The following is a 72089-nucleotide window of genomic DNA, read 5'->3' on the forward strand; positions in this document are numbered from 1 at the left end:
CTTAGGAGTCTCTATTTGTCTCATAGGGAGAAAGTAACCACTCCCTTATTTTTTACCTAATTTGTAATTAGTTTTGTTTATTTAACTGTCAATATTGAGTAACCACATCACAGATAGATAGATACATGATAGATAGATAGATAGATAGATAGATAGATAGATAGATAGATAGATATAGATAGGTTATAGGCAAACAACATAATATTCAAGTTTTCTTCTTTGTCCTTTCAAGTTTTTACAAATTATTCAAACATCATAAAATTTGATTGTGAGATTTTTCTTAGAATTCTATGATTTTGTGACTTATGCATTTTATTATTTTTTTTGGCAAATGTGTGTTACAAATGTTTTACCCACTTCATCGTTGAAAAGTGAATGCTTAATGCTGCTAAGTAGCAAAATAAAAAAAATCTTGTTAGATAAATAATAGGTTCTAGGCGCATTCCTGCTCAAAACTATGATACAAAATAACTATACAGAAATGTGTTTCAATTTCTGAACCTCAAATAATGTGAGAATTTCCCTTGATCTTCCATCTTGGACAACTTGGCACTGTTGTGTTCTGTAACTTTAATTGAAAGATATCTACTGTCATTTTCATTACACGTTGTTGATCAATTAATAAGAACATTTCACATCACCAAATACTTAGGTTTTCTCTTTGGTGAATGTCCTGTTCATGACTTGTACTGCAATTTTGAGGTGTTGTTTCCCTTTTAACATCTATAGTTTATATACTATTTAAATTTATCCACAAATAATGGATGTACTTTTCCACATTTTATCTTAGTCTTTCACCCTGTTTATTGTTTGTCTCTCTGTGTGTGTATTATTTTACTGTCATCATGTGTATCAATTAATCCCATGACTTTTAATGTATTTTTGACATCATGAAGTGACAGATATTTTAGAAATCACACACTACAATAGAATAAATATTACTATTAAAATTTAATTTTTAATAAAATTTTCAAGAGGTTTATGGCTAACACTCCATTTATTGTAATTTCTTCCTAGTATTTAGAGCTTTCAGGAGTCTCTGGGTATACCACTATTCCGTACAAAAATAACTTTCTATGGCAAAGAATGAGAGTATAATTTCATCTGAAATAATCACACATACATATGTAAAATGTTTTAAAAATGTTACCCTATAACTGGGGACAATAAATTATATACTAGAAAATACAAAAATAATGCAGGTCAAGAAAAAGATTGCTTGCTTTTCAGTTGTTAATGGGGTAACAAATACCTGCTACTCCAGTTCCAAACATTACAAGCTATTGTCAAATATTCTTGGTTATTCTTTGGAATTTGGTGGTGATTCACAATTTTTGAAGTCATGACGTGCTTGAATTCTAGATCTTGGAAAGATCAAGCTCATACATACCTGGGCTTCATCTCTTAGGGCTAGTTTTCACAGTACTGGAAGTTACTCTACAGGTTATTGCAGGAAAAAAAAAACACGTCATTACCTTTACCTTCTGTCAACACTGTGAGCTACAATAACATCTGGCCTGATATGATATGTCTGCTTTTATAATAGTGGCATGAATATTATAGGGTTAACCAATAGCTTCCTATCTGGATTTAAGTTCCATAATATGAAACCCATATCCGGAACTACCAACAAGACCAAAAACCTGTAGCTACATATTATAGGTCAAAGGACCTAATCTACTACTATTATTTTAATACATGTAAATAATATTAAAATGACTCTTATGGCTTATAGTTATGTCCATAGATCAGTATGAGCATGGGTAACTGAATCCATGAAAGCCTTTGATAAAGAGAGATATTAAATATTAATGAGGGAACACTATGAACAACAAGGTAGAGAACTGCAGTGGGCTCTGCTCTGTGGGCACTGGAAGCCATAAACAGAACACCAACTACCACCAAAGAGAGTGAGAGCCCCCTTCCCTTTCTTAAAAGCAAGCACATCCACAAACAGAAGACTACACCCCTATGTCTGGTGCAACCAAATTCTATGGGACTAAATTAATTCCTATAACATTTTTTCCTTTTTGTCTAAATAAGAGAGTTCTAAACCTAATACAAAGAACAAATATCTAGTATTGCCCAGGAGGGAAAAAAAAAAAGGCAGAAACATACACACACACACACAAAAAAAAAGAACTACAACCAATGTAAAGAACATCAAGCAAGAAACACATGCTAAATGTCCAATCTAAGTTAATTAGCAACCTAACAAAGAATATGTTAATAGTTATCATATCCTAAGGAGTATAAGTATTGTTCCTTAAATGGCTTAGCTAAGTTAGGAAACAAAGTATGAAAGTTGGGACTATCTAATCTTTAACCCCATCAGAGGCCTGAGAAGAAAAATAATATTACCTGAGTAAGCAGTAAATGCAAACAAGTGACTTCCAAAAGATGTAAGAAATGTCAGAGACAGCTGGCTTTTTGGACAATCACCCAAAGTCTTATTTGCAATGTTGGGACAACCAACTTTGGCTAAGGCCTAGAGTATCTGACAGATCATTTTCCAAAGCAGGAAAATTTTAAAGACTCTCCTATCCTGTTTTGGCAAGGTTCAGCAGTTGCTTTTGCTTGAAAGCTGGTTGGACAGTGGGCATATGGATAGTAATTGAGCCTAGGGCATTTCTTTACCCAAAGGCCAGTTTTGTCAAGAAGTAAACAGCTCTAAGTGCAGCATCTTTGGCACCCAACATCATTTCACGAATAGGTCAGTGCTGCCAGGAGCAACCATGTCTCATGTCAACAGAATTCTAAGTTACTTAAATGCAATATTCTACAATTTGTTGAAATGTTTGAAGATTACCTATCAATGCAGAATCCATTTTTGTGCATCTAGAGAACCTGACTAACATAGCTAAAATTATGACTAACATGGGTGACTAATAACTTGTATTTTTAATACCTATATAGCTTAAAATTAAAACTTTATGTTACAAAATTAAGCTATTTTTAAACAGATGTGTAGAAGTGAGGACAATGACCGAAAATTGTAGATGATAGAGAGATAGATAGGTAGATAGATAGATAGATGATAGATAATCTCTATCAGAGATAGAAATATATAGCGAAATATGATAAAAAAATCTCAAAATTATATCAATATACAAAATATATTAAGCAGAGGAAGAAACATAATACATACAATATGACAAAATAACTTTACATTTATTTTACAAATGTTGTAAATAGAATTCGAAGCACACACAATATAACAAATATAATTTGAATTTGTATGAATATACAAATTATCTTAGACATGAACATAAAGATAATTTTACATATGTAACAATATGAAAAAATCTATATTAATGTAAACTGTCTATAACTGATAGTTCACAAATAGATAAACCTATTATTTTATCCCAGGCAGTTTCCCCTTTTTCATTTCCAAAATGATATTTCTGAGCATACTTTATATTCCATCCCAACTTTAAACAACTTATAACCAAACCCTTACACAATTGCAGACAGAAAAACACACTTCTAAGTCCAGTACTCCCAAAAGCTATTGACTAAATGTATTCCCATAACATATCAGTATATCTCTTAATTCTCAACTGAGAAGATTCTTCTTATGTCAGATAACAATTAGCACAGAGACACTCAGCTGGTTAACATGCAAGAGATTAAAAGACTAGGGATTGCTCAGCCCTAAATGGGAATCACATATCACATGCCCACCGTCAAGGCTTAGAAGTGTTTGCAGAACAGAGGATAGAAATTTTGTAGGGCCCAGACATGGGGGGGGTGATTTATAAAAAAAACATTGCTTCAAAGTTTAAAAAAAAAAGACAGTTACACATATTAGCTTACAGTTGTATCAGCATCTACAAGACCTACTTTTGTTCAAGCCAGATAACATATTAGCATTGATTCAGAAGTGTAAGAGACAAGTCCTACTCCTAAGAGGCTACTGAAATTGTATAGATTCTAGAAAATGTCAGAATGAATTTTCTTTAATGGTGTAACTCCTGTTAGGCTGACACCACCACACACGGTGGATCTAAGAGGAGTTAGGGAAAAGGGAATTGATACACTGCATGAAATTTTCAAATAATTAAAATATAACAAATATATTAAGACTGGAATTTTTGCCACATCAGTGTAGTTAAACATCAGTAGTTGAATTGACCTCTCAGGCCCATGACTTCACAACTATAGCTTTTTGGACAGGATTTGCAGAGCCAGGCATAAATTCCCTCCTGTGCAGTAGCCCTCAAATTCAATTGAAGAGTGGCTAGTTGAGCCAGTATTGTATCCGTGAGTATATATTTCTGATAATGTTGATATTGTATTTCATAAGTCTCCCACAGCAATCTATCTCTTTCCATAGGTTTGAAGGCTAGCCAACAAGGATGGAGACTCTAGGTCAGTTCCAGCTCCATTTCTCTATATTTTGCAACCACATTGAGTGAGTCTTCAGGTAGAGTTATTTCATATTCTTATGGGCAAAGAAGTAATGGCACAAGCCCTTATTATTTTTGGGTCCCATGAGGCCTTTGTGAACAACAATTCAAAAGGAGTACCCCACATATGGCATTGAGATTGTTTAATAAACAATGGCTTCTTAGAGAAGTATTATTCACACATGCAGGGCATATCATTCTAACTATATTACGCTACATTTTTCAATTGATTTCTCAATAAGTACGGTTCCCATAGTAGTAGATTTTCACATAACCTTTTCATATGTCTTTTTTATTATTCTTCTGCTCTTTATTTCTCTAACCCCAATTCTCCATCCCTGCTTGGAATGTTTTCATACATTCTTAGACTCAAGGAATATCACTGAAGTGGGGAATGGGAAGAATACAAAAGCCAAAAGGTAAGGACAATGGATGTAAAATCATATCTTCAAATAATGACATACCATTGCAAATTTGTTCTCATAACAGCTTCCTGAAGCTTCCTGATGACCCTGTACAGCAGCCAACCATGGACTGGAAGAGGAGATCATGAGGCCATAACCCTCCCTTATGAATTCTTGGCTCCTAAAGTATTCTCGGAAAAGAATATGATCTTACTTGATGAGTTCACCTGCTCTGGTGGACATATCACAATACTTGGTCAAACAGATGGTCTTGGTTGACTTCAGCAGGTCATAAAACAAAACAAGGAACTGTGATTGTTGGACAGGGCCATGTAGGTAGGAAGAAGGTTAGGATGTAATGGGAAAGAAAAAGGAAAGGGCAGGAGTAGGATTTAAAGAATGCATTATATTCATACAAGAAGTTGTAAAACAAAATTAATCATTGAAAAAGAAATAATGCTTATACAACAATGTAACTATAATTAAAATCATGGATTATATTTTAAGGATTTAATTTTGTTTAATATATTTTATTTAAATTACTAATAATAATTATCAAAGAAAATACAAGCCCTGTTTATAAGAATTTAGAACTTCTCAATATTATTGCAAAAGCCTAAGTCAAATTCTGCAAAAAATAATAAAGAGAATTAATATTAAATTTAAAAGTGAGTAGAATTTAACTGGAACTCCTCTTTGGAAAGAGTCTTTATTGAACATTGCTGATCTGAAAAGAACCACAAGGAAAATATAAATTTTACTAATGAAAATTGTTTCCCTAAATATTTCATTTGACCATGTTAGATTGAGGAAGATTTTTTTGAACTCAAATTGTTTTCAGGTAATATAATTTTAATTTCAGATTGCATTTCTATTCTATGAGTGTTTTTATGATGCCTCCAACATTCACTGTCCATTGTTCTTCAGAACAGAATACATTGTAGATATATCATCCAGTATGGAGGACATACAAATGTGTTTCCTTTTTGAAAAATGTTTTATTTTATACTCACAACAGTCATTTTGTAGATGAAAACCAAAGGCCCAAGGGTTATGTAACATATTCAGTATCAATTGGTCTGTCTGTAATAGAACAGAAACTTGACCTGAAGCCCATCTTATTTCAAAGCCTATTTCATTCCCATTTCCCATGCTAATGTCTCACAAAGACCTGTTAAGAGTGATTGGCATTTTCTGTGTGTTCCAGACACCTCACTGCTTTTACTGAATGCTTAAAACCACTCTACTGGGAAGCTAGGATTAGTGGAGTGAGAAAACTGAAATTCTGTAAGGTAATTGTCTAAGTTAATATCAGAGCCAGGATTTTAATCACTATTTGGCTCTAAATACTATGCATGCATTCCCTGTAATATTGTACAATAATACTATAAGACATGCATTGGAATATTAATTTTCTCTAATTTCCTTCTTGTAAAAGTCTTTGCCACATCACAAAGCCTCTTAACTTATAGTCAAATATTTTTTCAAATAATATTTTTCCGGAAAGGGAAGGCCTTGGGCCATCCATTTCTTTTGGGACTATGAATTGGTTCAAAGTGTAAATTTGCAACTCTCACACCAGAGCAACTGAGTCAACAACCCCAGTCCAGAAATCCATGCTCTGAGTTCCTTGGGAGGGATTAACAAGTGCAAGTGGCATCAAATCATAGGTTCCAAGAAAGGTTGGTGATATGCTCCACCAAGGAGAAAATGACCAGAAAAATTTCCTTCCTATCTTTTGAGACCCAAAAGCCTGGGCTCTTAGAATACAGTATGTTAAACAAGAGAAAATACATAAATGACAGTGGGGAGATGATTTAGTTGATTAAGTGCCTGGCAGCCAGGCTGGGGAACTGAGCTTGATCCCTGAATCTGGTTAGAAGAAAGAAATGGCTCTGGCAAAATAAAATTAAATTATTTAAAAAATGTTTACTGTCTGGGATTCCACCTGTGGATATGACTGCCTCTATGAGAACTGAAGTATCCCTAGTGCGACATACTCATTTGGTTATTATTCAGCAGCTTTCTCCTCAAGAATATCAAGTTAGCAGAAAAATTAAAGTTACTATATTTTAGAATTACAAAAAGGAACACAGCAATTATTATTATATCAAAGAATCTCTAACTATAAAGAAGATGATATTGTTGGACAAAACTTGGGGATAGAAATTTTGATGACTTTGAATGCAATATCATATTTGTGCTGGGATATCATAAGGAATTAAATGCATAGCTTGCTATAAAGAAGCTCAGAGCTTTTGAGAAATGTACTAACAAGTACCCATTCTCTTCTTCAAAAGCCATTTGGTAATAGTAAAAAGAACACACCATTCCTATTCTTCTTGCTAAAGACAACTACATTAAAAATAAAATCCTAGAAAACATTGGTGCTTGCTTTAGGAAAACAGGCAATAGGTACCTATGAAAGCCAAGAGGTGGGTTTATCTTTCAGGTTCATAAAGAAAGAATATAGGAGCTATACAGATATAAGATTATTCCAACTTCTTGAAGCTGTAAACATGTTGATGTTTTTAAAAAAAAGGATGTACCATTAGGTAGAGACAGTATTTCATGTTTGAAAATCCCTTATCAGGTTGCAAAAATAGTAAGCCACTTAGATTATTGTGCATATATTTGTTTGGTGGTAATTATTTTGTGAAGGAATCACTTGGGGAAAATATAACTCTTAAGATTTCTTAGCATAACTTTGGTAAAAATTAAGCTTACTGTTCATTCATGGCACTTACTCAGTGCCAACACAAAATGGTGAGAATAATAAGACATGACTATCCCAGCAAAAGGATTATTATTGTGACTTATGCTACTACCACTGCTGTGTATGAGTTTGCATTATGCAGTGTTTTGCCATGTGAAAGTGTATGCATGCAGAAGTCAGAAAATCACTTTTAGGGAGTCAGTTTTCTCTTTTCATTGTCACGTGGGGTCCCAAGGTCAAAAAGAGGCTATTGAGCTTGCCCAGCTAGTAAATTTGCCTTCAAAGCCATCCCACTTACCCAGAACTAACATTTTAAACACTTTCTAAGTTCCAAAGATTGCTTAAGTGCCTTGTATTTATTAGTTTGCTCAATCTTTAAATTGAAACTATGAAATTTTAAATAGTCGAATATGATGTGGGATGCATCGCTATATTCTGTGAATCTATTTTATTACTATTGGTTAATAAATAAGTTTCTTTGGCCTATGGTAGGACAGAATATAGCTAAACAGGAAATTAAAAAAAATACAGGGGAAGAAAAGGGGGAGTCTGGGAGACACTAGCAGCCACTAGAAAAGCAAGATGTGAGATAACATCACAGCCACATGCCAATACATTGATTTATAGAAATGGATTATTTTAAGATGTAAAAGCTAGTTAGTAATAAGCCTGAGCCTTCAGTCAAAGAGTTTGTAATTAATATTAAGCCTCAGAGTGGTTACTCAAAAACTAGTAGGAGAGAAATATCCAGCTAAACAAATATGTTCTTGATAGCAAACAGCAAAACATCTAAGTTTAAAAGTATAAATGAATGGTAGTTAAAAATAATCATCTTCCATGATTATGAGTCAATATTTACTTAATTCTTAGGACAAGAAATACCATTTAGTGTAGAATGAGTAGTAATTATGGTCTCAATAGTATACAAAAAATTTGAGTATTTTAATTGTTTTTTTTAGTATAAACACATTCAGTGTAGAGTATAGGGCCAGTGAAATTATGCACCTCTGCAGCCAGGATTGTCCGGGAGGAACCTGGAAACACTGGGAAGTTCAGTGTCCTTAAGCTCACATTGCTCATGTGCTCAAAATGAAAAGTCATGGTTAAAATATTATAAATGATTCCCATCTCTGATTAGTTTATCACATTTAAAGTACTATTAAAATTATCAAATCATTTATTTAATGAATAGATTATATGTGAAAGAAGTCTAATCTATTACACTAGAAATTGTGCTAGAAATTTGATTTGCATCCTCACTCAATTATATACATTGCAGCAAACTGAAGAATCCCTTCTATTTTTACTCAGCTAAATTTAATAATTTAAAAATAAACTTACATAAGTGGGAATTCAAAGGGATGATGAATTGTTATTTAGGAGATATACTGTAAGTCAATAGAGGCCAAGAACAGTGATTCAGTTTTTCAGTGTTTTACATGTAATCATGACAACATGAGTTCAAACCACATCATTATGTAAAAAGCCAGTTATATTTGTGTATGCCTGCACCAAAGGATTGGGGATGGGGAGAAGGGCAGATTACTAGAGCTCACTAGATACCCTGTATGGACAATCCAAAAACTCCAGCTACAGAGTTACCATGCTTCAAATAAAAAATAGAGAAGTGAAAAAGAAACCCTGCATCTACTTTTGACACCCCCAACATTTACATATACTGTGTGTATGCCAACACATGCATGCACATATACATACATATATATGTATATATATATATACACAATTAAATATACAAACATACATTTGTATACACATTTTAAAATAGTTAAACTTGTAAATTTTGTCAGGCAACGGGAGCCTTTAATCCCAGCACTCAAGAGGCAGAAACAGGCAGTAATCTGTGAGTTCAAAGCCAGCCAGCCTGGTCTACAGACCGATTTCCAGAACAGCCTCCAAAGCTACAGAGAAACTCTGTCTCAAAAAAAAAAAAAGTCAATTGTATACATTTTAATGCCCTAAGAGAAGATCTAAGAATCCTGTCTCGAAAGTGATGAGTCGAGAAGTGAGAAAATTAAATAAACAGTTGTTAGTAGGTTCAAATTAGTCATCGTCGACCTTGCTGCCTCTTATTTTAACTTGAAGTAAAAAAATATGTAATATTGAAGCTTTCAAGCTTAATATTTGTAGTAAATGTTATAATTGGTACTCATATGAAATTTGGGAAGTTTCATGATGCCTTCCCATAGTGCAGTGCTCCACAGAATTTAAATAAATGCATTTTTACAACATTGGAAAGGCTTGTATTGAGTAGGTCAAAAGAAAATGAGTCTCGCCTTCTTGAAAATTCACTGAATTTCACATAATATTGATCACACCCACCCAAATTATAAAACTCTGAAAGTTAAAATCTTTTCTCTGGTAGATTAGTAAAAGTCAGAGGTCAGAGAATCCTCTTACAGTAGTCCTTAGATCTCTACTTCCAAGGCCCAGAGCAGAATGAAGAAAGGAAGATCAGAATGCCAAAAGGAAAAAGAAAATAAAAGTGAAAGTGAAAATTTCTGCAGTGTTGTTAGCATTTCATCCAAATCAGTAGGTTCAAAGAAGTTTGGAATAACACATAACAAGACTTTGAGATTCTCAACAATGCCAGGTTCATGTGTAAAGAAGCAAGTAAATCAGCATTCTTATAGGTCTACACTGTTTGGACTATTTGCAAGATTTTGTATTTCAGAAAATGTCATTGTATAGGTTAAAATGGTGCTTCATAAATCTTTCCGGCTTTCATGCTGGGTTATTAAAATATAGATGTAAGAATATGTGATAGGGTCAGAAGTTTCAAGCAAGCTTTCCTAGTTATGTGTCCATTCCTTCAGCATTTTAGAATAATCACACAAGTGGTGAAATCTTCTCTCGTTTTTTTCAGAGATATTACAGTGAAGTGCATATCAAGAGAAAAGTAAGGAATCTAACACTATGTCCCCTGCATGATCACCGCAATACACTAAAGCAGTAAGACACCCCTCCTGCTGTGTTTTGAGAATTAACTGAAAAGAAATATTGATCTCAACATCTGGAAACCTCTGTTTACAGACAATGAAAATTCCAGCTCGCCCCAGGCACAACAATACGCATCTTTTTACGGACAGAAAAGCTTTTTATTTAAAGGCTATCACATAAGGAAGGCAAGATAATCTACATCAATATAAATCAAAATACTAGATACTGCTAAATAAATTAGGCTCTTTTGTATATGTTTTTAGACTAGCCTTTGGAGGAAGAAAAGGTAATCTGAGAAATATAACATGTTCAATAGAACCAGCCCATCATAAAAGTTCTGATTTATTTTGATAGAGCCTGTTGTATGTTGTATAATGCTTTGAGTTGTGTTTGAAGACAAAGTGAAAGGAATAGGAGGCACATTGCCAAAGTTACAGACTTTGAATGATAATCCAAGGCTACTTCATAAATTATAGGAAACAAGAATTACCCCCTTTCTTGTTTATCCTGGAGTTGAATCCTAGCATTAAATCTCTTTTGGGACAGTTCAGCAAGCATTTTGCAACCTTAGAAACACTAAACAGCCCACACATTGCATCTACCTAGGAGGAGATGGCTATTTTGTAATGGCATGCAGAAAAAGATACTGGATCATTCCTATGATTTGTAATAAATCTTTTGTGTTTTTTCCTCACAATAATTTATCTGAAATAGAAGCCAACACCTTCCAGGTTACTGAGCCTATCTATTGAATTAATTCATGAGCTGCACCGGAAAAAGGGCCATTCTTCACCACCAGGATCATGAATATTTTAATGTCTGAATAAAGATAAGAATAAAGTTGAAGCCACTCAACTTTGTAGAGATGCCACCAAGAGAAGAGCATAGATAGATGTTGTAGCTGAATTCATTTTATATTAGCATAATTGAGATGACTGAAAAATGTATTTATTATTGTGGGACAAAACAAATCATAATACAAACATCAGCATGGTTACTTCATGGAAAAATGACTAGCATCCCCTGATGATCTAGATCACCCTAGAGAAAAATTAATATTGTTTTTGTTTCTACTTGAATGTACAAACAACCTTATTATGTACTGAAGTTTGGTGTCCTGATATTCTCAGTGTCCTATCAACTCACTAACAAGAAGTACATTTAGAGTACTTCTCCAAGATGATAAGGCACTTCTTTAGAGTAAACAACTACACCGGACATATAAGGGAATACATACACAACTTCTAGTAACAGCTGTGATTTCTGGGACTTCTGAGATGCTGCTGATAACAATCTGACAGCTGAAAAAGAGAAACTACAAATAACTGGTATGCTGTTGTTGTTATTGTTTTTACTTAAGTTTTTTTTTTCGTTTTATAAACCAACTCTAGTTCCCCCTCTCCCTTCTCCTCCCATCCCATTTCCTCCCCCATTCCAACCCCACCCACTCCTTAGAGGGGGTAAGACCTCCCTTGGGAAGTCAACAAAGTCTGGCATACCAAGTTGAGGCAGGAAAAGCATCTCCCCCACCTCCAAACATTCCTCCATTGCTGGTGGGAATGCAAACTTGTGCAGCCACTGGCATGGCTTTTAATCTACTATCCAACACATTTTTCAGTTTGTTGCTCTCCAAAATTAAAAAAGATAAGGGTTAAAGGAAGGTTCACAAGAAATTGATAAACAAGGTATGTACAGCTATATGTTGAGTTTACTACCCATCCCTCAAGTCACTGAGTCATTTGGCCTCTCTGACCTGAAAACACCAAGCACATGCCTGACTTTCTAGAGAAGGGTAGATCAAACACTTTGGTGTCACTGCCATATGAATATGTTCTCAGTCAGCCTTGGAGCCAGAATTACTTCCAACTGTTCACTTTCTTTGTCCTTTGTAAAAGGAGACTGTGCTTTCATTTTCCAGACCCCAATAATCACACAAAAACTATATTAATTACAACACTGTTTGGCCAATAACTCAGATACATTCCTAGCTATCTGCCACATCTTAAATTAACCCAATTCAATGATTTTATATTTTACCACTGGTTCATAGTTTGTTACCTCACATTTTGCTTCGTGGGCCACTACATGGCATCTTCCTGACTCCATCTTCTTTCTCCCTGCATTCAGTTTAGTTTTCCTGCCTAGCTATATTCTTCTCTTCCGTAGGCCAAAACGGTTTATTAAGCAATGGTAATAAAACACATCCATAGCATACAGAGGGGAATCAAACATTAGTCCTTACACCTTTAGCTACAACATATTTATGCTACATTTATCACTTTCTAAAATTTAAATCCTATATATACAAACATAAATTGTAAAAAAAAATCATTCATTGATTTAAATGCTCTCACATATTCAGCATCTTCCATGTAATGGGGAATGAAGATGAAACAGACAAAAACATTTCTTTCCTTACTCCTATATGTGTAATGTAATTAGAACTTCAAGGCATTTTAATTAATATTATAATAGAGCTGCCAGTTATTTTGAAGTATGTATGTTATTGTAGTTCAGTAAAGAGGTTAACCACACAATTAGTATTAATTTTATAGGATAGATACAACTTAAGACTTGAGGAAAGGGAGGGATATTCATGCCTAAATAACAGATAATTTATTTTAATAAAACATTAAATGCATATATATCACTGAAAAGTAGCATCATAACACATCAACAGGAAGATAAGTTGAAAAAGTGCTAGAATAGAACAGCACATTTTAAAGGGAATAAATGACAAAAATTAAGAGAACCCAGGGCAGGAATTGTCTTAGTATAATAGTCCTTCCAACATAAGCAAAGGATGCTGGGATATTTCATGTGCACAGACAAAATGGTTAATTTAAAAGATGAATGGAACAACATTATCTCACTCCAAATATACACATACTGTCCCTTCTTTAAAAATGAAAATGTATTTACTATGCACTCTTTTCATACATAAATTAAGTCTTTGAGTGTAATGAGTGTCTAAGGGAATAAAATAAGCTTTTGAGGAATTGTAACTGTTGGCCAGAAAGAGGATTTTAAAGTGAGGGTTAATTACATCAAGAGTTATCAAAAGTGATTTAAAACAAACAAACAACCAAAGATTTACAAAAATGCTTAAATAAAAAGATATCATCATTTTCTCAAGTAAAAAATAAACTTTGTGTGTAAGAAAGTTGAGCACTATCACCTTCAATCTAGTTCTAAAGTATTAATTCAAATCTTATCATTTCTTTGGTATAATGGTAATTTATAAGACCCTTCTTCTTTCCAGGTCATAATGATTTCTAGAGAAAAAAAGATTTTTATCTAGTAAACAATTATTTGACAGGAAATTAAGTTAGAGGATATTCTAGAAAGGAGCTAATGTGACCTAGCCGTGCACAAAAGGATATGGATATGGATAAAAGGTTTCATGTGCCTATCGAGGTCACTTTAGCTGCCATTCTGAAATATAAAATATTATAATTATTATAGCATGATCATCAGCGACAGGCAGAATAGAATATCACTTTCTTAAGCAGTCATTCATTGTGCAGCCTGATGAAATATATTGTCTGCCATTTTAATTGCTAATATTGGAGGTCCTTGTAGTCTGTTGTAAAAAGAATGTAGTTGATTTTTTTTCAGGTGAGTAAAATTGACTTAATAAATTTGTATGGCTCTAGAAAAGGAGTTTAGTACCATATTCTCTTTTAAATTTAGATGGTGATTTCAGATCTTGAAATACAATTCATGGAAAACAAGAATTTTACCATAAAACTATTCTTGCTCTGAAAACCAGAGATTTATAATTGGGCAAAGGGTTTCAAGTCGGTATCAGGTCATAGGAGAGAAAAATGCAAAGGATGTTTTCTGCAAAGCTGTGCTTGTGACTGAGGGTTTGCTACAGAATGGTCTATTGGAGACTTGCTACAAGAAGATGGCTAAAAAAGTCAGGAAGGAAGGCAAATGGAGTTTATGTAGTGTGGTCCAGTGCCCTTCATCCTAGTAGAAAGTCTGGAACTACAAAAAAAGCGTGAGTTAGTAACTAGAACTTCGTATTGTAGAAAGGACACAAGAGATGACCTAGATGAGAAAATGCCACTGTAATAGAGCCAGTGTTCTCCAGAACTCAGAGAATGCTAGAATGTGTGTGTATGCATGTATATGTATTAGCATACATGTATACATGCATGTATGCATGTATATAAGTATATGTATAGAGAAGGGATTTATTAAAATGACTTACAGGATGTGGTCCAGTTAATACAACAACTGACTGACTATAAATGGAAAATCTAGGAACCCAATAGTTGTTCAGTCTACAGAACTGGATGTCTTTATTGGTCTTCAATACAAGCTGGAATCCTGAAGAAGTAGATTCAAATGCCAGTGAAGAAATGGACTTGCTAACATGGTGAGAACCAAGAGGGAAAGAACAAAAGATTCCTTGTTCTATGTCCTTGGATATGTTTCCCACCGAAGGTGTGGTTCATATTAGATCTGAATTAAAGGTATATTAAACTAAAATTCCTGTTTAGAAATAAATCTTCTCGCTTCAGATTAAGAAGAAACACCTCAAAGGTGTACCCACCATTTGGAGATTTTAATTAACTCAAGATGTAGTCAAGCTGACGACCAGGAATAGACATCAAAGTCACCATGTCAGTTCTGAGGGCTGGCAATTGCTCTAATGTCAGAATGGGTGCTGGCTTTGTTCAGTTATATTAACCCTATATTTTTTTTAGTTGTGTAATAGATCCATGCATATTTGTGTTTAGTAAGTAATGTAAATTTTTACACTAGATCAGCATGTCTTCCAATGTCATCTGAAATCCAGTTATTTCTCTTTATCCTTCATGGCCAGTGCACTAGATTCACAGTAATATAGTCATAGGAATTATAGAGAAGGGCATTGCATAAATGCTCTGACTCAGGCTTTATTGAGCCATGCGTGTCTGTTTCTAATGTATGCTCAAAAATGTCACTACTCATTTCTCTTTCCATATCTCATAGTGAGTCACAGCTATTATATGATACTTGGAATGTTAGGGTCAATTAGTCTTTAACAACTGAAAACTTCGGTGTTTGCTTTAATTTTGCTCAGAATTTTATTAGGCCAAGTAAAAGCCATATATGTCACAAATGTACTGACCACTGCAAAAATATCACAGTGTTGAATAATATTGTAAGTGAACAAAGTGCTTGTATGCTTTGAGTCCTAGCTATACATTAAAAACAATTGAAAGTGCATATATGTTCAAACGCATGCACACATACTCCCATCAGTTCTCCTCACGATAACTAAAATGGGATACAACCTGCTCATTATTACTTCATGGAAAAATATGCCTGTATATGTAATAAAATATTACTCAATAATAAAAATGAATGGAGATCGAATACATAGTATAACCTAGCTGAATATTATCATACAATTCTTATCATATGTATTTTATTAATAGCTTTTACTGAATCATGCATTTTTGTGTTTTTAGTTAATATCTTAATTTTCACTCTCTGATTTCATTAATTTGGAATGTCTTTCTTTGTCAGCTTATTTTAAAATTATCAATCATGTTTAATCTTTTAAGAATCTAAGGTTGTTGGTTTTTTTTATATTTTTTTAACTTCACTAGGAAAATTAGAAAACATTGATGATAAAAACTAAAGATGACATACAACAGTGGTTATTAACTTTCTTATGGCTGCGACCCTCTACTACAGCTATTCATGTTGTTATGACCTCCAACCATGAAATTATTTTCATTGCTACTTATTAAGTGTAATTTTATAACTGTAATTTTCTACTGTTATGAGTTGGAATGTAAACATCTGGCATGCAGAATATCTGCTATGCAATCATGTGAAAGTGACATTTGATTCCCTCAAAGGGGTCACAACCCACAGGGTGAGAACCACTGACATAGAAGAAGGCCTGAGTTCATGTGTAAGAACAAGTAATATTGTTGATGTCTGTATACTCTCCAAAATAATCAACTGTACCAATGTAATTATTATAAAAACACAATTGATATTACACAGTCATAGAGTAAAAGACTTACATTTATCTGAAAATACAAAATAAAAAAAAAAAACACCCTGAACAAACAAATGGATGGTAGCAAAGGGAAAAGCAGGAGGTGGCATGTGATATGCCTTGCTGAGCATCCAAAGCTAATGTAACTGAATAGAATAGCACAGGCATGGAAACCGAAAAGCAGACCAGGGGAGTGGAACAGAGAGTGAGCAAAAATTCAGTGTGTTTATATTTTTGTCATTCACATTTTTATGACTGAGGCACATATCACATAGGATGAACTGAGGTGGGGGGCATTTGCTTGGCTTCATAGTTTCAGAAATTCCACCTGTCGTGTTTGGGCTTTGTGAATTTTCAGTTTGTAGTAACTTGTATATATGTTTTCAGGAGTGATATTTTAGCACTGGGAAACCAATTGATGTGCTGCTCCTTGGGCAAGACTGTCTAGTGATGCCAGCTTCCCTCAGTTGCCTAAGTTTTCCCCCATACATTTTGGAATATTTAGTAGTATTTGTTTTGTTCAGGTCATGTTTGGGCAAATAATGTAACGTTTATTCTATTTTTCCTCAACAAGGAAACTTTCCTTTGCAGTCCACTAAAGAAAACCACAATCAGTCAAAATGCAAAATTTCATAGCTCAGTCTTAATGGATACATCAGTGAAAAAAAAACATTCTCCAATCTAAAGCTCAGGGATCACTGAGGAAGAGGGGCAGACAAATTGTAAGAGCCTGAGGATTAGGGAGTTGTGGTGAGATTGGGTCTCCTACTAATGTCAGAAGCTACACTCATAGAGTCTGACCAACATGGAAGACATTTTCAATGAAATGTACTTAAACACTTGGAGATTCACATGGCAACAAAGGAAACCATATTCCTATAGTTTCCCATGTACAGAAAAAGAACCGTAATAGACCAAAAGCTCAAAATTTAGAAACTGCTAGGAAGTAGAAAACAGGCAAAATATTTTCCAGACAATATTCTCAGAACAAATATTTGGATATGATCCATGAACATAAGAAATGAGAGCATAATTGAGAAGTAGGATGTATCAAACTATGATGATACTGCAACACAATTGCAAGGGCAATCAGAGTGAAGAGAAACGCAGGGATGGGGTGATGGTTTCTAAAGACACCTGAAAGGGTAGTTACTATCCACAGGATACAAACGTGCTAGAGACTTGGTGAGGCTCAGACCCAAACACTTGAAAGAAAAAATGAGGGTAGGCAAGGTTTAATCTTGAGTCACAGCTTCAGACCAACATGGCTTGGCTCGTTGTTCAGTTATAATGCTCAGGGCAGCAGGGTTCCATGGCATCAGGCAGAGGCAGAAGTGGAACAACTCAACAAGAGGCAAATGACAATCTACTTCCCAGTTCTGTTCTCCACTGACCGATTGCCTGGAACTATGTCCCAGCTCCTACCTTTCACTACCTCTAAATAATCCATCATGTCATGAGCTCAGTAAGAGACAGGCTCATTCATTATTTCAGAGACCTTCTGAGGTCTCATTATCACCAGAAAAACCTTGCAGACCCTCTCATAGGTGTGCTTCTCAGATTTTCTCATGGTTTCTGTCAACTCAAAATGAATGGTGACCACCACAACAAGGAAATCAAACAAACAGAAGGCATATAAACAAATACTCTTTATTTTAAATTGAGTAAATAAAGAAATGATTGTCAGGCCCTGCACTGTGCATTCCCATGTAAGCTCAGATCCTGAGCTATAGGGTTTCAGGGCCTTGTATGCTTAGACAAATAAAGTCTGCTTTTACATTTATGAGGTGAAACTGAGTCTATTCTTTCATTTTTCTTTGCTGATTTATTTCACACAGTACCTACCTGCATCTTAGGCAACTGTTTCCACAACCTTGCTTTGGAGCATAATATATCCATAGAGCTTTTGGCCCCTCTCAACTACAGTGTGGTAGCAATCCTTCTGCTGAGTGGCACACAAAAGACAAGTGTGTCTTTGATATCAGGAAATAGCCTGCTAACTATGTCCCACAATATACAATCAAGCAGTCCCAAGGCCCAGCTGTAACACCTTCCTGCTGTAAGCCTTGGGGTGTCTAGAGTACCAAGAAAGCAGCAGGTCGTAGCAACTCCATGGCGCTTAAGGCATGACTGCAGGCCTCACATTTAGCTGTGCACCCCAAAGCAGCCCTGCCCGCTTTAGGTTCTTAGTTGTGGTCTGGAGATAGGTCTTCCTATTCATGATCACCCCTGGTTATGCAGTTGTTCTGAGGACGCAGGAAGGAGCTAAGTTCATACATCTGGAAACATGACCGCCACCTGGAAACTTAACTGTACATCCCGAGGTGTACCTTTGTCTCTGTGCCAGTTTCTCTGGCAAGACCCTGGGTTGGGGTGGATGGAGTCTAAAGTTCCAGGGCATCTCATCTACTGAGCACCTAACCACCTCCCTACACCCTCCATCACCACCCCTGCATCTTTCTCCACTATGACCCTTTAGTGATCTCATTGCTTATCAGACCCAGATAAAATGTCTTTACTGAGGCAAAAAAAAAAAACAGTTTGTAATAACTGGAAGAAATGTTCCTTCCTTCCTACAAAAGTATGTATGCCATGATTGCAGAACTATACAAATAACCTTTGGGTAGGCAAATATGTCACCATCAAAAGAAACTAAGATGGCCTCAATGCCTTTCCCCAGAGAGATGAAAATATACAAAATGCGTAATGAATAATTCAAAGAAATTACCTCAACAAAGTCCAAAGAGATATAAAAATAAGTGGATACATCTACAAAGCATTTCCAAACCTAGGATTTAGGGAATATTTCAGAACAAGGAAGTGGAAAGATTGTAAGAATTCGAAGATCAGGGAGTTTGCTCGGAGACTGAGTTTCCTGGTAATATAAAGTCTCATCAATATGATGGCCCAAATGCGAGCTGAGTAGGATGAACATGCAAACCCGGACAAAGAAAAAGCCTGTTTGGCCTCAACATACACAATGAACTATAATAAGAATGATTTAAGTGAACTAATAATGTCAAAACTTCCCAATTTTTTGAAAGAAAATGGACATTTAGGCTAATGAAGCTCTTTGGATCCCAAGATAGATAAACCCAAAGGCTATTTCAAACCATGTTACAACAAAACTATCAAAAATAGTCACAGAGAAGAGATCTTTCCTAACTTGATCAGCAGCAATTTCAGCAGAAATCTTGCAAAGAAGGAAGAATACTCATTCAAAATTTGGGGGTGGGGGAAAGACTTGCAAACCAAGCATATTATCTATTCTGAAGCTGTCTTTCATAAATGAGAGGCACACAATGGCAATCCAGACAGAGCCTGGTACTTTAGCACCATTAGACCTATCATAAAAGGTTGCTAAACAGCAACAGCATGAAAATGAATATCTCTTGTAGAAGTAAAAGCATAGTGCAAAACAGAACATCCCAATGTTGTACTATTAGTGGCTGTGTCAGTTCTATTTGTAGAGGACTGCTGCAGATATAAATAAAATCAACAAGAAGTACTTTAATGGATATGCTTAAGCAATAATTTCCCATGGTGAAGTATGGTAAGTGTAGCCTGGCACAGAGAACAGGGCTCAGATCGGTCATATCACCCATGTCAGAGACTGAGACAGAAGGGTTGCTTTAGCCCAAGAGTTTAACATCTCTTCAGTCTAAATGAGAAGACATTTTAGAAAAGAAAGAAAATATGACTGTGTGACCAGTAATATAAAAGGTGAATGGATGGAGGGAATCTTAAGTATTCTGAATACACTTACACACACACGGACATAGATGTACATTTATGTGTGCACTCACATTTGTGTTTTAAATGCACTCAGATACATACAATAAGAGGAAAGTCTACTGGTCACTAACTAAATATAATAATAATAGTTTTACACTGTACATATGCATAAAACTGTCACATCGTTTGCTTTGAATATATACATTCATGTCTGTATATATATATATGTATGTGCATTATACCTAAATATTAAATAGAAATGAATCTGGGGTAAATTATTTAATTGATTTAAGTAGAAAAAATAATGTTGGAAAAGTTCAGAAAGAGTGATAGATGATGAACTATAAGTCATCTTAAATTCTGAGATCCATACTCACTGAAGATGAACTCAATTTTTAAGTAAATGGACAACACACCTGACTATGCACATGTGTATGAGCACATTAGTGTGACATATGACCACGCACATGTGTATGAATGCATTACTGACACATATGACCACGCACACGTGTATGAATACATTAGTGACACATTTCATTCTGATTATGTTTGATAAAACACTGTTTGGAACCTCATATTGTGGTCTTTAAAACTTACAAATTTTATTGATAATTACAGAATTGACTGCAAGCTCAGTAAAATTAGAAAATGCTGCAGATATGCATGTAGCGTAAAGGTACTCTAAAAGTAAACAATTAGGACGGGGCTGCTTTCTCTTTTTTACTGTTTTCAAACAAGAATGGAGTAGCAGGGTACACAGTCCAACCTCCTTCTAGCTCACATTGAAGAGCTGTAGGCAAGCAGCAGCTACCACAGGATAGCAATTAAAGCCCACACAATTCATTACCCCTTTTAACAGAGTTCTTTTGTTTTGCAGCACAAAGGGGGAAGAAACCATGAATTGACACCAGTCCCATATCACGGAAGCTGTAAACTCTGTAGAGTTATGTAGTAAGCTAGCATTTGGTGTCTCTGCTGAAAACTGTGTTTATTTGTTTTCTGCTCTGTTTTGACTCAGGCAAATGCGAAGTCGGCTGGAGAATCAGCCTGCCTGCTTTCTCCAAATGCTGTCATTGTTCTTCCACCCCACAGTCTGACTTTGGTTATGTTTTAAAACCAATGTCATTTCTGACTTCAACTTTGAACAGAAAAAAGAATTTTCAGGCCTTTTTCCCCCCTCTCTATTCCGATGAAATAAAATGCTTCCTCTCTAGGAAAAAATACAAATAGAAGAGGCTTGCCCAGTATCTAATTTTAAAACATTTAAATAAATCAATACCATATGGATTTTCTTTCCCTTACAATATATATTTTAAGAATCCTGTCAAAGAAAATGTCTTACATTTTTTTTTTTACCTAAAACAAAATCCATCAAGGTATTTTCGCAGTTGCTCAATATAGAGCACTTACTCCCCTCTCCAGGTGTCCAATAGCTGCTGGGCCACGTTATAAATCACCTGCTAAGGATACCTACTAGACTAGAGTGGAGTAGGGGGTGGTAGCTGGGAGAAGACAGAGCCTACAAATAATGATTATTTTGTCTGAATAAAGTGTATGAAATACCAAAGATAAGATACTACATAAAAAAACAATCATTCCTAATATTCCATGAAACTTTAAAAGAATAGAAAATATTTTAATAAAACTTGCTTCTTTTAGGTGTTTTTAATAATTGGAACATGATACAGAATTCCAATATACCAGTATGTTTAACTTTATAGGAAAGGCTTCTTAGAAAGAATAGTAACAAAGGAACTTGAGCAAGTCCATCTATACTCTACTTCATTATTGAATACACGAGGTATTACAATGTCATTTATCCTAGTTAGAAGATGGAAAGTATCCCTACCATATAGTCCCAAGATATGAATTTACATTCAAAAACTACAAACTGTTTGTACAGATATACTCTACATATGTATCATCCTTCTACTCTGTTTGTTGAGATGTTTGATTAATCTGCAAAGAGTGCCTCTGAGAGAAAATAAACCATTGTATGTAATTAGGTTGAGAGAAGAAGTAAACATTTGAAAAGGGGGTTACAGAGGTGACTCATAACTTTCTGCTTTTGCTGAGGACTCTAGTTTTGTTACCTACATCTAAATGGCAGCTCCAAATGGTTTATAACTCCACCCCAAGGTATTTAACACCCTCTTCTGATCTCTTTGGGCACCAGCCAGGGAGATAACACACACATATATAGGCAGGCAAACATGAATATGTATAATTTTTAATAATCAAGGAGAAGTTGAAGAGACCAGGATTCTGACTCTCACCATCGCAGACAGGATATATTTTGTCTTTCTATCTCCCCGCTTTTAGGTGGGTCACCAAATAAACCTCATATTTCAGCTTAAAAAAATAAACTCATTAAAAGTGCTTAGCTCAAAGCATGGCCTCTCAAACCCAATCATTAGCATTGAATAATAATTATTTGCTACCATGGTGGTCAATATTTGTGTCGCTGCAGTTACAAAACTTGTTGAAATAAAGTAAGGAATATCTAATATTGCACTAAATATATTGATATCTTACAGCAGATAGAATATGAGATGAGGTAAATTCAGTTACGAGAATCTAAAATAATTCTATTTTATAGGTAAGGTCACTGGGGGAGACAGGTGTGTTCATTGATGCTCATCACATGTAGTGTGAAGAAACTGACATTTCGAATAGAAGTTTGGTACCCTAATATGCACACATTTCTCTTTTCTTTTGCTGCATGAAGGCAAAAGAATGTCAAAAGTGATAGGCTTACTGGGTCTCTGTGCTCAGATTTCTAGGTTTTCAGAAGTCCCAGAAAGTATAGGCACAATTGTTAAATATCTATGTGTACACATGTTAGCTCAAACAGAAATAAAGGATGCCATACTTTCAGCTTGATACTGAATTCTTCAAAGTTGCTGATCCTATGTGAGATTCATATCTGTTGCCTATTTAATTCTTACAGGCAGCATGCAGGACAGCAGAACAATTATCACCGAAGCATACCACAGAACCCCGGAAAACTTCAGAATTCCTTCCCTATTATACTATAAACAGAAAAGCTATATTTATGGGTCACATTAGCCTGAAGCAAAATATGAACATGAAAATACATATTGTAAATTGAATATCTGATCTTACATATCTTTATTTTGGAAACACAAATACTTATAGAAATCCTTAAGTCTTTCTCAACTGGAAATGAATTTTCTAGGACAGTGGTGAAAATTGTTTTTTCATCTCTCTTGTTCAGCTGCTAATTCCTACAAGAAGTGCTCTTCCTAGTACTCAGCAAAATCAGTGTTGTATTCATGATTACTATGGCTTCTGACATCTTCCCCGAAGTTCAGGCACCCCTGTAAATAAGAGGCCCTTTTTCAGGGAGGAACAGTCCTTTGTGAGATGGATGATTATTTCAGCCACAGAAATTGCTAATGTATGACCATTTGTGGCTATATACAGGTTTTAACCTAGTATTTCATCAAAAATTTATTGTGGGTTTCAAAGAGTAGCCATCAAGTTTGAGTCAAAATATGAGGTCAGAAGCACAAATCCTTCCAATGCAAAATTGTTGTTTTACTGACTTCAGAATATACCTTCTCATAGCAAGAGCCACTTCAGAGTGATGTCTTTTTTCCTCCTGATGAATACCACCATCGAATCCCCTAGGAATGACATTTGGTCCTTACTTCAAATGATGTCCATCAGTCCATTAAAGGAGTTGATGTACCGACTGACAATGACATACAAAAAATTTTGAAATTAGGCACAAAAAATACTATAGTCAATTTTATCTATGCTAGCATGGCCACCAAATGGGGTATTATCCGTATGAAGAATTATTTAAATAGGACCCTGGTGTTAAATCTGAGCTTCTTATAGTCAGAAATCCAACTCACTGTCTGATTCCTTTCAATTCCTCTGCACATTTTCCCTCTCCTCCCTGGTGTCAATGGCACCTTCCAATTTAGTAAACCAGTGAGTATAATTAATGAGATTTTCACTCTTCCTGCCAGACCATTAACAAAGGTGTTACATAAAGGCAGTCCTAGCACACAGTCCTGCATGTTCCCACTGGCTTCTTCCTCCCAACTGTACAGACTGCTCTCTACATTATCACCATTAATTTAGAATTCTTCAGCCAAAAGCAGTCACAGCTGGGACCATTTGTGGGGTATATTTAAGAGACCAGTAATACATTAGGAAATTTCCATAATTTTAGTTTATCAGAGAGCTAAGAGTATGAAAATCCAGTTGATCTATCTTACAGATAAAACCTATATATCACTGCACATTAGCCCTTCAATAAAATCCTGGACAATTGCCATGAAGAGGGGGGGGGGCTACTTTCTATTGTCCCTGCTTTGTCAAATCATAACACTGAACTCTGCATGTAGGTCCAGTACTTTCCATAACACACTAGTACTGTCATGTCTTCTTATTTTCCACTGAAAACTCAAGAAAAGGTTTTGAAAATGTTTTTGTTCAACAAATACTCAATGCGTCCTGCATGCCTGGCACTGCTCTGGGCATTGGACATAGCAGAATGAACAAGCAAGTAAAAGTATTTCTGCCAAAAGAAATTATGATGCAGAAATTATGAATAAGCAGGTGAATTGATAAATAGCATACCCGATGGTGTTAAGTGCCAGCTAGAAAAATAAAAATGTGTTAATAATGGATCAAGTAATTGATTAGAGAGAGAAATTTTAACAGATGTTACTGAAAATCCTCTTGGTTGAGAGAATGAACAAAGAGCAAAGGCAGTGAGAGACTAAGCTAACTGGATACCGGGGACCACAATTTCCTCCTTAAAAGATGCATGCCAATAACATAAATGGGGGAAGAACAAGCAATCTAGTTGGCATTTGGGGACACTCAGAGTGGGCTAATGTGAGTAAAAGACGAAGGTAGCAGGTGAGTTTATCTAAGCAAAAAGTTGAGGACTTGAACTAGACTGAGGCAGAAAGTTAATGGGATAAAGGATTATCACAAAATGCCTTGAAACAGTGTCTTCATCAGAAGTTTTGAGACACTTCTGCGTAGAACCACCTTGATACACACATAATATGCAGATTCCAGTTTAGTGGGTCTCAGGAAGAGACAACAACTGAATTTTTAAAAAGCCCTCAACATCTGTCATCATCTCCTCTGTGTAGAAGAAATTTCATCCTGTGCTTCTTTTTTTCAGTGTACAAGTTCCAGGGCAACCAAGTCACAACAAACTCATTATTAATGTCTGCATCAAGGCTAGCATCCCATTTTTACAACACTCATTGTATACATACATGGCCACCTGCAACCTCTCCATTTACTGATTGTAAATACATTTAGAATGGTAAGTTGACACATTAAAATGCAAGCCCTGTATATTCTACATTTATGTTCAAAGAAATGCATTTTCATATGAGTCATTTTTGGTTTTATAAAATAATTTCTACTTGAAAAAAAATGCTTTAAAGAATGGAAGCATTCTCACATATGCCATTGCAGTTTAACCCTCCAATGTGGTCCAGATTAAACAGGCAACATCGGCACAACTTCATAGCTAAGGAAAAATAGATTTCAAGGTAGGTTTCAGACAGGTAGTTAATGATAAAAACTCAGAATCTCGGGCCTCTTAGGCCCTAGACTAAAATGCTCCCCATTGCACTTTCCATCTTCAGGTGCACTCCGCACACAAATAGGGGAACTGAAACCTAAGAATGTATGGTACTCTCTTAAAGAATCAGCATTTATGGCATTCAAATACTTTAAAATACCCACTCTTGGTATTTTTTGTGATGCAAGGTGTTATTATTTGAAGCCATAGCAAGTTTAGAAAGTAAAATATTACTATGTTTTTAATCGCTCTCTCTTTCTCTCTCTTTACTTCTCTCCTCTCTATTTTTTTCTGTCTCTCTAAATACACAAATAAATACATATTCCATAATTATGTCAATATGGAGAAGTACTGTTAACCAATTTGCCACCTTACAGAGGTGTTGTAAAGATTAATTAAGCTTAATTAAGTGAATTATTTGAAAGCACAGGCATGATCAAGGCACTAGGCATTGTTGGCATTTGCTTTCCAGATGAGGTTTAAGTTAAAAAGACAATCATTAGTAGATAACACATTGATGAAAATCATTCCAACATTAGACAAATTCACTTAGATCTCAGGATAATACACCAGACCATTTTAGTCATGATTAAATATAACAAGTAAGCAGACACTTGCTATGAAAGTAAGAAAACTGTTCAAGATGAGAGTTTGTTTGCAGAGTATCTGTATTCCCATTGTTTCTTTATTCTTCTCTCCTTCCACCATGCTAGTATTTAGTTCTTCGTTCTATTCTGGACATTGCTTTTTTCATCACACACAACCAAGCTTCAACAGAAGTCTCCGCGAGGGCACAATGTGTTCAGCACATTAGACAGCTTTTTAAATGTTCCATTTATTTTTTTTTTCTGGAATGTAGTTTTGTTGAAATAGTTTTCATTTCAAATGTCAAAATGTATGAGAGGCTTTTAGCAAAACTGTAGCTTTTCCACCTGGAGATAAGAAAACTTGATTTTCTAGAACACTTTCTAATGCCCGTCAGCATCATTTAAGGCATTTCCATGTAAATGTTTTCACATATGCTCTTTCCTTTGGCTAAGTTTGTTGTCAATTCCACTTGCCTAACTTATCTGTGAGAATTCATTTAAAACATGCATTTGAAGAAAAACAGATCAATGTTAATGACTGTTAGCTATTGACAGCAGTACATTTGGAGGGGAGTTTTTATTCGTATCAAGCTCCAGAGCATCCTATTCGGTTATTTTAAGAAATGCAATACATATCTAACTAATATAGGCTTAATACATTTAATTTAATGCATCAAAGTTCAAGAACTAGAGTGGACACATGAGCACTGGACTGAACTCCCAAGGTCCCAATGAGGAGCAGAAGGAGGGAGAACGTGAGCAAAGAAGTCAGGACCACGAGGCGTGCACTCACCCACTGAGACAGTGGAGCTGATCTACTGGGAGCTCACCAAGGCCAGCTGGACTGTGACCGAAAAAGCATGGGATAAAACCGGACTCTCTGAACATGGTGAACAATGAGGGCTGATGAGACGCCAAGGACAATGGCACGGGGTTTTGATCCTACTTAATGAGCTGGCTTTGTGGAAGCCTAGCCAGTTTGGATGTTCACCTTCCTAGATATGGACGGAGGGGGGAGGACCTAGGACTTACCACAGGGCAGGGAACCCGGACTGCTCTGTGGACTGGAGAGGGAGGGGGAGAGGAGTGGGGGGAGGGGGAGAAGGGTGGGAGGAGGGGGAGGGAAATGGGAGGCTGGGAGGAGGTGGAAACTTGTTTTTTGTTTATTTTTTTTCTTCTTTTCTTAATAAAAAAAATTCACACACAAAAAAAAGAACTAGAGTGGAGGATAGTCATGAGAAAAAGGAAAGAGTTTGTGTGCATTTTTCTGGTCTTGGGATGTTTATGTTCCTACTTTTCATGTTTAGGTGAAATGAATCAATGATTGGTTAGACTGTTGGCTTGCCTTTGAAAAAATGGCTGAAACTTTTTCCTATGATTTCTTCTAAGGCATAGTAAAGTATGTTTTGCAAAATATAAAAGGTATTCTCTACTTTTTATTAAAATTATGAAGCTTTATTATTTATTATTTCTGTAAAGGGTAGCACTGGGCATATTTTCTTTCTTGAAATAAAAATCAATTTCTAAGTTTATTATCAATGTATGTCACAGTTCAGTAGGATTTTCCAAAATTAGTAATCTTTATAGTGTGTTTTAATTACTCTTCACTGTTATCAATAATTATAGGAAGCCAGGGTATGAAAGATTTTATTTAAGTATTCAATCATATTCAGTTAATTGATGTGAATATTTTCTTCTCACATTCTTCTTTTCTTATTTGCTAAAGGAGAAATCAAGAGGAGATAGAAGACTAGAACACATTGCACAGTCAATCCCACAGTCAACAGTGCACTCTGTCTCATAGTGACTGTACAATGTTAGGATTCAGAACTGCAGTTTCTAGGCCTTTGAAGAGAAATACTAAAGTCACATCACAAGCTGATTTGACAATGAGAGACTGTTTGCTTTGTACAGAAGCATAGCTTCTACTGAATGTTGCAGATTAATGCCTAGAAGATATACTTCAGGACTGAAGGGAGAGGTAAAGTCAACAAAAGGCTGGATTAGCCTGAGATCACACACCCATTTCACATACTTGCAGGGTATCAGTGATCACCCAACTTGATATACATGCATGAATGTAATAAAAAAAAAGGATAGTTAAGCAGGAATGAGGAATACAGTAAATTAGTCAAGAAAATACTTAGCAGGAGACATTTTTCTGTTTCCTCTAAAATTGTCAGGATGTCTCAAATGGATCACAAGACTGAGTTCTGTATGAATCACTATCCAACACCTCTTTTCTTGATTAATATGTTTATAAGCGTAATGCAATCTTTGTTGGCATGAGCCCATAATAGAAATTTGAAAACATCCTCAGCAGCCAGTTTTCTTCAGGGTTGATCATTTCCCTAGTTATTGCAGCAGTTTTAGCATTACAGATGCTTGTCACCTATCATAACTAAAATATTTAGTCTGCAACTGAAAAAAAATGTATGGATGGTAGAGAAACAATCTTGGAAAGCCTGATGTTTGGAAGAGAAACAGTGTGTCTTAATTTCGTGAAGTAGTTGGATCCTTACCAATTAATGATTAAGTTATCCACATCCCTTCCACACTGCAGGAGCTTCACTGTGGCATTTGGGTGTGTGTGTGCATGTGTTGCATGTATGTGTACGTGTTTGTTTGTGCATGTATGTGTATGTATGTATGTATGTGTTTGTGTGTGTGTGTGTTTTGTTGTTTTAAAAGTGTTTCAGCTTCTAATAAAATCACTGACCTGTATGAATCACAACAACTAACAGTCTTTTTTTTTTTTTTGGACTGGCATCCTATGCTACCAATCATGTCTCTTCCACTTTCCCCTTTTCAAGTAATAATAACACTGCTTAAAACAGAAGACAAGATAGGCCCTCTCATCAAACAGTCACCAGTTCAGGTCAATTCCCAGTCCTATTTGGACTCTTATAAAATCTATCATATTCTATGACTTTAATTTGGGCTGTACTAATTTTCTGCTTGCACTGTGTCAAGTTCTTCCAACCCAATCAGATTGTCTGTTTCCTCATCATTCCACAAGAAATTCCTGTCATGGTTTTGGGTGAGTCCAGAAGACAGCACTTCCTAATATGAACTTTGAGGCCTGGATGACAATTCCCTATGTGCCATAAAAGGCAAGTAATTTGTCTAAGTAAAATAGTAAGACCTGCATTTAAGTGGTCTGGTTCATTATTTGCAATACTGTTAAATATTAACAAAATATTTCAAATATTTAGCAAGCCAATAACATTTAGAATTCTTAGTAAGAAGGCATTCATAAGAGTTTTAAAACTAAAATGAAAGACAGTACACACACGCACGCACACACACACACACACACACACACACACGTACACACGGAAACCTAGGGTGCATGGATGGAGGGTGGAGAGTGTGCTGGTTAGATTTTGTCAGTTTGACACAAACTCTAGTAACCTGGGAAGGGAGCCCAACTTGTCTCCATCGAATGACTTGTGGGGATTTCCGTTGGGCATTTTTCTTGAGTAATGACTGGCCAGGCCTGGCCTGGCTCAGCTGTCTGAGGGTGGTGCCACCCTGAGGCAGAGAGGTCTGGGCTGTATGAAAAGGCAGGCTGACCTTCCTCAGTGGTTTCAGCTTTACTTCCAGCCTCAATGGGAAGATGCTAATTCTCTGAGGACAGAGTCTTGCACAGAGTAGAGAATGTTGCTCTCTCCTATCTGTGCAGACTGAGCGTGGCTGTGGATTTCCTATGCTCACCTACCTTAGCCCTGAGGTAAAATAATACTGACTGTCTGCGTTCAGACAAAACAAAGGACTTCACATAGTCACCAGCATGGAGTAAGTCTCATGCTTGTGTCTCACCCGTTGCTTTGCATTTTGTGGTATTTCTACAGTGGGAAAAGGGGGCCGTGGTAAATGAGGGGGTGTAATGGCAAATCTGAAATACTTTTCATTGCTTTTATTATTAACATAATAATCAAAAACCTCTTATTGTATTGCTTGTGGGCTACATGTTTAGACCCTGAATAGACTATTAATCCTGCATGTTGAAACTTGACAAAACAAACAACACCCAAGTATTTTAAGTTGTTAGTTTTCTGCCATTATATGCATGGCAAGAAAAATATTATGTTTCTATGTTTCTGCAAAGAGGAAAAATATGTTTTTTTCTCGACCTTTTTAAAATAAGTAGTGTTAGATAGTGCCCATTGAACTACAGAACTAAAGTTTGTTACTTGTTTTTCTGATCAAAGTTTAAAATCAGCTTAATTCTACATAATTAACTTTTGACCTACTAGCATTAGTGAAAACCTAAACGTTCAAACATATTAAACACTTAATCATGGCAAAGGAACACTGGTTGGCTGGCTTTCACAATATATAACAATAAGGTTCACATAGGTCTGGTGGAAAGGGCATGGATTGTAGTGTCAGAGAAAAACTGTGTAACGCCTGGCTAGGCTCATGCCAGTTGTGACAACTAAAATCTTTTGACGCTTTGAGTCTCAGCTTTCACAGCTATAAAGCTGTAGATGCTGTGATTTCTTATCTCTGTATCCAGATGAGAGTCAAGTGAAAGGATGTATCAAAAGTTCTATTCACTCTGCTTGGTAGATAACAGGTTCTTGGTTATTTTAGTAAAGAAGGGAGGAGAGAAAAATATATAAAATATATTATTCTTATGTGTAAGCATACCTCTACACATAAAAAGAAGGAGATATTAAGGCACGCTGTATTCTTCACTGAAGAATGTAGATACTTTGAATGTTTCATTTAATCTTTGTTGTTATTGTTGTTGTTGCTTAAAACTTTATTATTTTCTGTACATGAGTATTTGCCTGCATGTATATTATGTGCATCGGAGGCTGGGGGAAGGCACTGGATACCCTGGATCTGGAGTTACAAAAGGTTGTGAGCCATCACAAGGGTGCTAGACACTGAGCCCAGATCTTTTGCAACAATAGCAAGTGCTTTTAAGTGATGTACCATGTCTCCAGTCCTCAAGTTTTACATTTCAAACAGAGTTGTGATCTAATTTTTAAAATCAAAAGCATGACCACCACAGAAATAGGAGACTTTAACTCTTTATCCATAAGTCTACTTTGACAAATGGCTTGCTTTTACTAAGATGATTACGCTTTAGACTTGACTTACTGGCTAGAAGTATAATTGATTCCTGCTTTCAGAACTTGCGTATATTGAATCTCACTGTATTTAGCCTGAGAATGGCTCCACTCTATCACTCTGCAGGATTGAATGTGCACAAGAGTAGTGCACAAGGCTTTCTGGGAGGCTGTTGGGCACCAGGGTAGCTACACATTCGTGCCTTTTGCATCCTTTGTGAATGTGACCAGAAAGTAAAACTGAATACAGTGTTTGCTGCATTTTTGTGAGATGGTTTCTTCTTTTAATTCTGGTTTTCAATTCCTCCTGTATTCTTTTCTTCAAGGATAGAAACAACTTTTAGATTATTTAAAAATTTCTGTAGCTGTCTTTTATGCCTTGGAAGGCATCCTGGTGCAAGGCCCATAGATTTACCCCAGAGAACTCATTCTCAGGGTGGCCTAAACCTTCTAGGAATCCTAATGCTTCTTTGCCTCTGCCAAAGCTCTGCGTGCCTCTCCTCTTCTGGGAGAATGGAGCTCAGGTGCCAAAGGGAACAGTAAATATACCCAGAAGCTAATTTGCATTGTAAGCCAATTCAGCTTGCATCATTTGTTAAAAGCAACACTCCCCTCCCCATGCCCACAACTCCCTGAAGACTTCCTCAGGTTTTCATCATGCACTGCCAGAGGTAATTTACACAAGAGTAAAGGGGTTCTTGGTAGTTAAAGAGAAATAGAACTTGACTTTTCTATTTCTTCGAGGGATCATTTCCACTTCTGTTACTGTGGTGGGTTTTCACCCTAAGTAAGGTCTACTTTGTAGAGCTATGGTTTCTAGAAAACAACAACCGGAAAAAGATTCAATATCATTCCAAACAAATTCACATCACACTTTTCGTGCCAGATTCGTTAAGTGCTACATTTTGAAGACAGCTATTTTTTTTAACTTTATTATTTTTTTTTCAAAAATTATTAAGGAGTGAATATTGATTATGCATATACATGTGAGATAGGAGATAAATCCAGAAATCCATTTCTTCTATTCATAAGTATAAGAGCACACATACTAAGGGCAGACTTAAACCACTCTACTCGCTATAAATGTCTAATGTTTATTAATCCTTTCTATTCTAATCATCTCTCTCTTCATGTGCTACAATAAACATCCATTTTCTTTGCACTTTTCCTCAGGAGTAATGAAATTCCTTGGCAAACACATTCTCTATTCCTCATATTTCTACACAATAGTCACCATTTTTACACATTTTACACAGAAATCAATCATCATTTAAATGCAGCTTCCTCATGATGGTTACACGTTTACAGTACATTTCAACTAAGCCCAATAGAAATTCTTCAAAAGTTCTCTCCCAGCTGTAATTACAATTACAAGGGTCCTTTCCAACCATTACACATTACAAAGAAACATGGGATGGCAGAGAAGGGTTGAGATCTCACTACTCAAAAGAAGAAATGTTTCTTATGATTCTAAGTGCAGTTTCAAACAAGCAGATGATTCGACTTCTAGAAGGTTCATCACCTTCTTCAGCCTGCAGGTTCAGTAGAGGAAAGACAGAGAAATAAGCAAGTATTGAAATCTCCCACGGAAATGCCCTTGCTAGCCATCTGAATTCATACCTGTCATAAAAAGATCATTTTCTGGTCATCAGAGTGCTTGGCTCAATGATACAGTGATCCATAGCATTAATTTCCTAATCCTAAATCTCATCAGAGACAATGAGAGACACCCAGATGACTAATAGATTTCAGAGATAAAACAACGAAACATTTCTTGCTTATGATTTTTATGGTAAAGGTTCTTTTCTTTGTTGAACCTATTTTCCTTGTGAATTTGTTAACAGAAAAGTTAAAGTTAAAAATTCTGTTTCGTGTGTGTGTGTGTGTTTGTGAAGTTTTGCCTTGTGAAGTATTGTTCTCGTTTGTGATAGATTTGAAAATGTTGTTTACCTGATTGGCGAAATTATTGTTATTCTTGAAATAAAAACACATTTTAAAGATACTTAACCAGGCTTTCCTTACTAACCTCCCAAGGGTGAGTGTGCTGTGTTAGCTTGCCTTTGTATTTGCTGCAGTACTCAGGCTAATGCTGGAATTCTTCTCTCTCTTGCCCTCTAGTGCAGCTTGTCAATATGACATTGCATATCCCTCATGCCTCCTTCAGAATGTTTGTCGATTTGATGCAAAGACGTGACTTTGTTTGAGATTGTTGTCCATATATGAGTCACTGCAGACAATTGCAAAAGCTAATGAAATAAAACCAGGAGCTATATGAGGCTTCACAGAGCAGAGCAGGCTTGTATTCATGGCAAGGAGCTTCTAAAAAGTACTGCTATTTTCTTAGGGAGAAGAAAAAGAAATGATTGAAAGGAAACCCTGAGTTTAGATCTACATGTAAGAATGGAGACAGCCAAAAAGCATGCTTTCTGGGAACCCAGCCCCGCTTTGTTGTCATATGCCCAGCAAAACTATAGCACACAAGTAAAGTTTAAAAATGCTTTATTGTTTCTTTAGGGATGAAAAGTTCCTATTTAAATAATACAAGCATGTTTTAGGAATATCGTTGATTCTTGAATACTAGTAAATAATGTAACAGATTGTTTTGTTTACTTTTTTCACTTCCCTTTGTATTTCAAATGTGTACCCATCAGTAACAACAGAAGACATTAACATCAATATTAAGACCAACGAACACACACACACACAACCCTATTGTGATGAGGTGAGGCACTCAGACTGTGTCACTTCTGTGTCCCAAACTAAATCAACCATTGATGTTATTTTTGGTAATGATATGAATAAAATTTACTAGATTATGTAATAAATTACATGAAACCAAAATATATTAGTGAAGAAAGTTGTTGTGAGCTAATTATGGTTGCAGTCAAACACTATAGCATTGGTTCTGCGTAATTTATCTCATTTCTTAAAGCAGCAAAGTGGGAAGGTAGTGAAAGGCTCACCACAGAATAGCGATCATGTCAGTAAGAGCTTCATTTCTGAATTGCTCCATCAGAATGCACTTGAGGCAACTATACTTAAACACATGCAAAGTTTCAATGTTTATTAAATCATATCGTAGTCTGAAGTCACTGCCTGTAGCCAAAGACCCAAGTATCATGGAGATCTTTTACCAAGAAGACTATTTTTTCATAGAGCAGCACCCAATACATACACTGTTGTTTTGAAAGAGAACCAGAACAAAAGCAATTTCAAGGTATTTTAATAAGATTAACATATGTTAGTATAATGAAATACTATGCTCTAAGCATATCCTAATATGCAAGTAATTCTAAAAGCTCTGAGATGCAACACTCCTGGGAAGAGCTTGGATTCTGGCTGCTTGTCTGTCCCTGGTGCTGGACTGATGCTCAAATCTAGAAGCTAATGTAGGACATACTTTCACTGTAAATAAAATGATCAGTGTAAGAAGCTTAAAATAAAACATGATTCCAGTGTTTCTATGTAAAACTATTCTGTCACCTTTGCTTCATGACCCAGAATCGGGGATGTAAATAATTTACAATAATATAAGTGAGATATCACCAGGTGTGTATGCACCCAGATAATTTTAGGTTCAAAAGAAGAGACAAATCCAAAATGAGTTGGGGAAAATAGAGGATACTGGAACCAAAATAGAAGATACTCGGTTTCTGGCTGCTCTCTCTTTTTTTTTAAACTATTATTTCTCCACTTTTTTAAAATTCGCCATACTGGACTGATGCTAATATTGTGGCAAACAATCAGCCCTCTTTATAAAAAGTCACTTTAATTTTCTGTATTCGAGTATTATAATCATAAAGATAAGCGAATTATACAGTTAGTCACTATTTATGTATATTATAAATATTTCAGTGAATAGGAACCTTTTATCTGTCGAATAGACAAATATGGAATTATGTACTTCTCAAGGTATATATTTTTCCAAGACTTCTTGACTACTAGTTGTGGAAGTCTATTAAGTTACCAAGCTCAAAGGGTGAATAAGATCTCTTTCCCATCACAAGAAGGCCTCTGCATTCATTCATGACTATTATATATTTTCTAAGATAGTGTCATGTTATAATTGTATTTTTTCATAACAGCCAAATGAAACCAACTCAAGAAAAATTTCTTGTATACATATATATGATAATGCATATCTTTTATATCACAACAGTCTTTTTTCTGTTTTTAGATGGAATAAATATCTTTTACTGTTGAACTTAGAAATTAGTATTTGCATCTATAAAGCTTTTGATTGTGATAGGGGTACAGGAGATGATATGGAAACCAAATAGTACTATAATTCATATGATGATTTTATTTTTTGAACAAAGTGATAATAAAACTATTGTAACGATTACAATTTTCATGTATATATAGGTTTATTATAATATATATATATATATATGAAGATGAAGAACATGAAATTAAGGCAAAAAAACAAGCACCATCATTTGCTTAGTTTATCGAAATAACTCTGCTGCTTTGTGTAGGAGGTCCTTCTGTCTATGTGTGGCTTTTATTGGTTAATAATAAACTGCTTTGGCCTGTTGGTAGGGTAGAACTTAGGTAGGCAGGGAAAACAAAACTAAATTCTGGGAGGAAGAAAGCAGAGTAAGTGAGTGGCCATGGATCTTCCGCCAGAGTAAGACAAGCTGCCAAAGCTTAGCTGGTAAGCCACTGCCATGTGGCGATACACACATTATTAGAAATGGGCTAAACTAAGATGTAAGAGTTAGCCAATAAGAAGATAGAGCCAAGCAGTTATTTAATTAATACAGTTTCTATGTGGTTATTTCGGGGCTAAGCTAGCTGGGCAGCCGGGATGAACAAGCGGGCCCTCTCCTCCTACACTGCTTCAAAATCCAGAGTTACAAAAGGATGTACATTTGAGCACATGCACACATATACTGCAAAGGCATTTGATATTGATGTCTATATTATCCATTATTCACATAGAGTAAAGAATATAAGGGAAAACAGCGGGGAAACTCATTTTAAACACCAAGGATAATTCATTTATGATATTAACATTTGTTCATACTAAGTGAGGTGTGTCTATATGTGCTATATATGTATCATAACTATCTACTTCAACCGAACCTCAGCAGTAATAATTTTATTTTAGTCACTGCTCCACGATATTCTATAAAAACATAAAGCTAACAAATAATGGTAGAATGGCTGAGAACAGTGGTTCATGGTTTCTTCTCTTCTCATATCCTCTTTCTCACCAATCCATGGTGAGTATCCATATGGCAAACATGTTCAAAGGGGCAATTTGGAGACTATTAATTCTAGCCTTCAGCTTCCACTGTAGAAAGGTTGAAAGCCTGGATCAGAAACAGAGATCAGAGACATACTGATGGCCCTTTCTCTACCACATGTAGAATGAGACTTAACATGTCTCATGGTTCATATTACAGACAGTGAGCTAGACTTTACATGATGCTGTGGGGGACTGTTCAACTGGTGAGACATCTTGCCAACACTACTCATTTTCTCCCCAGAGAATGGAAAAGAAGGCTCATAAGCATGAAAATTTTGCACTTTGGGCCCTAATTCATGCGTGTTTTGAGTATATACAATAATGAAATAAAACCAGGGGCTGAAGTATTATCAAAATGCAGAATAAATATGCTGTTCTTCATTACCTCATAATATTTCTTATGTGGACTACTTGTTTATGAGATAAGTATAACAAGTATTCATCTAACTGACACAGCACTAAGTTACTGTCACCTGTGAGAACTAGCTACTAGGCTAAAATTGGTATCTCTAGAGCAGAGAAGCTACTCTCATCATTCTGGTCAGTCAAGGCACAATTCCAACTCCTAATTCATTATATTGATGCATAATTATCTTAATATAATTTATAATAATATAATTAAAATTTCCATGTGTGTTTATAATTAAAATTACAAAATCAAAAAGAGGTATGCAAAAAGACTAAATTCAGAATACTCTTTGACTTATTCCTATAAAAGAGCAAAAAAGTGACTGGGGATTCCCTTCTAATGGTGACAGAGCTCTGACTTTACAAACATTAATGACAGCAGACTAACGTGTTAAGTGAATGAAAGCCCAACCCTGTCTGTTGCCATAGGATATTTAGTGTTGTGGCCATTGTGCAAAGAAGGCAGTGGTCTCTGCCTGTTTATTTGTATGTCATACACACATCAAATAGCTTAGCTATTGTTATACTTAAAATATTCATCTATAAGCTAACTAATCTATGCTATAAGTTAGAAAAAATTATTTCCTAAAATTTCTTCTAAGAAAATGTTCAAAAGCCCTTTAAAGGAGAGATGTCCTGTAAAAGATAGCAGGTCAAACTAAATTCCTTACAAATCAGAAAACATAGCTGCTTTTTTTTCAGATAAAACAAATTATGCAGGAAAAAACTACATTTCTCCCTATTATCAAAAGAGAAGAGAGAGAGAGAGAGAGAGAGAGAGAGAGAGAGAGGAAGAGAGAGAGAGAGGGGGGGGGGGAAGGGGGAGGGAGATGGAAAAAAGGCAATTAAGCTAATGCAAGTTGGGTGTCACAAGGTTATAGATATTTCAAGAGCTGAGCAATTTACCGTCTGGAAAAGGAGAGGAACTCTTGCATAAAATGTCCCCAGTTCAGATTTATTATGCTTTTAGTTGTGTTATATGTGATACAATTAGCAGGAGGTGCCAATAAGGCATTCTCTCAAGGACGTGGTCATCCCATGCCATCTGTTATTAATTGCATTGTCCTTTCCAGATCCAGCTAGAGGGGAGAAAGTTCTTTGAGAAACACCTGCAAATTCTCACCACACAATGACTGGAATGTAAAAATACTTAAACAAAGAAGAAAGGACTGGACAGATCTCTAAACTGCCCACCAGGAGTTCAAAGAGAGAGAGTAAGAGATAATGAGTCTTTTTGTGATAAAATCTGTTGCTGGAATTATTATTTTTTTACCCTGTCATTAAATTCTACTGCATGGATAGCTTCTCAAGCAATATAATATAAATATATATATATATATATATATATATATATATATTCTAAATGGAAAGTGAATAATTATGCTATTCTTCTCTATACTAAAGATGATAGTGACTCTGTACAGAACTCACAAAGATTAGAGCTTTAAATAGATTTTAAAAAATAAAATCATAACACAGAGATTAATAATTGACTGGGCAGATTTTTTTTGTTGTGTTTTGTTGTTGTTGTTTTGTCATTTGTGGTGATTCAAATTAGTCTTAAGAATTGATTTTTGATAACTAATAGCCCTATAAATATTCAAATTATTTCCCAATTTTGCAATCACATTCATAGATATCTCAAATATGAATCCTCAAAGAATGCTGCTAAAATAAAAATAGCTATTCCAACAATTTAAATTAATTCCAGAAACACTAACTTCCTTTAAGCCATCTGTGCTGAATGCTCCCTTCTGTAACTTCCAGTCCAGTGACCTCTGTAAGACAGGCAACTGCTCCATCCCTTGCTGATCTCTTTCTTTGATTCCAAGACTGGAGGCTCAGAAGCCACTCAGTGAAACTCCGAAGCACTAAGAGTAATGTCTAAAATATTTTAATGGCTAGTCATTCAACAATACTTTTAAAACACAACACTTAATTCTGTTGAGCGGAAAAAAAACAAGTATTTTGCAGAAAACCATCAGAATTTAGCTGTTACTTTCCTGGAATAAAAACAAGTGGTACGTATTTAAACTAACTATAGTTCATTTGACTGGTAAATTACCTACCTTTTCTTATGCATTGAGTTGTACTAAATTCAAGCATGTTTGTGTGTTTGTGTGTGTGTGTGAGTGTGTGTGTGTATGTTTCTGTGTGTGTCTGTGTGTGTGTTTGTGTGTTCAAGCTGGGTGAGGGGAAATAAAACTTTGTTATAAGAGCTTTCTTGTAGCTAATAAAATATAGATTGAGAAACATTTTCTCCTTTTGATTATACTTCTAAATTACAAAAGCAACCTATGCCAATAACATATTGCTACATTAAAAATCTGCAGAGAAACTAACTTCGTATTAAAAGGAATAATAAATCATTTTGAATTTGGTTACAATTGATCCTTTTTGCTGGAAGAGATTACCCATGTACCATCATCCCCAGAAGCTGCCATCATTTGTGTGCTGAGCAGACTTTTCTGTTTGTATTAATTATCTTCATCTTTCTCATTTGTGGGTTCTTTCAAGCCAAGTGTTAGTTTTCCTTCATCAAAAAAAAAAGTTTGTTTTGCAATTCCAGTCATTACGTATTTTGAAATTGTAAGTATGACTTGATGGTTCAATTTCGAGATTAAATAAAATATCCAAAACACTACCTTAGTGAATATAACAGATATAGAAGTTTCTGTTCTCATAGCCTGTATTTTTGATGTAGTTAATCAGATTGGATGCCAAAATCATGTTAGATTATTTTATTTCAAATTTCAGAAAATGAGTATGTTAATTATTTAGCAATATTAAAAATGGTAATGTATATAAGAAAAACATACTGATGAATATATCATTTGAATCTGTTACATTATTGTGGTCTAAATAACTTTTATTTGTCACAGGCTATGCGAAAATTAATCAACATACCAAACTGCTAAATCTCCTTAATTTCATTTCTTCCTTTCCTTCTTTCACATCATGCTATTTGGTACTCTCTTTAGTTGACAGCAGAGCCAAGGATGTATCTGTAGGGTCCCAAAAGTGAATTAGTATAGACTGAACAAGAATATCTCCTAGGGGAAGATTCACATTAGAGCAATCATCTTATGCATTATTTTCTTAAAGACCTCGCCTTTAGGCATTTGTCACAGAGCAACCAAATCTCAGAGTGCCCACTGGATAATGAACCTGATGGATGTATGTGCTTTAGTCAGGAAGAACTCAATTACAGACCATAACAACCAGGACTATCTAAAATGCTAAAGCCACCTTAAGTAGCATTCATAAATGTGGCAATGTCAATTCTCATGCATTAATAACTCTCATGTGACCAGAAAGTGCATGCCGTGTATTAATTTCAATAGGGACTGCGCCAGCCTCTGAATTGAGGGTGGAACAGAATAATGTACCTTGTCTCTTCTCTGTTTTAGTGACAGGAGACTCTCTTTCTTAATTCAGTGTCCTAGAAAGATTAACTCAGAAATTTAGAATATATTTGAAATTTGAGACACTGTTTTCCAAAAACACAAGTATTTACACAATAGAGTTCAAGAAAAGTTACATAATACTTAGATATAAAATCTCGCTACTTCCCACCAGACAAAAATTGTAGTCAAGAGTGAGGCAGCTGCTAACAAACTTCTGAGTCTAAGTTCTGTAATTTTTTTGAATTCTGTTTTTATGGAAACGATATACAGATTGCTGGTTCATTAATTTCATGATCACAAGACAGTTGATGTAAACATGGATAGCTTCAGGTGTTTTGAAGACATTTTGAATTTTCAAGGTTTTGGTGATTTTGTGCTCATTTGTTTTTCTTATTTGTTTTGTTTTGTTTTTTGAAGTAAATTAGACATTAAAAGAAGACTGATTTTAATTAAGCTTCATTTGTATAGTGTTTTCTCTTTGGTGGTTGTCCAAAGTTCTGAATATGTGTGGTTAAAACACGTCCTTCAGTCCCTTTGTATAAACAGGCAAACCTTCCTCTCCTTCCCAAGGAAAGCAGAAATTTGAGCCCTAAATGAAGTCCGTAAAGAAAAAAAGTAATAATTACAGCAATATGTGTGCCTCAACAACTGAGAATTTTATCATTTTTTGTTACTGTTCATAGCTTTGATTTACTAAAAATTCAAACTTTGGACAAATCCATATATTCTCAATTTTTTTTCCTTTCAAAGACAAAATGTAGTTCTTTTCTTTTGATGTGGCTTTCTATCAAGATTAAATCTTAGCATCTAGAAACAGTTCATGGAATGCCCCCCTCAACACACACACATACACACACACACACACACACACACACACACACATAGAATGATTGCAAATATCTACTCATGACAGAAACAAACAATTGATAGAAAAGTAAACTGTCTCTGTCTCCAGTGGGGGGGGGAATATTGTATAAAAACAAGGAATGGACCTACAACCCAGAGGAAAAAGAGATCAATCAGTCAATTAACACAGAACAGAACAAGCAAAATAATGGACCACTGTGAGTGTGCCACACGGGAACTGAGGGGAAGACCTCTCTGTTAACACAGAAAAGAACAAGCTACTCTACACCAGGATTACACAGAGATGAACATAAGTGAAAGAGATCATGTCCCCATTCCTAACCTCATCCATACACAGAACCCTGATCATAATTCCTTACACACTAACCCTTCACTCTAACCTCAATAGAAATGCCAACCTCCTGAATTGGAACACTGATTTCCCAAACAGATGTCAGACATTAGCCACTGGCCTCAGCTGCCATCAATATTAATCAGCTAATCTTAACATTAACAAAACATATGCATCTTAAGGACAAGCTCGTGCTGCTGCTATGTAAAGGACAATTACCAGCCAGTTCAAATAATTGGGATGATGTCAGTACATCCATTATGAACCATAAAAATCTTATTTTACAAAAGATGTTTCTCCTGGTTTAATAAGAAATTATTGTAATTTAGAGTTTGCATCCTAAAATTCTTTAAAGCAAGGTAGTGTTACATTCACTCTTAGGTGCGCATGGATACTTCCTGTTGTTAAGGATCATTCTTAGTATCAAACCTAGGTCAGTTACTAATTTACCAACGCTTGTTATATATTTGTATCCATTTTAAACATTTCAGACAAGGGAAGTTTATATGCATGGGAGTTGTGTTTCACTGTTATGTTGCTTGGGTTTGATAATACTTGTATTACTACATACATACTCCAGATTAAAATAATTCTGAAAAATTTGCAATAAAAGAGTCTAAGAAAAAATTAAATCATATAGTAGTGCAAGATGCATATTTTGCTTGGTTGAATTCTGTCAAAAAAATATCCTGGCTTCCACCTTCCTTCTGGTCTAACTTGTCTGAGTCCACATTTTGCAAGTGGCTGTCAAGTTCTCTAAATGCGGTATATTTCCTTTCCCCTACATACTCCTGCATATATCTCCATGGACAATTAAGTATTTATAAGCACTTCTGTGGTTACCGCTGGAAGGGCAATGCTAATCATAGTAAATTATTTCCTCTCATGATGAAATGTGAACCATGCCTGATGCAGCACTCAGACAGAAGCCTTAGCAGTTAGACTAAAGAAATAACTCTCCTTATTAGAAGTCAAAAATGTAGCACAATTACAAACAATTATACTCATTTATATGAAAATATATGACAAAAATGTGAGTGGGCTTGATATACTGCACTGGGGTACATTATTTTCAAGATAATTGAAGCTTTTACTATCATCAAAGTTGAAGCAATTCATGGTCTACAGACAACAGAACACTTAAAATAAATGTAGTCCTGATATCTGTCATAGAGAATGTCAAAGTTACATAATTGTAGAGCTACTAAGGACAGTAAAAGAAATAAGCAACTATCAGAATGGCACAAGGGAAGAGAGTCTATCGGATAATGTAACATTAAATATTGAGGAGGGAATAATTCAATGTTGGGTATTTTTTCCAGGGATGCAATGAAAAAAAAAGTCTATTCACCTCAGGGCACTGATGACTAAAATGATTATAGCCATGTATTGCTTGTTGGGAAAAAATTAGTTTATTAAGGTTACTAACAGGAGTGTGGATCACCAGTGGTTCTTTGGGCATGGTGAAAACCAAAATGCCTATACCAAATGTAGATGATAACATAAAACCTACAACCCTCAGGGACTTGATAAACTCCCAACCACCAGAGACTCTAACCACAAATTCTCATTGGTTATATACGCTTGGTGAGGGGTCCTAGTGAGTCTCCTAAGTTCCTAGAAAGAGGCTTGTAACATTCATTAGTTTCCCATATCTTAAAAGTTTCTGTCTTTCATACAGCTTCAATTTAGAGAAAATATTCACAGATACACAGCACTAAGGTTGAGGGATGACAAATGATAAGGTTGTAGTAAATTAATTAATATGCAATAGACTTATTCTAGCACCAGAGAAATTTTTTAAATCAAAACAAGATTTTTAAATAAAATGAAGGTCAAATAACAAAAAGGACACAGTGAAGATGCTCTAGGGTTCTCTGCTCAGTGAGGATTAGACCTCCTATTGTTTTCACTTATGCTAAAAATGAAGCTCCAATTACCAGAGTGATAATTGAGAATTGGTTTTACCCATAAGCATTGCAAGAGTCATTAAGAATAGCCATAGTCAGGATGCTAGCGATACTAATGCTGACTCTGCAGGCAGAGAGAAAGCTAACTGGTTATTTACAGAATGTGACACCCATACTCCTGGATCTAAATACTAGATGGCTGAGAAGTGAAGTAGATACACTGTGACTTTACTGGTGCTTTCTCAGGAAAACAGAAGTTTTTCACTCTTTCCTTTATAGAAGGAATTTGATTTCATATTCACCCATACAGATGCAAAGGAATAGAAAACTTAAAAATTCCTAAGGCAAGAAAGTGTGGATTATATAACAGCCCACAACTCCTGGAATATATTCCAATAAAGATTCTACTCTTGGAATACACTTATTTTTTAAAAAAAATGATATATATCATTGTCTATCTGTCTGTCTGTCTGTCTATATATCTATGATATGATGTATTTCTTTCCTCTCAAACTAGTGACATCCAGAGAGAAATATTCAGAGTAGTACCATTTCTCAAAAAAGATTAGCCTGCTCAAATATTTCAATGCTTCAAATATTTATTAATTACCATGTGCAATAAAAATCAGATTTTATACGTCATACTGAGTTATATACCATTAGTCTAATGTCCTGAATTAAGTTAGGAATCAGAATTCTTTAAGAATAATATAGTGGGAAGAGATATAATGGACGTTTCTGATAAGTGCACATTCATCATGCAAACAGCAGATTAAAACTAGTGAGAAACTCTTATACTACAGTGAACACCCAGAGGAAAATATTTACCTGTCTTGTTTTCTTCACTCTGGCAAAGTATCTCAGAGTAGCACATCTGTGTTTTCTCAAGAATATAAGGATACAGAGCTAGCTGACAGGAGATTGACTCAAATATAACCTAGCTAACTATCTTCTAAGACTGAAAAACACTAGATTTTACACTGCCAGGGTCTGTACTGTACCCCTAAATTTGCCAGAGCACATTTAAAAACCACAAAAAACAATCTTCTGACTTCTCACACTATTATCATAAAAGGAAGATTAAACGCCTAGTTCATAGCTGAATTGTGACAGCATGATTCATAGATCCTTGAAGTAGACAAGGAATTAGCCTAGGAAAGGATTACAATTGAGCAAATGCCAAATCTGTTGTCAACTAACTGGGCAATTAAACCGAGTCTGTGATTACTATTCATCTGTCTGTACTACTCAGTCATTTCATCTCAAACAAATCTGTGGACTCCTTAGCAGGAGATGTATATTGTTTGGGTGTCTATTTTTGAAGCGTTCCTTCACTTTTTCAGTTGTGACACTTACTGAAGCCTAGTTATATGCATGACAAAGTTCTCATCCACAGTCAAAGAGAACTTATGAATGCAGTAATCAAAGATCCACTCTATGTGGAGGGTATAGTTTAGTTAATACAATAAGAAATAACTAATTCTGGTTATAAATGTAGGTGCTCACTTAACCATATCAAACTCACCTCCCTTGGTTTAAAGGACAGATAACAGCAAAACAGAAAAAGCAGAGAAATTACTTCCTCTTCCTCTTTAAAAAGAAAAACAGAAATCATGAATAGGTGAAAATGGGGTTAGTGTAAGAAAGAAAATTATATAATTACTTATAGTTTTGAATGGAAGCCTAGTTGCCCTATTCTCTTTGAATTTGAGAACCTGCAAACTGGTACCACTGGCCCAGTTCAGGCTCGAATGGTAGAACAGGCTGAAAATAGAAAGATGAGATGAACACCTACAGATAAACTGCTGCAGTTACTCAGACTTTCATTAATCAGTTGCTGGTAATGTATAAAGAAGAAGAAATTATAGGTAATTAAAGACAAAAATGTAAATAAATTCTTAATACAAAAGAAAAATAGATGTTCACCTTACTAGACCTGGAAGGAGGTGGGAGGTCCTTGGACTTCCCACAAGGCAGGGAACCCTGACTGCTCTTCAGGCTGATGAGGGAGGGGGAGTTGATTGGGAGAGGGGGAGGGAAATGGGAGGTGGTAGCGGGGAGGAGGCAGAAATCTTTAATAAATAAATAAATATCAAAAAAAGAAAAAATAGATTAATCCAGAGGTCAAAAATCTATAGCTAATAAAATTATAGACTAAAAGGCAAATAAATTAAATATAATAAATTAGGAATAGAACAGTAACAATGTAAGAAATTCTTGGAAAACAAGAAAGAGTTTGTATCTATAGAAAAATACTCTCATTTTGATCACATCCTTGCAATTGTGACCCGGCATTTTTTTTCTGTTGAACAACACAATATTATGTCAGATGAAAATAGATCATAATTTTCCTCATAGTTGTCTGGCAATGAGATGACAGTCAAGCAAACAAATCAACTAGGCTAGATATAATCCAGCAGTACAAAGTGGACACCAAATTGTTGACAGAGGCTCCACCCAGACCCAAAATAATTTTACAGAAACTATATTATTAAAACACTACTTGGCCAATAGCTTAAGTAAATTTCTGGCTAGCTATTATTTCTTAAATTAATTCATCTCCATTAATCTGTGAATCACCACGAGGTTGTGGCCTACGGGCAAAGTTTCAGCAGGCTCCAGTGGAAGCATCTTTCTCATGCAGCAGTTATATGGCTTCTCCCTGACTCTGCTTTCTTTCTCCCAGCATTCAGTTTAGATCCCCCTCTATCCCCGCCAAGCTCTATTCTGTCCTATCACAGGCCAAAGCATCTTCTCTATTCATTAATCAATAAAAGAAAGACATATACAGAAGAACTTCCCACATAAGGTATAAATTATTTTCATGTTATTATAATGTTCAATTATAGATAATATTTATATATAAACTAGGCAGCATTGTTACATGTGAGATTATGAGAAATTCTGACTTGGATAGATTTCTAATGTACTGTATTAAGTTTCTAGTCGATAATAAACACATAAACTGTGTAAACAAGTGAAAACTAGGCGAAAGTAGAGTTGTCATTGAGAATTATTAATTTTTGTGTCTATAATATAATTTTCATCAACCAATTTAGCTCTAAAATATAGGTTGATATATACAGTTTGTATAGATATGGAATCTCATGAAATAAGAATTACTTTTCATTTGTGATTAACATGCCATTAAAAACATAGAACTGTCCAGTTGAATTTTTCTTAGGTTATATGTAAGGGAGTTTTATGAAATATGTCCTATGATTGGTGCTTGAATTATTATTTTGTTAGCCTTAATAAATGTCCTAAAGAAGTGTATTCCCAGAAAGGTCCTCCAACCTCAAAGTACAAAGCCACGTTTTCTCTCGTATGTGCATCCATGCCCCATAACATGCATGTTTATGTGCATAGACAAATGTCTGCATGGATGTAGTATAATATAAAGAAAAAATAACAAGAAAGGATACTGCTGGGTGATGGGAAAGAGTAGAATGAAGGCAAAAGATTCATAGGAAGAAGATATAAGCTAATTATTTTTCTACTATTAACTGTCATTTATTTTTTATTTTCTCTCTTTCCATTTGCCTTTTTGTCATAGATGAGTATATGAAATGGCAATTGATAGTAAAAGTTTAAAATCCATAGTGAAGCATCACAGCTTCAGATTTGTTATTCTAAGTGTACACAAGTTCATTGTGATGTATAGACTTCGGGTCTTTACGAGTATGCGATTAGACACTCTCCTGATTTAGCTGTACAATTTTCCTTTTCTTAACAGCACAATGATTAAAACATGAAATAAATATGTTCTCAATAATTACAGGTTATAATGTGTGTCTTAGTATTAATACAAGTGATAGAAGTGTTTTGCATTGAGCCACTAAATGTAATGATTAAGCAGTTAACCAACAGATATTTAAAGATGGTAATATCACCCTTCTAATAAATAAAGCACAGGCAACTAACACACACACACACACACACAGTCTTAGGGAGTGATATATGTACATAATCTCACATGCATATTTATAAAGAGTATGTTGTGAAAATGTAGCACATATAGGTGACATGTATATATATGTATGTATATGTAATGATTCTTAATGTTTTGAAAAATATACTAAAAATGAAATCATCAAAATACAAGTTGGGCTTTACAAGAAGTTTTCCTGTTAAAGTTAATATCCTAAACTAGACATATTTAAGTAAAATTAAATTTATTATTAAGTTAGGAAGAAAATCTCTCCAAAATGATGAATATTTTCTTGACTAGAATTATTACTCATGGTAATGAGCAGTGTTACATGAAAATGAGGATTTAATATGTAACCAATTAGTAAAAAAATTAAGTCAATTACCAAACACAATTTTCCATGTTAAACATTAATTAAATTTTGAAGTATTTTTTAATAAATTTAATAAAGAAAATGTGAATTAAAAGAAAAGGGCAATTTAACCTATTAATCAAAATAATGTTTATCATTACATATACATAGTTTTGCACAAAATGTACTTTGCATAGTAACTTATTTATTAATTATTTTAAGAGATAATTTACTATTTGGAGTTATAATAACATTTCATGCATGATAAAATTAAATACTTTAAAATTAATGTTTACTTCTATGATACAAAATAGAAAATTAAAGTCTGAGAGCACACATACATTAACACGTACATTCAATTCATTCAAGTTAGTGAAAAAATATGATGAGCATGTTAAAATCAGGGTAAGGGGCAGAGACTGTGTTTCTAATATCACTGTTTGGAGCCATGAACACACAGATATATGCAACTGCACATGAAAATTCACACACACTCATGAATTGGAAAGCCTATGAACATACTTATAACTTGGTAGGTAAAGGCAAGAGGATCCAAATTTATTAGAGCCATCCTAGTCTTACAGGACAGAACAAGGTACATAAGACTCAATATCAGAAACCCAAATGGAAAGAAATGGAGGAGTGAGGAAGGAAAGAAGAAGAGGAGGGGGAAGAAAAATAAATTATTCTAGGTGTTCTTCACCATACGGATTCTGCTGTAATAGACCACTAGGCAGGCCTAGTGAGATGGTGAATTCTAGAAACAAACAGATGTTTTCTAATTCCTAGCAAAGAAATCACTGCTAATTATTAATCAGTTGTTCAAATCTGCTCCTATAAACTGCATTGCAGAGTGTTTTCATACTCTAAAGCACTGTTGGCAAACAATAAAGCATGAAGTCAATAAACAATAAAGCAGAGAAACAGGATAGGTAGTGCCCAGAAAACAAGTGGTATCTTTGTGTGTGAGAATGGAAACCCTAAATGTTTTAAAAGGAAACACAGATGTTTGGCAAGCTACACAAACGGATATGGAAATATGCCTCTGGACCATTCTAGCTTTTAAGGTAACTAGGCAGAGGATCTTAGAGCCTCCTCCATGAAGCTCTGACATTTGGTAATGTAGCACCCATTTTGGGAGAAGGAAGTCCACCAATTCTGTGATCCCAAAAACAAGACAGGTGAAGATGTCAAATTGATAACTTTGATAGGAAGGGACCTGAGCCTTTGTGTTGTAGGGGTAAAATAAGAGAAAAAAGGATTCCTATCATCCTTCTTTCCCACAGTTCAAGATTTGGAGTAAAATTGGGAGAGGAAAATCACTGTTTCCCTGAAGGAGAATCTTGGGTTTTGAACATTACATTTCATTTTACAGTCCAATGATCCAAATCCTGCTGGCTACCATAGTGTTTTATGTTTGTTGGTCAATTTTAATTTAATTCCTGCTAGTGAGTTTACTTCAGCAGATTTAAAATACTTTAGAAATTATTAGTTCCTCCTGGGAGATTAATGATAATCAAGTTTTCAGTCTAAATATAATTTAGTATGGGAAACTAGTTGATTTCAGTAAAATATAGAAAATAATCTATTAAGTATTGTATTAAGCGAATGCACACCGGGAAGGTAAATATCCTTTACTCCTAACAAGCAACATTCAAACATTATGCAATACTTTACTAATTTGGAACTTTAGGGCCAGGAATAATAAATGTGACCACTAGTGAAAGTTGGCACCAAAATGTTGTAGAATCTAGGTAAGGGATGGAAAACACAGCTTCTGAATACAGTAAGATTGAATGTTTAACTCTATTGAAGTGCAAATAGAATAATAAAGGTTTGTTTATTGAATACTGATAGTAAGCTTCCTAACAAAAGCAACAGAAATTTGTTACTTTGGAAAAACTGAATGATGGAACTGAAAGAAAAATAAGTATAGTTGATAAATATTTTTCTTGGCAATTTCCTAGAGATCATTAAACATAAGAACACAGTTATTGGAATGTGTAGAGGACTTCTAAGTAAAATAGGTAGGATATTTTTTTATCATAAATCAATTCTGGGACAGGAAACTCTACTTTTGATGTTTTTTACAATAAAAAACTTTGGAACATATTATCATATTCCAAAACTTTCAGAGTTCAAAGAACACTATCTGATGGAGGAAGTTCATTGGTTAATTAATAAAGAAACTGCTTGGCCCTCATAGGTTAGAACATAGGTGGGTGGAGTAAAGAGAACAGAATGCTGGGAGGAAGAGGAGGTGAGGTAAGACACCTCAGACAGACGCCATGCAGCTCATCGCCAGGGCAGACGCAAGGAAGCTCCAACCCAGGATGGACGTAGGCTAGAATATTCCTGGTAAGTGCACCTAATGGTACTACACACATTAATGGGACAAGCAGTGTTTATGTGAATATAGTTTGTGTGTTGTTATTTTGGGGCATAAGCTAGCCAGGCGGCCATGAGCCAGGGCGGCAGGAACACAGCCTGCCGCTCCGCTCCATACAACAACTATCCATGATGATTATATGATCTATGGTGGTATCAGGACTGTATCACATTCCTTATCTATTTTCTATTTTCTGTTACACTTTCTGGCTTAACTACTTTTGGATGCATGCACATATGTATGTGTTAAAGAGACAAGAAGGCAAATAAAATTAAAATTTTGGAATTTCATCTGTTTTTTAATAATCAGATACGTTTTAAATTAGGTAAGTCAACTACAATTAGAAGCAAAATATAGACTTTGGTATTCAAATGTAATTAAGATTAACTTTAGGAAATGTTGACATAAATTTTATCAAAAGAATTACATTATGGCAAGTTATACTGCAGAAAATCTAAGGAACCCACGTGTGGATCAAGAGGAAAACAACTTTGAAGTTGAGCCTGATTAAGTTTTCCTTACAGAAAATTTACTTAATGGAATATAAATTGGAGCAAGTGATTTGCTAACTGATATATTTTTGTACTCTTATCGCAAAATAAAAGTTGAGAAACAAAACGCAATCCTTCTCCTCTATTTATGAACATACCTAAGGCGGGAGAATTAGCACGAAGCTCTGGATTGAATTAGATTTGTACAAAAATCAGCCTCTTCAACCAGCCATGACCAAGGCATGTTGAAACAGGTTAAGTCGATGTTGAGTATGGCAGGGAAATGAGTTACACCTGGAAAACACACTTTTAAGCAAAGGTCGTGTTCTGTATTATCCTCTAAAAGATGTCAGACCTAAAGTCTTCACGGATTACAGGGACTGGTGTCAGATATCATTATTTTATTATATAAATATAGTTAACCCAATTATTGTACAGAGCAACCTTTCTCCATTGCTTCAAAGTCTATACTTTATAACAAATTATGTTCCTGAAAAACTGGGACGTTGCTTTGATTTTTAAAATTACATTTATTCATGTGTGTATGTTTGTGTGTGTGTGTGTGTTTGTGTATATGTGTCTGTGTACATATGTACGTGTAAATGTGCATGTGTACACAAATATGGGAGGATTCACATGAAGCTTGTACATATAGAGGTCAGAAACCACATGTAGGAGTGAGTTCTCACCTTCCATCATGTCGGTTCCTCAGAGCAGGTCAGCAGGCTTGCTCACAAGTGCCTATTCCTGTGGCGCCATCACACGGATCCTTCTTTCCTTTATTTTTGAAGTCTTTCTTTTGATCAACTTTTTTCAAAAATCATGAAAATACCAGGGTGATGATTGCAGAAATATTTTATTAATTCACCACATTTTTGAGAACAAGCCTTTCCTTCCAACTTTCTAGCCTTGGCTCCTTTTGGGTGTCTTATTTTCCTCTAAGTTTTATAATCATTATCAACAAAGAAAGAAAACCCAATACATGGTTTGAAATTACTTTAATCTATTCACCACTGAATCTTTCAATTTATCAATAATAATTTTCTTGTATCCATACAAGTCATCTTTATTATCCCTCAGCTGTTATTCTCAGTTTTCTAAGTAGCTGACCTGCATAGGTTTTAATGAATTTATTCCAATATTTTTCACATTATGTAGCTAATCTGCCTATGAGAAGCTTCAGCAGGAAAAACAGTCACAATCACATCAGTTGACCTGAGATCAATCCCAGAATCTTCTGCTATAAGGAGTCAACTTTTTCCTGAATCTTTCACTTGACATTGCAAGAAAGTGTAGCATTTACACACCTGAACACAAAAAATCCCCACACATTTAATATGCATATAATAGCATAAATAAATTTTTTAAAACTGCTTTTAAGTTCATTGTCCAAATACTTTTTTCCCTCTGTGGAAATGTAATTACAAATTCATTTATTAAGCATAATTATTATACTTAAGATTATTTTAAGGTTTCCAAATATACAATGATTATAAGGAAATTATCAGTTGCATAGTTTTCTTTCATATCTTGGTATGTAGTTTCTATGGATTGTGTTAATACTATTTATATACTTTCAAAAGAATGCTTTTCAGATGGAGTGGTAATCAAAATTTAGTCATACCTGAAGAACAATTACTATTATGCCCTCTTTGTGACATTGCACAATGGGGCTTCCACTGCTGTTTGTCATATTAAGAAGATATTTCATTCCTAGTTGCCAAATGGTTTTTATTTTAATTAATTGATACTGAATTTGTTGAAAGTGCTTTTTTTTTATCTGTTATAAAGAACATGAAACTTCTTTTATTCTCCTAAAACTGGGAATACTAATTTCACTTACAACTTTTGTGTTCAGAATTTGTGATGGAAGCCAGCCCATACTCAATGTCTTCATCAGTTTTTGGTGCTAAGTTTATTTTTTATCAGAAAAAGTATTTGATGATGCTACTATGTTTGCAAAACTCATCCCTCTATGACTGGTTTTATATATGTTTAAGAGTGTACTCAATTTAATTAGTTATGGGATCACTCAAACTTTCTATTCCAACCTTCCTTTTATCAGTTATAGTTAAATAAAAAACATGCTCAATTCTTCAACATGATCCAATAAAGGATCAGAACAATTTATTTATTTATTTATTTATTTATTTATTTAAGATTTCTGCCTCCTCCCCCCCACAGCCTCCCATATCCCTCCCCCTCCCCCAATCAAGTCCCCCTCCCTCATCAGCCCAAAGAGCAGTACGGGTTCCCTGCCTAGAACAATTTTTATAACATTCTCTGACCTTTCTGGAGTCTCTTGTTATGCATTACTTCCATCTTCAAGGTTTTCGTATTTTTCTACCATTTTCATTAAATTATCTTTGCAGATATTTATAAATTATTCTAATATATCAAATGCACTGTCTTTGCAGATTCTCTTCATTGTCTACTTATCTGCCTTGGCAATTTTTACAGTATATCCATTATTAACTCCGATCTTTTTTATATTATACCATCAACTTTCCTTTAGCTAATTATTCTTTTTTAGTCTTTATAGAATACTTAGGTATTACTTTTGCTCACATTTTCCCAATCCTTATAAATATTTTCATCTATAAGAAAGCTTCTAAGCATGACTTTTCATACATCATACTTATTTTGATTCATAGAATTTGTCTCATAGTACAAATATCCATTGAGATGTGTTGTGTGACTAATGTTTTCTAGAACAGTTGTTGTAAAAGACTCTGTGAAAGTAGCCTAGATACCAAAAGTATAAGAAGGCTTCTGAACATTATTTCTGCAAATATGACTCAACAAATTGCTTCAGTGTCTTCCCTTTGAAGCTCCAGAAGCATAAATATGCAAGCATACTTTTCAGTTAATTCTTTATATGCCATATCCAGTTTTCTGCTTTTAAAACATCTTTTGTCTTATTTTGGTAATTCATTCATTCTTTTATAGGTCATTCCTTTCTTTTTATATATTAGCACTTCATAGTGTTTTACATTTTCATGTTCACTTTATCTTTTTTAACTTTTTACCATTATTTTTGCCATGTCCTTTTATAAAGACTTTATTCAACTTTCTCTCTCTCTTTCTCTCTCTCTCTCTCTCTCTCTCTCTCTCTCTCTCTCTCTCTCTCTCTGTGTGTGTGTGTGTGTGTGTGTGTGTGTCCCATAATTTATGTCTCTAGTATCATGAGAGAAGACAGCTGTGTAGGGTAGATTCTCTCATCTCTATCAATGGATAGAACTCAGAACATCAGGCTAGTGAGCAGTTTAGCTATATATCAAGTCCATCTTACTTATTTTGATCACTTTGAGGACAGTATAATATTTCAATAGTGATTCCAATGCACCCAGCATCTGCAGCTGTGTTTTCATCGCTGGTTTTGCTGTTTTCCCTTGTCTACTTATCTTCTTTGTCACTTTTTATAAAATATGACAAATCGTGCTAGGAAAGTATGTCCTAGAACAGCCTAGACACTACAAAGCTGTCTTCATCTAAAGAGGAATTATATTTGCTGTTGCTGTGCTCACATGAAGTGACAAACACCCACTGAGCCATCTCAGAGCCACCTAAGTGAAGAACGATAAACTAGAAAACCACGTGACTTTCTGAAAACTTGTCTCTGTGTCACACAGACTGATTTCTCAATTGAAAGCCTTCAAAACCCTTCTGAGAGCATGTGGAAAGAGTAACAGTGGTCTACCAACCCCTGAGTCTTTCAAAAGTGCCGTTCAGACACTCAGATAACATAACTTGCTGAAATTTGAATGTATTACTAGGAAATAGTTTAGTCTCATATCTCTGGGATTTGGTCTATGTCAAATTTTAAGTTCACAAACTCTGTACTACAATAATAAACATCTAGACAATAAAGCACCATTATTACAGTAAGGCCAGAAATTAAGAGAAAATTTTAAGCTAATAAAGTATATAGAAAACCTGTGTTTGTCAATGATCAGATAGTAATTCTCTGTTGTAATCAATAGCCATGTAGGTAAGGGGTATGAGAAGCAACAACCAAAATTCCAGAAGGAAACAATTCAAAGTTTGAAATAATATAAAATAAAAAAAAGCTCAAAGGATAGAAAAACAGGACAAAGAGCTAAATGAATGGGTAAGAAAAAGACCGTTGCCTTTAAATGGGTTTTTAAATCATTTTAGGTAGTCATATTACACAGATGATACCAAAAAACATACCAACTACATGGACTAAAGGCAAAGGACTCAGTCCTACATAAAGAACTGCAGCTGATTAAGTTGTGAGCATGTCCTCCTAAAGAAAGAGAACACCAATGACTGGCCAGTGACAAATGGTGAATACTGAAAATAAATGAATAACATGTATTTAGCAGGCTATATTTAAAAATGTATGTTATATTCATATTTAGTATAATATATACACATATATTAATGCATGCAATGACAATTAATGAAAATGGAGGCTATGAATTTTAAGGAGAATGAGAAGAGGTATATGGAATTGTGCAGTGTTGACAGAGGTTGACACCGATCCTGCAGTCGTTCATGCACAAAAAAACACATAGAGATCTTCATTAATTATAAACTTGTTTCCAAATTAGCTCAGGCTACTTATTAAATCTTATAACTTACATTAGCCCATAATTCTTGTTTGTGTTAGCCACGTGGCTTGGTACCTTTTATCAGCAAGGCATTCTCATCTTGCTTCCTATGTTTCTGCATTACAACTGAGCCTTTCCTCTTCCCAGAATTCTCCTATTCTGGTTGCCCCACCTATACTTCCTACCTGGATACTGGCCAATCAGAATTTTATTAACCTAGTAAAACTTTAAAAACTATACAGGGAAAAAAAAACTATACAGGGTATAAGAGCATTGTCCCACAGCACTTCACCCCACCATTTTTCAAAACAAGAATCTAATTTCCTTTGTGTAGCTTTCTTTCTGACCATTATCCATAACAACTTGTAACCAAAACTCCAAACAATAATAACAGCAAAAAATCCAGAATCCAATTTTTGGTAATGTAGGCATAGTATTCCTGGGTATTTTCTGCTGATTAGGGGTGCTGATAATATTAGGGGGACCTAAAGAAAATTTAAAATTATAATCAAGTTTTGATTAGATAATTCTATGAGGCTTAATCATCTCATCCAGCAGTCTTGAAGCTGTTCTGGATGTAGAATTCAGACATCTGGCCCATCTGCTCCTATTGGAGATTTCTCAGGGAGTCTTTCTTGATCAGACCTGATTTTTCTAGCCTATAATGAATCCACAACCTTTCATTTCCCGTGGAAACAAAATCAAAACCTCTTCTCCAAAGTAGCATATCTTTTTACATAAATTTTGAAGTCAAGTCATTTTCAAAATGTGTATGTTGGATTTACCCAGCAACATGTATAATCAAATGTCTTTCAGCAACTGTTTTTCCTTCCTCAGTCAACAAACCATTCAAAGACAACACAATGATGCACATTATCCAAACTCTCTGTGTATTTTCCATCTTTATGCAACTTATTTTAAAGTCTATTTTTTATTTTTCTTTTAATTTTTTTGAGACATGGTTTCTCTGTGTATTCTTGGCTGTCCTGGAACTCATTCTGTAGACCAGGCTATCTTGAGCTCACAGAGATCTGCCTGCCTCTACCTCCCAAGTGCTGGGATTAAGGTGTGTGCCACCAGACCCAACTTCTCTTTCTTTTTTTTTTAAAGTACTTTGTCCTTTTTCTTTTCTCTCCCAAGCCTACATATATTTTTAAATACACTGTAAACTGTTTTGAGGTTTGTGTGTGTGTATATCTATCTAGATAGATAGATAGATAGATAGATAGACCTTTGTCTGCCCATGTGAGTCTTTAATTTGCTAAGCGATATGACTAGGATTAAAGTCATGGCTTTGCTAGCTAGATCTACAACATTCCTTTGCTTTCTGAGAGTCTAGCCTCATGGCAGAGGTACTGGCTGGAGCCATGTTTATTTTCAGAACTCTATGGACTTTCAAGGTCCATGCCACCACCAAAAAGCCTGCAGTTGGCTATTCATCAACACCATTTAAGTGTTTTGTGATGGGGCCTCTTAAAAGCTGCAAGATTTTTGCAGCTAAAGCTGAGTCAGGAAATCTCTCTTAAATAAGACACACTTGCCTTTAGCTAACAGAGCCCACATGAAAAAAACAATGGTGCTACCAACAATCCATGCTTAACTCTGTACTTTTTGTAAAAAAAAAAAAAAATCCTTCCCAAACTCTCAGATTTTATGTGGATGTAGTTGTCCATGCTGCCATTATTTGACTGAGGTTTCTGTCCTTCCTGGTCCTGCAGTTGTTCAGTCGCAAAGAAGCACAGAGAGGTCTTTATTAATTATAAACTGGTTGCCATATTATCTCAGGCTTTGTATTAACTTTTCTAACTTACATTAACCCATAATTCTTGTCTGTGTTAGTCACGTGGCTTGGAACATTTTATCAGCAAGGCATTCTCATCTTGCTTCCTATGTGTCTGTATTACAACTGCAGACTGAGCCTTTCCTCTTCCCAGAATTCTCCTATTCTGGTTGCCTTGCCTATACTTCCTGCCTGGCTACTGGTCAATCAGTATTTTATTAAACCAGGATAGCTTACAAAACTTTACAAGGTATAAGACCATTGTCCCACAACAGTGTAGAGGGAAGAAAGGGAAGGGAGAAATGTTACAATTAAATTGCTATATTAAAAGTAAACAAAAATAAAAATAAATTATTTTCAGACAAAAATTATCTTTTTCAAAGTGTAAGAATCATTAGAAAGAACTCTAATGTTCACTGAATTGCTTATCCTAGAATTTCAGATCTGGAAATTATTGCCATGGACATAAAGTGAACATAATGCAAATTGAAGAAGAACCTGGTATTTAATGCAGCCCTGACACTGAACACTAATAACACAAATTTTCCTCAGTGAAAAGAATTCAGTCATAGTGAATACACCACAAAGATGGACTAGGCAATGCCAGTTCCTTCTGACTCATAAACTAGGTGGAGATTTTAACTGTAATTTAATTGTGTTGTGCTTTGTTTAGTATGTATGAGAAGACTAATCTCAAACTTTCTACTACCCAGACTTCAAGGTTTTTAAATTCAAGATGATTAGTTCAGTGCCATGATATGACTGACTAATTAAATTTGGCTCCCTGAACCCTGGCCCTTCCTTATGCTCTTTTCCATCTACATTTAAACTTAAAACTGACAATAGCTGGGCAGTGGTGGTCCACGTCTTTAATCCCAGCACACAGGAGGCAGAGGCAGGCAGATCTCTGTGAGTTCAAGGCCAGCCTGGTCTACAAAAGCTAGTTCCAGGACAGGAACTTTTTAGTTTTTACTACAGAGAAACCCTGTCTCAAAAATAAATAAATAAATAAACAAACTAACAAACCTAACAGTAGCATGTAAGCAAGGGGTTCCCTCGTATTCATAAAGGTCTGGTATATGCTCTCAGTACAGGTGCTCCAACAAAATCAATCGTACAGTAAAATGAAGCAACTTTGTTTCACAGCTTAGCAAGCTGGGCTTCTTCAGCACCATTCATGATTATAAGTTAGTATACTTTCCTCACTATCGATATGAAAGGAATAAAATTATATAACAATTAATTAAGCAATTCCAATTTGTTGGTGTTTGTGTCCCACTCTTTTACCCTTTAAAACCATCAAAATAAACTAGGCATTACTTTTCCTTCTAGACAAAGCAAATAAAACAACAAAAAAAAATTTACTCACAAAAGGAAGCAGTAATATGCTTAAAGTTTGTGAGATGTAAAATGAATCAAGCAAGGAGGTCATCTCTTATATCAGACCTTCAACTCCTGCTTAACCTGAACCATGACACTGAGTAAATAAAGTTTCCCCTGTCTCTATGCTTACAGACTTTCTCTCCTCTTTTCCACGGATGTGAAATAATTCTGAGTCTGGTGTGACTCTCTTTCCTTTGGCGTTTACTTTGGAGGATAAATCGCAGTTTCTCATGCCTTCTGGCAGTGTGTCATTATAAAATATTTCATACCTGATGACCTTTGAGCATTTCTTATTCAAAGATTCATGAGTGCTTAGCATGAGGTGCGTCTAATGATCCCTGTGTAAACACACTGAAAGCTCCCTCCTACAAAGGCACAGGCAGGTGGAAGACATATTTTCGACACTCTGTCTTCAATCTAAGCATCAGTGGCAGTGCCTGACAGGCCTCATTTGCTAAATAAAATACAATGTGTCAATTTGAAATAAATGTAAATTATCACCTTTCTTCCTTGTTAATTAAGGTCTGATTAATGCAATACAAGTGGTCGCTGACAATATTGTAAGAGAATGGCTTTGTTGAAAAAACAAAACAAAAAATGCTTGGCATATCAATCATGGTTTGCCTAATCCACTGAATTTAGGGTTATGAAGGTTTTTTGAAAGGATTTGTTCCATTGAAATCTGGATAGATGTTCAAATCTCTGCCTCGTAATACGTGATTCCCAAGGAGTATACAGTAGAAGGTACTAATGCTTCAGCAATAGGATTAGAACAATATCTTAATCTTCAGACAAATGACAAGAGCAAGAATTCTAGAATCAGTTTAATATAGAAGTATTTAAAAGTCTAATTCAAGAATACATTGGATATGTTGGAAGTTTGAATGATAAATTTTGCTTGGGATCCTGTTTTCTGCAAAATGACAAAATAAAATGTTAATGAATATGACAGGATAGTGAATGTAAACTTATGTAGTCTAACTTAAAAGAAATGGCACTATAGGAAAAAGTTCATTAATTCCTTAAATTCCATTTGTTCAATAATATAACTCAAAATTCATACTAACAGATGTGTGCTTTTAACTGTATTGTAATTTTTAATTAAAATTGTAAAGAAATTACTACTTTAATTACCTAAGATATAAATTATAACTTGAAAAGTATACAGTTAAAAGAAGTATTTAGTTAGGACATATGATTCTAGTCTCAAATAAAGAATTGTTTCTTTTTTCTTATAACTTTACTTTCTGGTTCTGCACATATTTTAGATATCTGCTGATTTTTTAAATAAGTTTGTAAACATTGTCAAATTCATCAATTTTGTAAAATATGTTCATATATGAATATATCTGACACTTCCTTAAACATGAAATTTTCTTTTGTGGTTTCTCCACATTTTGGTATATCTTTGTGTTTGTTTGTACTGAGGATGAAAACTAGGGCCTTACATATGCTAGGCTGCTGCTCTACCAGTGAGATTTTTACTTTTTATTATGAGACATAGTCTCACCAAGTTACCTAATATGACTTTGAATTTTCAAAAGATATGATGAAGCGATTCCTTCATTTTATCCAATCGTTTTCTTAGACAAAAATGTAGTTACACACTGCAATTTTCTGACCTATAATTCCATTGTACAGGGCTTGGATGATAATACTTTATTCTGTGTTTTTCAACTAATTTGGGTAATTATCATCATATAATCAAGACAATATAAGCAAGAGAGTCAGATCTACATGAATTCAAAGCTGATAAAACAAGTAATCATCCTTCAATTAGAATGGAGCATGCTATTGAACAATGAAAATCTGAGCAACATTGATTCATTCGTTGCATAAATAGGGTTCCAACACCAACCCTAAAGAAAAAGGTTGTAAAATTCTAAAACAAAATCAATGACACTGCAACCCAAACTTTAAAGAGATTATTAGATTTCATCCCTTCCACTTCTCCTAGGTGCATGTTCTGAAGGCAGTCATCAGTAAGAAACAGAAGAAAGTCATCACTTATGTGCTGCTGATTTTCCTTAGACCTTTTTATGCCTGGGCTAAACCAGGAAGGTGATGGAGGGGAAACTTTCTGCTCAGTTAATTCTTAGACCTTAGAAATTCATCACAGATGAATAAGAGGCATGGTTCTTAGTAGTCTCCAGATTAAGGTCATAGTAAAAAAAAAAAAAAGAAAATTGTAGCATATAAATTCGAAATATCAGTTGTCTTATTTGAAGTGCCACTGGGTATATCAACCACACTGCAGAGCTCCTGTCATGTTTAAGAGTAGTCAGCCAATTCAAAACAAACATTTTAGACACCATATTTTCCTTTTTGTTATGAAGTTGAATAAGTAAGGAAGTTGAAGGATGGAAAAAATAATATGAATATATATTTATGAAATCTCAAGCATCAACCCGATATGGGATCAGGCTGTGCCAGAGCACAGAATGGCCATGGTGACAGGAAAAAAATCAGAAAAATCATAGACCATGATCAAGCAGGTTTCATCCCAGAGATTCAGGATGGTTCAACATACAAAAGTCTGGTAATGCAATCCGCCATATACACAAACTGAAAGTAAAATAAAAACCACATGATTATCTCATTAGATGCTGAAAAAGCCTTTGACAAAATTTACCACCTGTTCATCATAAAGGTCTTGGGGAGAGCAGGGATACAGATTCATAGCTAAACATAATAAAGAAAATATGTTGCAAGTCAACAGCCAACATCAAACTAAATGGAGAGAAGCTGAAAGCAATGCAAATGAAATCAGGAAAAATACAGGTTGCCTGCTCTTTCCATATCTATTCAATACAGTACTTGAAATTCTAGATAGGGCAATAAGACAAAAGAGGAGATCAAGGGGTTATGAATTGGAAAAGAAGATGCTAAACTTTCACTATTTTCTGTTAATATGATAGTATACATAAGTGAGCCCCAAAAGTCTACTAGGGAATTTCTACAACTGATAATCTTCAGTAATCTAGCAGGATATAAGAATACTTCAAAAAAGTAGCCTTCCTATATATAGATAAAAAATGGGCTGAGAAATAAATCAGAAAAATATCACCCTTCACAATAGTCACAAATAACAAAAAATAACTTGGGGTAACCCTAACCAAGCAAGTGAAAACCATGTATGACAAGAACTTTAAATCTTTGCAGAAAGAAATTTAAGAAGACATCAGAAAATGGAAAGAACTGCCATGATCTCCGATATATAATGATTATCATAATAAAAATAACAATTTTACCAAAATCAATCTACAGATTCGATGAAATACCCATCAAAATGCCAGCAAAATTCTTCATAGATTTCAAGAGAACAATACTTCAGTTCACATGGAAAAATAAAACATCCAGTATAGCCAAAACAATCCTGTAAAATAAAGGATCTTCTGGAGTCATCACCATAACTGACTTCAAGCTCTACTATAGAGCTATAGTAATGAAAAGAGCATAGTACAGACACAAAAACAGACAGGTGAACCAATGAAATATAATTAAATTCTCTGATATCAATTCGTACACCTTTGATCATCAGATCTTTGACAAAGAAGTGAAAACTATAAGGTGGAAGAAAAGAAAACTTATTTAACAAATGGTGCTGGAATAACTGGATGTCGACATGTAAAGAAATGCATCTAGATCCATATCTATCACCACACACAAAACTCAAGTCCAAATGGATCAAAGCTCTCAACATAAAACCAACCACACTGAATCTCAAAGAAGAGAAAGTGGGAAGTAGCCTTGACTGCATTGGCACAGGAAACCACTCCAAAATGTAACACTAATAGCACAGACACTAGGAACAACAATTAATAAATCTGACCTCCAGAAACTGAAAAGGTTTTATAAAGCAAATGACATGCTCAACAAGATAAAATGGCAGTCTACAGAATGGAAAATATCTTCACCACCTCCACGTCTGACAGAGGACTGATCTCCAAATTATCCAAAGAAATCAAAAAACTAGACATCAAAAAAAAAAAACCCCAAAGAATCTAATAAAAAATGGGGTGGGGAGCTAAACAGAATTCTCAACATAGGAATGTAAAATGATCAAAAGACACTTAAGAAAATGCTCAACATCCTTAATTATCAGAGAAATGCAAATCAACACTACTCTGAGATACCATCTTATACCTGCCAAAATAATCAAGATCAAAAACTCTGAAGTTAGATTCTGCTGGAGAAGAAGCAGAGTAAGGATAACACCATTCCACTGCTGGTGGGAGTGCAATCTTGTACAGCCACTTTGAAAATTTTTATGGCAACTTCTTAGAAAATTGGGAATTAATCTACCTCAAAACCCAGAAATACCACTTTTGGTCATATACCTAAAAGATGCACACTCACACCACAATGACATTTGCTCATCTATGTTCAAAGCAGAATTATTCATAATAGCCAGAATGTGGAAACAACCTTGATTCCACTCAACTGAAAAATGGATAAGGAAAATTTGGTACATATACAAGGAATACTACTCAGTGGTTTAAAAAAAAAAACTAACATCTTGAAATTTGCAGGCAAATGGACACGACTAAAAAATCCCATCCTGAATGAGGTAACTCAGACCAAGAAAGCAAATATAATATGTACTCACTTATAGATTGATAGACAGAAAGCAAAGGACAACCAGCCTACAGACCACAACCCAGGGGAACCTAGGTTACTAGGAGGACCCTAAGAGAGACATACATTGATCTGCTTAAAAAGAAGAAAATAAGAGAAGAACTCCCAAGTAAATTGGAAGCATGGGGGTGAGGGAGTGGGTGGGAGGGAAAATGGGAGAGTGCAAGGGGAGTGAGTGAAGAAAAATGTGTAGCACATTTCCATCTGGACAATTAAAATGAGAAGAATGTAAATAAAAAATAATCCTCAAAGAATCACTCCATATAGATCTGAAGTTAAAGACCTACACATATATACCCATCTTTTTGTATGTGTTCTGGGATTATAACTATCTAGAAATCACTCTTAAAAGTTGATCTATTTCCCTAGCCCTGCAAACAATTTAAAATTTTAAAGATGATTTTTAATAGTATCTAAAAGAAAATTGACAAACATGTAACATTTAACAATGACTTATTAGGAACAACTTATAATTCTGCAAAGTGATACAGATGGGAATCCTATTAAAAACTTAATAAGGAAACATTCAACATTCATTGAATATAAAATAGAATTAATAACCCACAAGTTCTTATAAAAGAGAAAAAATAAATATAATACCTGAATCCCATCTCCATATTTAGTACTTCCAAATTAAAAATATATCAGGCATTGAAACAAACTGGGAAGAGAAGTAAAAATATGGGTTAGGAACCTTAAGCCTAGAGGGAAAACATTCCCTAGGAAGAACAACAACCCTACCATTCTTGTGTGTCTGTACAAGTTCTCCTCAAATGTTAAATGTGATCGAGTGCCTATGGGGAAACGCGGGTGGGCAAGTTCATCGCAATTCTCAGTTAACTTAACTTGATTGGAATACTGACACTAGCAGACCTCTCCCCACCTGTGGAGAGACAGAAAAACAGTGCAGGAGAGAACAAACTACTTCATTCAAATAAGAAAGAAGCAATATGTGAGGGCATCATACTTTCTGTGTGTATTATTAAATGATTTTTAGTTTTTTCTTTGTCTTTCAAATTTGTACTTTAATGGGTCGTTTGAATTATTCTTTACTCTGGAAAAACATTTTATGATTTTCCTTCCTCGTTTTGTACCTAAAAATTTCCCACATATATAATAGTGTCACTATGGCTGCTGACGACCTGAACCCATATCGCACCCTTCTCAGTTTCACTTCCCTCCATTTCAGCCTTTAACCATTCTTTCCTCCTTTCACTACTTAAATATTGATACCTTCAAATATAAAGAAACTATAAAATTTTCCCTAACCAGTACCAAAATAGTGCTGTCTTGCCCCTTCATCAGGAATAAAAATTAAATTCCAAATCTTTCTTACTGCAAATTAACAACAGAACTGCTTCTAAATAATTGTATCATTTACGGAAATCCATCTCTTGACTAAAATGTAATTGGAAATATTAACCCACGTGAGGAAGGATCACTTTGTTGCTCCAAAAATTACAACAAACAAACAAAAAGAAGCAAAAGAATAAGAACATACAAAAACAGGAACCAAGAAATCAGTATATCTCTCCAAGCTAAATATATATCAATAATATAATCCACACATTATCAAATATGTGAAAAAACAAACAAAAAAACAGATTTCAGAGTCCTTCTTAAAAGTACTGCTAATAGCCCTTTGTTCGCGAGCTAACCAAGCAGCGTGGAGTTTCGATATGGGCACCGAGTGAAACATCATTGTGGTGAGTGAGTGCTGCGGCAGCTGGGAACATACCTCAGCCCGCCCACACTTCCTGGCCATCCTACAGGGGCTATACTGCCCAAACCGCCTCTCTCTTCCTATCCCATTCAGCTTACATCCAGATCCCCACACCCCCTGTCTCCCTCCCTCCCTCCCTCCTTTGGGGCATAGCACCTCCCTGCCCAGCCTGCTAGGACGCTGGGACCGAATCCAAACCTGGAGGACAAAGGGGTGGCCTGTAGCTCCATTGTTCCCATAGCCTGCCCGCAGCTAGCAGGGTGGGCCCTTTGTTCGCGAGCTAACCAAGCAGCACGGAGTTTCGATCTGGGCACCGAGTGAAACATCATTGTGGAGAAACATCTCTGGGGAGTGACATCACTGGAAAGGTACATCAGTGGGCAAGAAGACATGATCCTGTAAAAGAAGATCCAAAGGGGAGTATTGGGAGGAAGAGATGGGCAGACACCAATGCAGGAATTCTCCCAACAATCTGAAAAACAACACGAAACCACCAGAAGCCAGTGACCCCACAACAGGAGGACATGAACACCTTAATCAAGAAGAAGTAGAAAAAACTGACTTCATTAAAGTGATTGACACCCTTAAACAGCATATAAAAAACACCCTTATAGAAATGGAAGAGAAGTATAATAGAAAGTTCGAGGAATTGAGTAAATCAGTGAATGATACCCTAGGAAACCAGGGAAAAACAATCAAGCAGATAAAGGAAACAGTTCATGACTTAAAAACTGAAATGGAGGCAAAGAAGAAAACACAAACAGAGGGCCGGCTGGACATGGAAAATCTAGGTAAACGAATAGAGACTACAGAATCAAGTATAACCAGCAGAATACAAGAGATAGAAGAAAGAATCTCAGATTCTGAGGATAACATAGAGAAAATAAACACTCTGATCAAAGAAAACAGCAAGTCCAACAAACTCTCATCACAAAACATTCAGGAAATATGGGACACAATAAAAAGACCAAACCTAAGAATAATTGGAGTAGAAGAAGGAGAAGAAGTGCAGCTCAACGGTACAGAAAATATACTTAAAAAAATTATAGAAGAAAACTTTCCCAACCTGAAGACAGATGTACCTATGAAGGTTCAAGAAGCATACAGAACCCCAAATAGGCTGGATCAAAAGAAAACATCCCCTCACCATATAATAATCAAAACACAAAATATACAGAATAAAGAAAGAATATTAAGAGCCGCAAAGGAAAAAGGCCAAGTTACTTATAAAGGTAAACCTATCAGACTTACACCTGACTTCTCTATGGAAACCATGAAAGCCAGAAGGTCCTGGATAGATGTTCTCCAAAAACTAAGAGACCACGGATGCAAGCCCAGACAACTATATCCAGCCAAACTTTCATTCACTATAAATGGAGAAAACAAAATTTTCCAGGATAAAAACAAATTTAAACAATACGTAGCCACAAATCCAACCTTACAGAAAATTATAGAAGGAAAATCACTAACCAAGGAGTCCAACAATGACCACAATAACTCAGACATCTAGAGACTCTTCACCAGCGCAAATCAAAGAAGGGAAACACACAAACACTACTACTAAAAAAATGACCAGAGTTAACAACCACTGGTCATTAATATCACTTAATATCAATGGGCTCAACTCACCTATAAAAAGGCACAGGCTAAGAGATTGGGTAAGAAAACAGGATCCAACATTCTGCTATCTACAAGAAACACACTTCAACCACAAAGACAGGCACCTACTCAGAGTAAAGGGCTGGGAAAAGGCTTATCAAGCAAATGGACCTAAGAAACAAGCAGGTGTGGCCATACTAATTTCTAACAAAGTTGACTTCAAACTTAAATCAATCAGAAGAGATGGAGAGGGACATTTTATACTCATAACAGGAACAATTCATCAGGAAGAAGTCTCAATCCTGAATATCTATGCCCCTAATATAAAAGCACCCACGTACGTAAAAGAAACATTACTAAAACTCAAGGCAGCCATCAAACCGCACACACTAATAGTAGGAGACTTCAACACTCCTCTCTCACCAATGGACAGGTCAATCAGACAGAAACCTAACAGAGAAATTAGAGAATTAATGGAGGTAATGAAACAAATGGACTTAACAGACATCTATAGATTATTCCACCCAAAGAGGAAAGAATATACCTTCTTCTCTGCAGCTCATGGAACCTTCTCGAAAATTGACCACATACTTGGTAACAAAGCTAACTTACACAGTTACAAAAAAATATTAGTAACCACCTGTGTCTTATCAGATCACCATGGATTAAAGTTAGAATTCAACAACAATGCTACCCCCAGAAAGCCTACAAACTCATGGAAACTGAACAGTCAACTACTGAACCATACCTGGATTAAGGAAGAAATAAAGAAAGAAATTAAAGTCTTCCTTGAATTCAATGAAAATAAAGAAACAACATACTTAAACTTATGGGGCACAATGAAAGCAGTCCTAAGAGGAAAGTTCATAGCACTAAGTGCCCACCTAAAGAAAACAGAGAAAGCACATATTGGAGACTTAACAGCCCACTTGAAAGCTCTAGAATAAAAAGAAGCAGACTCACCCAGGAGGAGTAGAAGACTGGAAATAATCAAATTGAGGGCTGAAATCAACAAAATAGAAACACAGAAAACAATCCAAAGAATCAATGAAACAAAAAGCTGGTTCCTGGAGAAAATCAACAAGATTGATAAACCCCTATCCACTAATCAAACGACAGAGAGAGAACACGCAAATTAATAAGATCAGAAATGAAAAGGGGGACATAACCACAAACACAGAGGAAATTCAGAGAGTCATTAGATCTTACTACAAAAGCCTGTATGCCACAAAACTGGAAAATGTAAAAGAAATGGATGCTTTTTTAGATAAATACCATTTACCAAAACTAAACCAGGACCAGGTGAACAATCTAAACAGACCTGTAAGTCGCGAAGAATTAGAAGCTGTTATCAAAAACCTCCCTACCAAAAAAAGCCCAGGACCAGATGGTTTCAATGCAGAATTCTACCAGAACTTCCAAGAAGACCTAATACCTATACTCCTTAATATATTCCACAATATAGAAACAGAAGGGTCATTACCAAATTCCTTTTATGAAGCCACAATTACTCTGATACCAAAACCACTCAAAGACTCAACCAGGAAAGAGAACTACGGGCCAATCTCACTCATGAATATCGACACAAAAATCCTCAACAAAATACTGGCAAATCGAATCCAAGAACACATCTGAAAAATTATCCATTATGATCAAGTAGGCTTCATTCCTCAGATGCAGGGCTGGTTCAACGTACGAAAATCAATCATTGTAATCCAGCATATAAATAAACTGAAAGAAAAAAACCATATGATCACTTCATTAGATGCTGAAAAAGCATTTGACAAAATTCAACATCCATTTATGTTAAAAGTCTTGGAGAGATTAGGGATACAAGGGTCATACCTAAATATAATAAAAGCTGTATACAGCAAGCCGACAGCTAACATCAAATTAAACGGAGAGAAACTCAAAGCCATCCCACTTAACTCAGGAACACGGCAAGGCTGTCCACTCTCGCCATACCTCTTCAATATAGTGCTTGAAGTTCTAGCAATAGCAATAAGACAACATAATGGGATCAAGGGGATTCAAATTGGAAAGGAAGAAGTTAAACTTTCGTTATTTGCAGATGATATGATAGTGTACATAAGCGACCCCAAAAACTCCACCAAAGAACTTATACAGCTGATAAACAGCTTTAGTAATGTGGCAGGATACAAGATCAACTCCAAAAAATCAGTTGCCCTCTTATACACAAAGGATATGGAAGCAGAGAGGGAAATCAGAGAAGCTTCACCATTCACGATAGCCACAAACAGCATAAAATATCTTGGGGTGAATCTAACCAAGGAAGTGAAAGATCTATTTGACAAGAACTTTAAGGCATTGAAGAAAGAAATTGAAGAGGATACCAAAAAATGGATGGACCTCCCTTGCTCTTGGATTGGGAGGATCAACATAGTAAAAAGGGCAGTTCTACCAAAGGCAATTTATAGATTCAATGCAATCGCCATCAAGATCCCATCAAAATTCTTCACAGATCTGGAGAAGACAACAATCAACTTTATATGGAAAAACAAAAAAACCCAGGATAGCCAAAACAATCCTATACAATAAAGGATCTTCTGGAGGCATTACCATCCCTGACTTCAAACTCTATTACAGAGCTACAGTAATGAAAACAGTGTGGTACTGGCATAAAAACAGAGAAGTCGACCAATGGAATCATATAGAAGACCCGGATTTTATCCCACAAACCTATGAACACCTCATTTTCGATAAAGGAGCTAAAAGTATACAATGGAAGAAAGAAAGCATCTTCAAAAAATGGTGCTGGCACAACTGGATGTCAACCTGTAGAAGAATGAAAATAGACCCATATCTCTCACCGTGCACAAAACTCAAGTCCAAATGGATTAAAGACCTCAATATCAGCCCGAACACACTGAACCTGATAGAAGAGAAAGTGGGATATACCCTACAACAGATGGGCACAGGAGACCGCTTCCTATGTATAACCCCAGAAGCACAGACATTAAGGGCAACATTGAATAAATGGGACCTACTTAAACTGAGAAGCTTCTGTAAAGCAAAGGACATGGTCACTAAGACACAAAGGCAACCTACTGACTGGGAGAAGATCTTCACCAACCCCGCAACAGACAAAGGTCTGATCTCCAAAATATATAGAGAACTCAAGAAACTAGACTTTAAAATGCTAATTAACCCAATTAAAAAATGGGGCACTGAACTGAACAGAGAATTCTCAACAGAAGAAGTTCAAATGGCCAAAAGACACTTAAGGTCGTGCTCAACTTCCTTAGCAATCAGGGAAATGCAAATCAAAACAACTTTGAGATATCATCTTACACCTGTCAGAATGGCTAAAGTCAAAAACACCAAGGATAACCTTTGCTGGAGAGGCTGTGGTGGAACGGGTACCCTCATCCATTGCTGGTGGGAATGCAATCTTGTGCAACCACTGTGGAAGTCAGTGTTTCGGTTTCTCAGGAAATTCGGGATCAACTTACCCCTGGACCCAGCAATATCACTCTTGGGAATATACCCAAGAGATGCTCCATCAAATGACAAAAGCATTTGTTCAACTATGTTCATAGCAGTATTATTTGTAATAGCCAGAACCTGGAAACAACCTAGATGCCCTTCAATGGAAGAATGGATGAAGAAAGTATGGAATATATACACGCTAGAGTACTACGCTGCGGTAAAAAACAATGACTTCTCGAATTTTGCATGCAAATGGATGGAAATAGAAAACACTATCCTGAGTGAGGTGTCCCAGACCCAAAAAGATGAATATGGGATGTACTCACTCATAATTGGTTTCTAGCCATAAATAAGGACCACGGAGTCTACAATAGGTGAACCTAATGAAGCTAAGTAAGAAGGTGAACCCAAGGAAATACATATAGTTGTCCTCTTGGCTAAGGGAAGTAGACCAAATTTCCGGGGAGAAAATGGGATCTTGGGGGTGGGGTGGGATGGGGGTAAGGGGAGATGGGGAGAGAAAAGGTAGAAGGGAAGGAGGGGGGACCTGGGGAAACAGGAGAATTGGGATAAAGAAAAGGTGGATAGGGGAGCACGGAACCACAATTCTTGGTTAAGGGAGCCACTTTAGGGTGGGCAAGAGACTTGACCCTAGAGGGGCTCCCTAGTGCCCAAGATGAGGTTCCCAGTTAGTTCCTTGGGCAGCTGAGGATTGGGAACCTGTAATGACCCTATCCTAGAGCAATACTGACAAATATCTTGCATATCATCATAGAATCTTCATCTTTTGATGGATAGAGATAGAGACAGAGACCCACACAGGAGCACTGGACTGAGCTCCCAAGGTCCCAAGGAGGAGCAGAAGGAGGAAGAACATGAGCAAAGAATTCAGGACCACGAGGCGTGCATCCACCCACTGAGACAGTGGAGCTGATCTACGGGGAGCTCACCAAGGCCAGCTGGACTGTGACCGAAAAAGCATGGGATAAAACCGGACTCTCTGAACATGGCGAACAATGAGGGCTGATGAGACACCAAGGACAATGGCAGGGGGTTTTGATCCTACTTAATGTGCTGGCTTTGTGGGAGCCTAGCCAGTTTGGATGTTCACCTTCCTAGATATGGAGGGAGGGGGGAGGACCTAGGACTTAACACAGGGCAGGGAACCCGGACTGCTCTGTGGACTGGAGAGGGAGGGGGAGAGGAGTGGGGGGAGGGGGAGAAGGGTGGGAGGAGGGGAAGGGAAATGGGAGGCTGGGAGGAGGTGGAAACTTGTTTTTTGTTTATGTTTTTTTTTCTTCTTTTCGCAATAAAAAAAAGTACTGCTAATAAAGCAAGGAACACAAATGAGCAGATAAAAGAAATAAGAAAATGTATTTTGGATCTATACGAGAAAGTTATCAAAATACACCAAATGTTTAGTAACATAAAAAGAAATTTTAAACCATGAAGGAAAACTTTAGGAAGCAAATTGGGATTCTGAAAAGCTAACCAGAAATTTTTCAAATGAAAAAATCCCTCACCTAATTAAATAGAGTAGAAAACCTAATCAACAGACAAGGTCAAGCAGAACACATCTCAGACATGGAGACCAAACCTGAGAAAATGATACACTCATAATACAAAGGGAAATGATAAATAAAATGATCAAAAATAGGACTCTGAAACACCTTATAGAATCTAAACCCAAGAGTCCATGGGCAAAAGATGTTAAGATAAAATCTAAAAATAATTCATTCGATAGCATCAAATGTGAAAATTCTCAAAACAATAGAAAGTAAGAGACATGTAAACATAAGGGATATTTAGAAAGCCAAGAATCTCTTACCACATATCCTAGTCAAAATCTTAACTGTATAATGAGAACAAATAGATTTAAAAGAAAAAACCAATGTATACATGAAGGTAGAAATGTAATGATGCCACCAGACCTTTCATAAATATCTCCAAAACAATGAAATCATGAAGTGATATATTTATATTTTATGTATTTTAAGACCTGAACGTAAATAACTGTTAGTCAAGGTTGCTATATTCAGTATGGACAGTTCCTATTGACTATCAACTTTACAGGAACTAGGGTCACCCACAAGCCAAGCCTTAGGG

The sequence above is a fragment of the Microtus oregoni genome, unplaced genomic scaffold (assembly GCF_018167655.1).
Source record: "Microtus oregoni isolate MIOR12 unplaced genomic scaffold, Mior012 000005F_ref0000423, whole genome shotgun sequence".
NCBI classification, from domain to species: domain Eukaryota; kingdom Metazoa; phylum Chordata; class Mammalia; order Rodentia; family Cricetidae; genus Microtus; species Microtus oregoni.